General features: G+C 39.6%; 3 protein-coding genes across 3 annotated transcripts in view; 2 read left to right on the forward strand and 1 right to left on the reverse strand.

Moving 5' to 3' along the window:
- The first annotated feature begins 11,965 nt into the window (after positions 1-11,965).
- Positions 11,966-14,833, forward strand: sp8 (Sp8 transcription factor). Its single transcript, XM_004073817.4, has 2 exons — positions 11,966-13,222; positions 13,440-14,833. Exons 1-2 carry the CDS (start codon positions 13,058-13,060, stop codon positions 14,649-14,651), a joined length of 1,377 nt encoding a protein of 458 aa, XP_004073865.2. The 5' UTR covers positions 11,966-13,057; the 3' UTR covers positions 14,652-14,833.
- Positions 14,834-16,000: 1,167 nt separating this feature from the next.
- Positions 16,001-35,091, reverse strand: itgb8 (integrin subunit beta 8). Its single transcript, XM_011480816.3, has 15 exons — positions 34,426-35,091; positions 33,495-33,580; positions 31,471-31,639; positions 31,243-31,349; positions 30,937-31,076; positions 30,042-30,207; positions 27,751-27,909; positions 27,580-27,675; positions 26,822-26,914; positions 25,856-25,996; positions 23,741-24,143; positions 23,417-23,636; positions 23,239-23,318; positions 19,703-19,863; positions 16,001-17,496 (listed from the first exon to the last, which is right to left on the reverse strand). The coding sequence occupies exons 1-15, from the start codon at positions 34,511-34,513 to the stop codon at positions 17,368-17,370; spliced, it is 2,238 nt and encodes a 745-aa protein (XP_011479118.1). The 5' UTR covers positions 34,514-35,091; the 3' UTR covers positions 16,001-17,367.
- Positions 35,092-67,683: 32,592 nt separating this feature from the next.
- The window catches only part of tmem196 (transmembrane protein 196), a 10,863-nt gene continuing 6,457 nt past the window's right edge, over positions 67,684-72,089 (forward strand). Inside the window, exons 1-2 of the mRNA XM_011480817.3 lie at positions 67,684-68,102; positions 70,205-70,261. Coding sequence (XP_011479119.1) covers positions 67,938-68,102; positions 70,205-70,261 — 222 coding nt within the window. The 5' untranslated portion in view covers positions 67,684-67,937. The remainder of the gene's footprint in view (positions 68,103-70,204; positions 70,262-72,089) is intronic.

Raw genomic sequence — 72,089 nt, forward strand, 5'->3', positions numbered from 1 at the left:
TATAGTGAAATGGTGATCAGCAGCAGGTAATGTCTTGGAATTACACTGCGGCATGTTTGAAAACGGCACAAAGCAACAAAAAAATTCCAGGCGTTTACTGCACTGTCCACAGGTCTTTGTTCCAACATTAACCATCAGAGAAAAACCATCTGTGATTACAAGTCTTGCCATTCAATATATGCCTTCAAAGACTCCGACGGAATGACCAGAATGTACAGAATGTATCTACTGGCAAAAACCAAACGTGTTTATTAGCAGATGACATGAACTTCTATTTATCTGCATGTATCTGCAGACAGTAGCCTACATGTTTTACACAGCACTTAGAAACGGTATTAACGGGCCACAAGGAGCTTTTCTTTAAGAAGCAATGGAAAGAACTTGAATTAATAATAAACTGTTGGATTGCAACTTTATTAATCATCTCAGCTGGAGTTCTAAATGCTGCTGATAACACCAAATGACTGATCCAAAATTACACAGATGTTTAAATTGTAAGCAGCCAGGCAGAGAAGTTATTAGCTGCAAGAGTAACAAGATATATGCTGTTTGCTGTGGTATTAACTTCATAAATTAAGTCAAATATAGTTATATGAAATCTCCTCTCAAAGATGCTGAACTAAGCTGCAGAATCCCTGCAGAGAGTGCGATTAAAAAGTCTTTTTGAAGCTAAATGTGAAATGATTAAGACCTCTTAGAAGTCTGCATGGATCTTCAGTGCGTGTTGGTGTGTGCGTGTGTAGACCTCTTTGAAGATGGCTCTCTTGTATGAGCAGAGGAAGACCTTTACAGCAGCACTAAGTGGAGGGTGCAGCACACTATAAAGATCCAAGATAAGTGTGTAAATGTGTGTGTGAGTTACTCTGAGAGGACTTGACATAACTTGCAGACCTGGTTTAGCTGACGCCAACCTCTTGTTACTCGTTGTCTGTGTATGCCCTGAATGACAACCCAGAGGCGGTGCATGTGTGTGCGTAGTTTGGTGAAAAAAAACAAAAAAATTATGTTAGATGTGATCCATTAAAAAAAACAACGCACCTAATAAACCAATATATGATCACATTGAGAAATGTAGAGAAAATGAAATACGCTTGAATAGAATAATAATCTGTATTTAATTCAATTTGATTTTATGGCAATCTTTCTTCTTGTTAGATTTGAGAAACATATAGCTTTCAACTTTGTTTTTGCCACCCATTTTTGTCAATTCTGTTTTGCATTTCTTGGCAGGATAAATGGCCAATTTGTTGCATGGCAATTAGCATGAATAGCAAGCAGATCCTTTCCAGTCAATTTAACATCAAACCTATCTTTTAGGGCTTTTCTAAGCCTCTTCTCCTCCTCTGCTCTCCCAGCCTCTTAATTTTAGGGCAGGCATTGTGGAGTGAGAAAAGTACTACTTTACCAGACACATAGCCTGGAGGGAGAGTGTGTTTGTTACTGTGCATGCAATTGCCTTCACATGTATGCATGAGTAGAGGCATTACAAAAGTTTTAGTGTTAAAACAAAATTCAGAAAGATTGCTTTCAGATGTTTACACAAAACAACTGCATTTATAAATCCCTAACCCACTGAGCACAAGACATCTATTAAATAACTACATCTGTTGGAGATGTTTACTGAACAGACAACTCCTCTATGTTAGTCTATTTGATGTCTACCAAAAGACTTCTGAACAATATCTGCATATAAAAGTCTCCTATGTCTACCTGTACTAGTGCTGTCTTGGGATAATTCAAACGTGTATAAGACTACTTATTTAAACATTTAATAGCAATTATACAACTGGTTTTGGTCGTGATTTTGCTCACAGATGACTAGTAATCCCATAATTCTGCATTTAAAAATTTAGCAAACTTTTCCATTAAAATCGTCCTGGGGTTAAAAGATCTCAGAAATTTTCTTTAAAACAACATCCAACATATTTGTACAACTTCACGATTGAACAACACAGTTATTCAGAAGAATCCAAACAGCTCATCTTAAATTTTTCAACAATTTTACTAATCAAAATTCAACTAAAGACATTTCAAACACACAAAAATCCACTAAAATAATGCAGATAACAACAGAAACAGGGTGTTGCAGCCTCTGCTAGAGATATATATAACCCTTGAACAACTACACTTTGAAAAGTCACTTTAAACAAAGTGAACCAGATTTTAGACACCATCAGATTGTCCTTCAGCATTATGGATCTTGTTAAATGGGTCTTTATGATTACTGTTCTTTGTAGCATTGTCAAAAGTTTGGAGAATGGCCTCTAAAACACATAAAACAACCATTCTTTCTAATGTTATTAAAACTTTTTTTTTTAATTTTACAGTTAGTATCTACTTTATAGTATTAGATCTTAGTGCATACATTCTTGGGGATTGGGAATTCAATCAACTATTTCTAGTTTATTTAATTTACATTTACATAAGGGATACTGGCTGACAAAGTCTCCATTATCAGAAATTAACTGACGACTCTATTAATTTCTGTTATACCATGGTCCAGGTAAACACTCATTTCTGATTGGCTGCTGGGTGTGTGTACTTTGCGGAAGCATCCATCCTCCGCTTTGCGTCGGACGGTTGCTTCCGTGAAGTGCGTTAATGCTGATAATACACACTTCAAAGGCCATTAACTCGCTTATACCATGGTCACTTACAAAAGAAAGAAATTTTCAACCAGTTTTTAGTAAGTTATGCTTGTTGTTTATTCGGTTTGGATTGCTTTTTTCTCAAAAAGCGGAGTATGTGTTACGTGGTGCGAAAGGAAAACGTGGCAAAGAACATGGGTAAAGGAAACCGATATTTATGCTGATCTCCTCGTTAGGTGAAGTAAAGCATCAGTTATGAAAGAAATTTCTCCTCTTACTGCTTGTTTTTGTCCAGATGATGAAGCTAAAGTTTGTTTTAAAGAAGCTAGCGCAGTGAGGTAGAACATTTAAGCTAGGTGACCGGAGATTCTTTTTTTTTTTAAATGATATGAAAAATGATATTGTGATGATATAGCGATACACTCTGATAGATTTTATTCTTAAGCTAGTAATAGACAGTTTTTACCATGATGTGTGGAATGAGAGTGAACACATAACCAAAAAAAAACTAAAAGAAGAATAAAAAAAATTAAAATAGAAAATGCATCATTTTCTGACATAAATGTGAAATGTATAAGCAAAGAAAGAACTGATCAATTTTGCTTCGGTTTGAAAGCCTTTAAAAAGTGACAAACAATCCATCATATAAATACAACTTCACGAGTGAACAGCAGATTCATTCAGAAGAATCCAAACAGTTCATTTCCAAACAGAAACACATTTAAATCTCAATAAAGTTGACTAGTGTGGTCGACTCACTGTTTCCCTCATGCAGGCGGATGGACTTTGGCCCCATTGGACACAATTCCATACAAACACACACTTTATATCACACATGATGATCTAGCTTCCAAATCACTGAGGTAGCTGTGATCAGAAGAACTAAGTCCATCCATCAGTAATGAAAGTGAAAAATGTTGCCTGGATGTTGATGATTGTGCTGCTGGGCTTCCACGCATCAATCAACAGACACGTATGCATTAAACAGAGAAGTCACCAAAAACGTGAAAAATGAACACGAGTAAATGAATCTCCAAGTCAAAGAGCTAGATGTATGAATGTGTGAGTGTGTGATACAGAGGGATGATTTGTGTTGTTAGTGAAAAGAACGTGCTCCAAACCATGATGCATTCACAGAATGTATTAGGGTTGTCTTCCCACAGCAGTGCTGCTAATGTCACTGAATTATGTAAAGGAAGCGACTGTTAAATTCCTCAGCACAACAATTAGGTATAGTCTGACAAATCAAAACATGGGCACAACTAAAATCTGTTATGAGATGAACCTGAGAAAGAAAAATGAAACTAGCTTTATAGTTAGAAACTTGTCAGAACACCTGTGACTAAAAAAGGAATTTCTCAGTTTGTAAAGTAGTTGACAGTGATGGACAATGAAGTAAATGCATCACATTTGTTCATTCCTCCTAAAAGACATCTTTGAGAATGGGAAGACTAATAAGCGTTGCCTGTTAGCGGCGGGATAGCTCAGTTGGTGAAGCACAGGACTGGTTTATGGGAAATCAGGCTTTGATTCCTAAGGGGTACAATAAGCCTCATCCAGTGTGGGCTCTTTGCCCTTTTATATAGACACATGGGATCCAAATCTCGGTCCCCAGCCTGGATAAAATACTGCGTTGAATCAGGAAGGAGATCTGGCGTAAAAATCTCAATGTGAATCAGTGGCTTCCTCTGAAGAGATGTGTGTGGTGAACAACAATATGTGTGTTGCCTGTCCATAAGTCCAGTAAGAAAATCGATCCAACAATAAGATTTTCATTGTGTTGTTGACTAAAAAGGATGTGTCTGATTAACCAGTTGTTTTTCTGAAATAAGCACTACAAATAGAAAAAAATGTAAGAAACAAATGAAGGAAGGAAATAAACTAAATTCATAGAAGTACAAAAGCATATTTCATACTAGTCATATAAATAGACACATACACATTTGGTAATTTAGCTTCATAAGTTTTCCCACTCTATATTTGCCTTTGATTTTACAGTTTTAATTAAAAAAACCAAGAAACTTCTCTCATTTTAAGTATCCCAATGATTGTTTTTTATTCACAAAATATGTGAAAACTTTCAAGAAAAACTTTTGTTTTTTGTTTTACAAATCTACTTTAGTGTTTTGTGGGAATGAGTGGTGGTGCAAACCAACACTAATGATGTGGAAATTAGACATTGAGACAGGATTTTTAATAACGTTTACAGCCTTTTCTTTCAGGTAAATGGTGATGGTGATGGTAAATTTACGTGGAGCTATTTTATAACTGTAAGTTGGGAATTCCATTGATAATGATCAGTCTCTTTTCTGGCTGGCCCCGATATTGTGGAAATTGAAGCAAATCTTCTCATCTACTTGTTAGATTTGCCAAGTTTCCCTTTGCAACATGACTAAATTTGTGTCTGTGTTTATCTAATTACAATGCATGGAAGACACGGAAGATGTTTAGAGATCAGATTAACTTATTTCAAAAACCTATATAGAAGCATCTGTGATCATGTCTCCATGTCTGGGTTCATGAGATCATTCAGAGTCTCAAATGGTATATTGAGCTTCACTCCCGCTGCAAATCTGCTTTCCACCGCTACTTCCAAATAAAAACAAGAATTAAACCAACTAGGGGATCTTTTTATTATTGTCTCGATGAAAATAAGAAAACTATAAGATTTAGGAGGCCTGAGCTGGCAGCCCATCCCGCAGCTGCTCTTTGTCTGCCGTACAGCGAGCCGTACAGCGAGCCGCCCAACGTAGCGATCACCTCGCTAGTCAAAGGAAACATCAATGAAGCAATGGCAAAAAATGTGTTATTTATATTATTGCTTTAAACCACTTATCCTGCTTACAGTTAATATGTAACCGGAAGCATTTAAGTTTATTTTCGGTTAAAAATACGGTGTGTTTAAAAATTAAAAATTGTATTGAAGGAACAAATTACTATTTCGTGGTAACCATTTGGTCGTTTTTTTAAACCCACGTCAGGTCACGGGCTCTGTAGATGACAAACAACTCAGTGTGAAACCTGGACCTATTTTGATTCTGATTTTTTGATGATGATAAATGCTTTTAGATCAGTAAAAATTAATGATTTCCCGCGGCACACCTGACCATCTCTCACGGAACACCAGTGTGCCACGACACACTGGTTGAAAAACACCGGTGTAGAGGCTAGCACTTTCACCTCACTAGTGAGGAGGCCCTGATTCAAAATCCTGGCTGGTTTGTTTGTGTGTGGAGTTTGGATGTTCTCCTCACGTGTTGGTTTTCTCCTTTGACTGTACAAGAACTGGACTGAGTGACCCCTCCCCACTTCCCCACAGGAAGTACCCGCTGGTTCCAAGAAACCCAAATCTGTTGAACTTCTAGTGAGAAATGAACAGCTATTACTTAGTCATTCTATTAGTCAGAATTACCATGCTTGCCATGTTACTTTTTTTAAACATGTTCTTCATAATTATTTTTCTTCATGATATTTTTCTTTATTGCAAGTTATTCAAGTTCTAAACTGACCAATCAGAATCCTCAATAAAAGTATGTGGTCTCATGACCAAGTTTGAAATGTTTGATAAACAGATTCTCTTTAGCCCACTTGGTAGGGGTAGTGGTAGGGGTGTGGACTTCCAAGCTCACCGCTGATTGGTGGGAGTGGTTGTCATAGAAACGTTGACTCGGACCAAACACTGCTTACTGACATTGACTGGTTTCAGCATGGCGTGGCGTCCATACCACAAAAACATGCTACTAAATGTACTTCTTTTTTTTTTGGAGTTGGGAGTAAAAGCTAATTTTCTATGGGTGACATCACAGTAACTCCACACAATATCATGTCACTTCAAAGGTCTTTATTGATTGATTGATTGATATAATTCTCTTTGTCATTGCAGGTTTGCAAAAACAACATCTTACTTAGTGCGTGACAGTAATTGTTCTGATGTGTAGAAACAATAAAAGAACTTTCCTTATTGTCATTGAGGATATTCCTCCTGGAGTGTCTTGGTGTCCCACAGAGCAGCTCTTTGGGACTCACAAGCAGCTTTGAAAGAGTAATTAACAGATAATGGAAGAGCATATTAGTTCATGGCACATGGAGCATTGATGAAGAGGCTCAAGTGAACTCCACTGTGCAGACTGTGATGGGAGTAAATGTGCACTGAATTAAATCCTTTCATTTACCCCTCTTACCAACCACAACCACAGTCTCTCTCAATCTGCATGACTCTTCTTCCTCCTCTTTATAAATCATGTGCTGCCCTCCGCCTCTTCCTGTCTCTGTGAGGGCAGAGACAGCAGATGTGTTTGCAGGTAGACAAAGTGATGTATGACTTATAAAACGACCAGATTTCAAGTCAAGTTGTCATGGTTTGAGTTTATTTTGTCTTGGTTTTTGCTTTAGTTCTTGTTCTGTCTTGTTTGGTTCTGTTTCCTGTTTTATTTTGAAAGGGTTCCTGTCTTCTCATGTCTTGAGTTGTACTTCCTTGGTCCCCATCTGCCCTGATCGTGTTCACCTGTGTCTTGTCTGCCCTGTTTGTATATAAGTCTTGTCTCTGCCTTCCTCTTGTGCTGGTCCATTAACGTCTTCATGTCCTAACGTCGTAACGTCTCGTCCATGTAAGTCTTCTGCCATGTTTCATGCCACGCCACAGTAGGTTTAGGTTTGTTTGGTTATCCTGCTCTGCAGCGCCTTTTGTTTGTTCATTAAACACCTTGCCCTGAACCCGTTTGCCTCCCGTCTCTGCATCTGGGTCCTACCGGCTCTCGAGCCCCACTCCCCGTGACACAAGTCCAAGTAAAAACAGACGACAATGAAGACTTCTGAGTTGCCCAACATGTAACAGTTCTTTTTTTTTGTATCTGCTCAAAATCACTTTTCTCTGCCATTTCAATATTTCTCAGCACTTGCTTAATCCCATGAAACCATTCATACCATATTTGATAACTGCATTTCTGAAACCCATATCTCATTAGCATGATCAAAACTTTCCTTTAAAACTCATCACATAATAATTTGGTCCATGGAGGGTGTTCCGCATCAAGCTGTGCTGCAAAAGAGAAGTGTTTTTGTTCGTGTGAGTTTGCTCTGAAGCACAGAAGTTTACTTGTAAGTCATGACTTTTTGTTTTTGCATAAATTACAAAACTCATATTGTTTTGTATTTTCTGAGCGCTTGCAGCTATGCGCTAACGGAGCTCACTGGTGACTATTCATGTCATAATCGAGGGGTAGTTTCGCCCCAATTTAACGACACTGTTTTTCCATATCTCTTTGCTTGGAGGGAAAAAGTTAGGGGTACTGGAAGAATTCAGATTCGGCCAAAAAGTGACTCTTTTCTTTAGACATCCTTCCTGTTTTGGATCAGGAGGGAGCAGATGCTTTTTCACATGAGCAAAGTGAAGACTTGGCAGAGAACGTTTTCCTCCGGGTTCAACGTCGGAGAAAAGGCAGCAAATGAAACATTTTTGTTAAACAATATGGATATTACGTAAAATTTAGTAAAATTGAAAAAAAAACTAATAGATAAATATTTCTTTGGTGAAAGTGCTACAATTGTCATTTATTTTATGTTCACAAAATATTGTCAACATGAGTTTGTTCGCTTAATCATAGTCTTTGAGAATTTCAAAGCCATAAAACACTGAAGGCTATTTATTTTGGCACAATGTGCTGCAGGCATAATCAACACGAATAAAGTTTAATGCAGGTGGTAGTACTTTAAAGACAGACATCCTACAACTTTTATCCCCAATTATTAATTAGTAATAATATTTAATGTTATACTGTTGTGGGAATTTAGCAGTTTAGTTCCGTTTTTCAGTGGTGTGTTGGTCATGTCCTCTATCAGTCACTCCAGGTTCATGTTAATCATCCACAGCTGTCTTCATTTCTATTCATGGTCCTCAATGTATAGAAATGTCTTGTTTTTTAGTTCTACATTGTCATGTCATCTGTTTTTTGTTTCTCCACGGATTTTGTCCTGTTTAAGATTGTTTATCAAATGTTCTGCCACCAAACCCAGTTTCCTGCATTTTGGCTCCTTCACCTCCAGTTCCTGACAGTTGTATCCATGGAGAATCTTGTCCTATGTTGGGACTCGCAGCTAAATTCTCTTTTGCATCTGATGCTCCAAACACTTTTGTTGTGATTGGAAAGATGAAGAACTCTCAGATTCAAGTTGCTCTTTGGTGGCTCTGAGTCCAAGCGGAACCACAAAGACAGATGTAATACCGGGGGATTTTGTAGCCACTATTTTTCTTGTATATTTAATAGAAATGTATTCATGTTAAATAAAAAAAGAGAAAAAATATATACAATATGAAAAAAAGAAGAAAAAAATGGGGACACTTTTTATTATGAGGCAAAAAAGGCAGGTGCTCAAACTCAAGCCCTGTGAGTGCATGTGTCTGTGTATGAATGCATATCAAAGATTCGCTGATGGAAATGGTTTGTGGTGTTTTTAACATGTTCTTGTGGGATGTTTCTGATGATGGAGAACATTTCTATGAACAAGATCAAACTCAAAATTAAGTTTTTCTTTATGCAAATCGTGGATCGGAAGCAAACAAAAAAACGCCCTTTGAAAAAGAGCTCCTTTTGGCCACAAACTCCCTCTGATGCATCCACCTGTGGACAAACAGATCCATTTACGTCCTTGTTTTCAGCGCCAGAGCTGGCATCAGGATTAAAACTGTATGGCTATAGCTTCAATAATGTTTTATTGTTGCACCACTAATGTTTAGTTGGGGGTGTGAGGGGCTGTAAGCTAGCAGGAGGGCATGTAAATAGAGAGCTCTCAGCAATGAGAAGTGAAAGGGAGGGGTCAGGGTTTGCCCTGGCCAAAAGGGTCAGATGAACTACTGCCGCTCTGCAGAAACTATGTCCAAGAAAATCGACAGGTTTTTTATAAAACGGCATCATCATAACTAAAGGAATGCTTCTAAAATAGATCTAAAGATGATTGGAAAGGGACTTTAGGTCCCTCAATAGTTACACATCAATAATACTCAAATTTCTGCATGTACCGGTAGAAGAAAATACAAAAGAGTCAATCTCCTTTCATCACATAAAAAAAATCTTTATAAATTAACAAGCAAAACAAACTTTTGAATGACTTTGTTGTTTTTACAAATTGTAGTCTTACACTCTAACAAGTTTATTTGCTTTGGGACATTTTGGAATGGAAATAGTAGAAAAATCCAGAATTTGCAAAGAAACTGACTGGTTCTTGATTGGTGGCTTGAAAAACAGGATTCTAAAAAATGTAATCAGGAAAGCTTGAACAATTCTCCTGGCTGCACTGCCACTGTCATCCATCAGCCTGTTGCTGACAGACGGACGACGTGCCCTCTCACTGCAATAATTACAGGAAGCAGAGGAGGAGCTGCTCCAGGCACATCCTGGCACCCACTCACCTGGATTACTTCCTTCATCTGTGAAACTTGTTAAGGAGTTTCAAGGCCATGAAAAGACAAATTACAAACAAAAAAAAACAAAACAGATTTACACTCAAAGTCTGCTTGGCTGCATGGAACGTTTTTAATATCACTGAGCAGGGGATAATATGACTGAATGTAACTTTTTGTGTTCTGGTAACATCTCTTTAGATTTCCAGCTTATTTTCTCCATTGGCCTCCTGACCAATATGGCTACCAGAACAACCCAGGGGTAAGAGGGGGGGGTTCAAATAAAATAAAACACTTCCCCCTTCGCTCTCCCTGAGAAGTGCCAGATCGTTATTTCACTCCTTTCATTCTGCTCTTTCTGTCTCAATGCCCACAAAGTGTTTGGAAAACACATGGCAATCTTTTTTTGTCGACGTTCGATGGCGCGTAATAATGTGGTCATTATCTTTGCCAAAGGAACAGGTTGAGGCTCAGACAGGGTTTCATTGGGCGCCTTTAACACGCACAGACCCCCTCACACACACACACACACACACACACTTTCAGTGTGGGAAAAGAATGCGTCTAAAAGAGAGGGACAGCTGTTTGGGTGGCGTGTGAGGATGGCGATCAGGTTAAAGGGAGGGTGGTCATGTACTGTAAAGTCCACCTGTGCACACGGCAATGCCTCAGGCTGTGTGGGAAAACAGATACCCCCACGGGAGCCTGTCATTTTGTCTTACTTAGGTGTGCCTCCTAAAATAATGTATTTTCAACTTTGGAAAAGCTTTGCTAAAATGTGTTATTTTAACCTTCCTATACACTGTTTAAGAAATACTTTCATTTTTCAGAATAAAGTTGATGTTTTTGGAGTAAATTAACATCCAGACTAAAGGAAAATGTCTCAGCATCTGGTGCTTCTCCTTAGAGGGTTTTATCAGATTCAGACCTTTGTGTGGAGATTCTACTGCTTCTGAATGTTTTGAAACACCCCAGCATCACCGTGGATGAACTGAAGACGCTGACTCAGGGAAGGAAAGGTTTGAGAGTCTCTGAAAATACTGTTGACCCCTTTACTCTGTCTTGGACTAGCAGTAGAAAGAAAACAGATTGAAAAATGGGAACCAAACGAATCACAAACAGTTGTGTGTTTGTTCACAGCCTTACCTATCCGAGACACAAACATTACACCTACATTGCTCAACAATAAACTATGTTTTATTTTTTTGGCATGACCCATCGGTACTTTGCTTCCAAATTTCTTATTTAGCCTTGTGCTATCTTAGATGACCCCACCCTTACATTGACATGTTCTCCCTACCATGACAAAGGTGGATAAAGGTGGAAAGATTTCGAATTTAATCCATGGACACCAGTGAAGATCACAAATCATTAAAGAAAAAAGGTTTAGCGCACTGTCTAATGGGTCTAGATGACCCAACTCCCAATGTCAAAGTGCCTACGATAGCACAAGGGTTCACCCTGTAAAGCCCCTCAAAAAATCCAAAGAAAATTTAAATTCTTTTGGAATTAAGTTGTTTCTAAAACTCTTAAATGATATCCACAAAGACATTTGCAATATCACTTTTTTTTTCATTAGATATCGTATCAATTATAAAATGTTGGGTGATTTGGTGAGTTTTTGTTCACAACATTTTTCGTTTAAGGTGCATATTATTGACATGAGTATTCGGGGGGAATAAACAACTCTTATTTACCCACTGTCTCAAATTTGATCCACACATTTTTAACATGGTGTAACTGTGTTATAAAAAACTAATTATTGACAAGTTTTATTTAACTTATTATTTTATTACAGCAAGTAGTCAATTTAAAACGAATAACAATAGATGAGTAATTCTTACCACAAAAATGTAAAAAGTAGCTAAACATTTCCCTCCAAAAGTGTTTTTTTTTAAGATTTCATGGAAGTAGGAAAGCGCCCCCCCCCCACCCCCACACAGTGGAGTGATCATGAATTATGGGACAGAAAACATAGACCAATGTAAACATTGGGATTTTAAGTAAGTTCTAATTTTGTTTTTATAAAGAGAAACTAGTTCTTATTTTATTGCAATTTGATGTCACAAAGAGTAAAACTTTATAAAGTTACCTATTTTTGGCTAAACGTTTCACAAAAATTGTAGCTCTTTTTGGTTTTTATAGTGTCTTTCTTTCTTTGTCTGGTTATAACATTAAAATGAATTTCACAGATCACACAAATGTCAAATGTCTTAAAAATATATACTGTATTAGATGAAGGAATCAAATGATTTTTTGATTTTTATTGACATGATTTAAAAAGTGATTTATATGTTTAAAAAACTGATTGGTCATTGTTGTATCACCTTTTCTTTTTGTTTATTTAATTCTGAGATCCTGCATCAGCCAAAGTACCTGTACTTGAGTTTACAGGCGTGAAACCCCCTCCTGCCTACATGTCTGAGCTTGACTGCCGTTAAAGTTGCTCTACAGAATCATCGCGACACAGAAACAGATTGATTCTCAAGAAGACATTAGTCTCGTGTTGGAGAAATGGAATCGCAGAGGCAGTGGCGGTGTCACCCTGGAGGGAAGGAAGCGCCCCAGGGACAGGGGAGGAGCAGACCCCCATCTATCAGAATCCTATCCTTGACCTCACAACACCAGCAAATACATCAGACAACACTTCAAACACATTCTGACACATCCGGCCAGCTTGCGTCCGAACTTCCAAGCCTTTTCCTGGTTTAAAAGTTTGAATTGACCCTATTTACATGAAAAACTCATTTAAGGGGACAAACAGAAGCCCTGTGGTGCCTGTTTGTGACATTAAAGTAACCGAAAAGGAAAACAGTCTGTAACATTCAGCCAACATTTGACCTTTTTCTGGGATTAAATAACATGTGCATGTGAAAAAATAATTTTACAAACCATGCCACATTCTTTAGTTCTTATTTCATCAGCTTTGAACATGGCCTCTCTTTTTCGTCTTGAACTTCTTACATTATCCCCCTTAAATGCCACTTTAGCTGGTCCTGACGTTTAAAATTTATGATGACCTCGAGCGCAGACGTTTGGAGACAGTCTGGTCTGGTTTCTGATTGGTCATCAGATGCTCAGCGGCACTTCAAAGTCACGAAGAAGCTACAACTACCAAAGGAGTGAGACAGGAGGCACACTGATTGCATGCAGTCCCCGAGAGTGCGCACAAAGGACACACAAACACACTTCCACCGTTTGCTGCATCACTAGACAGTACATGGCTGCTCTGCTGGGGGTAAGTTTAACACAGACAGAAAGCTCATTTTAAAGAATAAATTATTCGGTTGAATTTTAAAAATTGTTTTTCTCCTTTGTAACTTTTATTAAAACAATTAATGTTTGTGCGCATTTACGCACGCCAGCTTAACCCAAAAGTAGATTTAAACAATTAATGTTTGTGCGCATTTACGCACGCCCTCATCCATGACTAAAAGTGCTTGTGTTATCCTCAGGAAGAACCGCGGGCGAGCAGTAGTAATCCGCTGGCCATGCTGGCTGCCACCTGCAGCAGAATCGGTGAGCCCACGCTTTCTTACGCTCCTTCTCCTTCAGATGAAGCTCCGGGACTCAGCAAAGGGTTCTACCCGTGGAAGGGACATGTTCAAGGCAACAGCTTTTTCAATACCTGCCCCACCTCACTCGGAGTTTCTTCTGGGACCTCCAGGAGTAATGGCATGACAGAGACCTCCGCTTTCTCGGTGACAGCTACCTCCTCTTCATGCAACGACTTTTCCATGTACCAAACCCCCGTGCCGCCTTCAGACAGCGTGCTTGAATCGGCGCACGCTCAGCGCACAATGTTTCTGACCAAATTTCCCTCCCACGCGGAGAGCATAACTGGAATATATCAAAGGATGCATCCATATGATTCGTGGTTGAAACCTGTTGGAGAGAGCGTCTCTTCAGCTTGGTGGGACATGGGGCCCACCTGGGTGGACCCACCGAACCCAGCCGGGTTATCGTCCCCTCTGAGCGGATACAGCAGCGACTACAGCTCTGCCTTCAGCCCCAGCGCTCCTCAGCACCTGCTGCCCGCCGCGCAACACCTGTTCGACGACTTCAGGACACCTGTCCCATCCCCTTACTCGGAGCCTGCAGCAGCGGCAGCCCCGGCTCTGACAGCAAGCCCGATGGTTTCTTTGCCTGCAAACTCTCGACTCTCCTCTCGGAGGCACTCCGGTAAGGCCACGTGCGACTGCCCCAACTGTCAGGAGGCAGACAGACTTGGACAGGGGGGCTCGAGTCCTCGACGGAGGGGAGTGCACAGCTGCCACATCCCCGGCTGCGGTAAAGTCTACGGAAAGACTTCCCACCTGAAGGCCCACCTTCGCTGGCACACTGGGGAGCGACCGTTTGTCTGCAACTGGCTTTTCTGCGGGAAACGCTTCACGCGCTCCGACGAGCTCCAGCGGCACCTGCGCACGCACACCGGAGAGAAGCGCTTTGAATGCTCCGTGTGCCACAAACGGTTCATGCGCTCCGACCACCTCAACAAGCACGTCAGGACGCACACGGCGGAAGGCTCGGAGGATGGCGGGGAACCGGGACTGAAGAGCGTCAACAGCGACACGGACATCAGCGGCTCCGGGAGCCCGAGCCAGTCTCCGGGAGCGCACGAGAACGAGCGCGCGCAGGGATCCGAGACACAAAGAGCAGGGGAATAATTGCAGATCATACTGGGAACTTCATAAAAACATTGCTCTATTTGGATTTTTTTAAAGCAATTACAAACGGCACTTTAAAGCTAGTTTCATTTTAGTCTGTGAACACTGCCTTCTTATACCTCATTTGTAATTTGAAGCTTTTTGGAGAGTCTTGTTAAAATAAACAATACAGTTGAAACTAATTAATTTGGTTATTTATTCTGAGCATAATTTCACGCATGGCTTCTTAATAATTAAAACTGTAACTGTGGTGCATTAAAATACAACAGGATAAATCTATATCTGAATATTATTTCATGGGAATGAATTTTAGTTGTTGTTTTTTTTACCCATATCAGGTAGCAGTGCAGCACATCTACGTCATATAGAGATGATCAGGTTGTCGATTATTTCCCATGGTGGCGGTGGAGTTATGGTATGGGGTGGCGCATGATATGGGTAAAGAACACAGATGCATTTCATTGACGACATTTTGAATGCACACAAATACCACAACACGAGCCTGAGGCAAATTGATGTCCCATAAATCCAAGAACAGCCCCCAATTTTGCAACATAACGTGAACAAGTGGCATATGTTGAACATGTCATAAGAACTTGAATGTGCTATATTGTTTTCTTCGTCATAAATATGTTAACTTTGAACATAAATGGGCATGAAATGCAAAGCTCCATGCTGCAAGGATCCCTACACAATTCTCTGGAAGCAAAAAACATCCCAGTTCTTGCATGGACAGCATAATTACCGGACATTGAGCGTGTTTGGGATAATTTGGATCGACGTAAACGACAGTGTGTTCCAGTTCCTGCCAATATCCTTGAAGACAAGTGAAGAGGAGTGGACCAACATTCCAACGTCCACAATCGATTTAAGAAGATTTTAGTAGAGTTTTATTAAATTATACCATGTTTAGTGTGAGCCACCTAAAAGGTTTTTCCTCATTGTTATTCTCTTCTTAAAATTCAAAAGAAGATTTTTCTGATTTTTATTTTTTGTTGTTGTTTTGTAAGACACAAATCATATATTTAACCAAAACAAAACCTCAAAATCAAGGTTTTAACCGCATTGTGGGGAAAGTGAATAGTTGCATTCCTACTAATAACCCACAAGATGTTAACACAAAAACAAAGTGAAAATGTGAACTTGTGCCATCATCTTAATGTTTGTGACAAATTTGGAAGTGCAAATGAATAAGCTATGAAGACTAACATATCAAAAATACACCACGGTTTCTAGAATAAGTCTTGTGACAACCAGCTCCAGTCTCCTCTAATATTTAAATGTTGTCATTTTTTGCCATATTTCTAATTTATGTTGTGGTAAAAGTAAAGATCTGAGGACTCATATAATATTTTTTAAAAATCTGACATTTTTATTGAAACGAAACCAGTTATTAAGAAGAGTCACATTAAATTACAGCAAACATATTTTAAAAAGTGCCTTCATAAATCCAAATTCAGTACCAAGTTAAATGAGATGATCATAAGCTACCTTATTGCTGAGTAATTCTTGTGGTTCTTCATATTTCCAACCACATTAGCTGTCTTTTATAAATTAGGAATTTTAATCTTATCAACAACCAAACTCACGAAAAGAATCCAAAATAAATAATCATTAGTGTTTCCAACTTACAGTAAAGTAGAGCAGCAAGTGCCGAAAACAGCACCGATTAACACAAAGAATCAAAAAGAGAAGGATCAAGCGCGCTAAAATGTCCATCCATGCCATGCACAATGTTCAAAGGGTTCTGACCATTTCTTTAAGTGTGCGACAATTGTTAAGAAAAAAAAAAACACTAGCTGTAATCTTCGGAATCTGCAGACGTCACAATATTTGGAGTTTGGTTATACATTTGATTGAATGTGCGTATTTTGAAACTCAAAAACACAAATCCCAGTCTTTGTTATTCCAGTGTTTGAATGATTTTCTTCTAAGTAGCTAATACACCATACACTGTCACAGCTCTCTGCTGCGACACCCCCCACTTTCAGCAGTATGATGCATTATTAAGTGCAAGTCTTCATATTATTGTCATTACAGTAAAAAAAAAAGTAAAAGTAATGTAAATTCTTCAAACCACACAAAGCAAATAAAAGTATTAAAACAATGAAGATTTAGATTACTAGAAGAGACGATATTGAAAGCATATGGAATCACAGGTGTGTCCTGAAAATTGATTGAGGTCATTATTGTGTAATATTCAAGAGAGAATGCCATTCGTTACCTTGACCACAAGGGGGCAGACTAAGACAGAGAGAGATGGTGCAGTGGGAGCGTGACCCCTCTCACTAAAATGATACCATCAATTGTAGTGTGTTCACTAAAATATAAATAAAAAAGCACAGACTTCATTCTTTCTCTCTCACACACACACACATATGCAATTTACTGTTGTTACAACAGTAACTGCTGCTAAAAAAGAAGAACAACCATCCTTTACCCTGTAGAAATTGTAGCGCGCTTGCTCCTACAGAGGAGAAAGAGGTGCAGGACTTGTGCTCTTTGTTTCTTCTCGGTTTCCGCAATACTGGCCAAAGTTAGTCACTTATTTTCACAATTCTGTGGACGTTCCGCAGCTTTGTTTTTTTTTTTTTTTTTTATCACAATCTCTGTGTGCATTTTTTTGTTGATGTGCCAGGAACTCAAAAGCAAGTTTGCAACTCAGCTCCCCTCTTGTGCATATCTGCTGGCTTCTTTTAAATGTTAGAAGACCTCCTCAGCACTGCCAGGGGTCACCAAAGGCCATTTTCGGAACCTGAATGTGCATCTCCAAAGGATGGTCGGGTGGGCGGTCTCTCCTGTAGGTTACCGTTTTCTCATTGGTCGTAGGAATGTATGATAGATCCTGAAGAAAGAGAAACAAGCAGAATAATCAGCACAAATCCTGAAATCTCCAAACAAGTAAAGCAGCTTAATGGCCTTGTGCTAGAGTGTTCACCGTGAGACTAGAAAGTCGTGAGTGCAAATCAACAGCCGAGTGATACCAAAGACTCCAAAAATGGGACAATGCTTGACACTCAGCATTAAGGGGTTGGATTGGTGCGGCTAAACCACCAAATGGTTCCTGAGCCTGGCTGTGTCTGCGGCTCACTGCTCCCCTCAGGGTATCCATGTTTTTAAAAAATATATCAGAAATTCTCTCACTCTTATTTCTTTTGCCATTTCTTAGGCTGCAGAAGGTTAAATCTCATAAATAAAAAGAAACTAATCTCATATCGGAAAATCCTTCCATGTGAAAAGCAGTTCGTTTACTTTTTGATTCCTCAGGATTGTAAAGAGCACCAGCTCAACTGACAGTGTGAGACTAAAAAAAGGAAAGGAGAATGCTGCCACTGTCACTTCATCCATACTGGAGCATCAGTTTGAAGACCCACGCCGATGAAAATAGTGTTTTTAACATGTTATTGTGGGATTTTTCTCATTAAGGACAATATAAAAGAAATTTAGGTTTAAAATTGCATTTCTGACTATTTCTTTATTCAAATCATTGTGAATAAGGAACAGTTGAAGGTAATTCCATTTGAAAAAGCTTGCAGTTGTGACGTAGAAGCTACAATGGGCTGGACACAAGCTCCCTGCTCCGCTCCATTCTGATGCATCCACTTGTAGACAAATAGATCTATGTCCATCTTAGTTTTCCGCGTCTGAGCTGGAATCTGGATCAAAACTGTACGGCTGGATAACTCCAATATGGTTTGCTGTATTTGCTGAGGGTGTGAGGGGCTGTAAGCTAGTGGGAGAGCGTCCAAACAGAGAGCTCTCAGCAACAGGGAGGGGAAGGGGGGTGGAGTTGCTGCATGTAAACAGTACCACCCACAACTCAGAGGCAAATTTCTAATAAACCTTTTCTGCTCTACAGAATTTATGTCCAAGAAAACAACAGTTTTTATTTCATTCAAGCCAAAAGTTACATTATCACAATTACAAGACCAATGGGAAAACTTTTAAAATAGATTAAAAAATAACTGGAGTGGGTCTTTAAACCCAGAGGAAGGGTTGATCTTGCAGGGAAGAATGAATTTTTTCAAGGACTTGAGTTCAAGAAAGTCTAAAGACTAATTTAATGCTAAAACAACTTTTTTATTTTTTTAGAGAAACTGATGTTACGGCTGAGTCCATGATTCTGTTTTTTATGCTTTTGGATTGTATTTTTTGTCTCTGTTTTTTCGGTCTTCCATCTGCCATCTTTGGTGGAAAGATTTGTGCCTAATTGTCCAGAGCACCTGATGGGGTAAGGATGTCCAAAGCAACATTCAAATACTGAGCATCCTCTGGTCCTTGAAAAATTTGGTATTTTTGTGTTAACAATTGCTTTTTTTGCTAAATAAATCCCAAATTACTTTAATTTGTAGGGTCTATGTAGTTATTGAGTCATTGATTAATGTTTCATTCTTTATGCCCTGGACTGGGTTGTAACACTAACACATATGCTAAAAATCTACACTTTTGGCCTAAAAACAATTAAGTAAGTGGTCAGAAACCTAGAAATATGAACTGAAGGTCTCAAATAAGGCTGGCAAAATGACTTCCTGATGGAAAAACAGCAGAAAATTTTCCAGTGTCAAAATTGGAGATCACTAATAACAGCAAAGGTCCCTCTTAAAACGAGCACACTTGATAAATTTCAAAATCCTCCCTGGTTGTGGCTTAACCAGCTGTTACAAATACATAGCAACTGATAAACCAATTATTTGTGCTTGTTATCTTAAAGGTCAATTAAACCGTATAAAAAGAAGAACTAGTATGTTAAGGGGTTCTAAAATGCACATCACCAGAACAAGACATTTCTATCCACATTTCCTTCTCAGAGTTGCTGCATGTCATTAAAAGGTCAAAAAATCAGAAAAACTGCTGATAGCGATCAGGGAGTTAAGAGGAAATGTAAAAAGCAGCTGTCCCTCCAAGGGCAGACGCATTTCACTGAACGGTCTTCATTACCATAAATATGCTCAACAATGACGCTTTCCCCTCATGTTACTGCAGCCTCCAGGGACATTTCCCCCCTCTTTTCCCTTTTCACTTTTGTCCACGAATGACATGTGAGAGATCACCTTTCCAGTGCAACGATAGCCCCCGTCCTCGGAGACCCCCTGGGACCGTCCCCTTTTCAGCAGCAGCAGCCGGGACACGGCCACCACCATCAGGCCACACAGCACTGTCAGCGCGCAGACGCTGAGGAAAGTTCTCACCAGCTGACCGCTGCTGGCGGACTCTGTGGACACACATTAGCACAGAAATGAAACTCTGTGGAGACCAAAAGAGATTCTCAACAAAAAAATGGACAACAGTTGTTCCAAAAATGAGATGTGTTTGTTTACAAAACAGAAAATAACTGAAGGTTAGAGATTAAATAGATAAAATAATATTAAAAGAATGAACAATTAAAAAATATATCATTGCTCCACTGTAATCAAAACATGCTAGTTAAACTCCCAACGGTTGTTAGGATAGGCTCCAGCAACCCTGTGATCCCGAAATGGAGTCAATGGGTGCTGAAGATGAATAGATAAACAAAAAGTCTCCAAAGACCCTTGGACACTTTAATTATTTATTTAATAAGTAATCTAACTTTTATTTCATCACTTAATGACATCCCCATGAATGGGTTAGAGACGGTAGCAGTGAGACAGAGACAAGAGGCTGAGATGGAGGTAGCGGAGATGAAGATGTTGAGGTTCTCCTTAGGAGTGACCAGGTTAGACAGGATAAGGAACGAGTACATCAGAGGGACGGCTCATGTTGCCTGTGTTAGCGACAAAGTCAGAGAAGCCAGACTGAGATGGTTTGGACATGTTCAGAGGAGGGATAGTGGATATATTGGTAGAAGGATGTTGGAGATGGAACTGCCTGGCAGAAGGGCCAGAGGACGGCCTAAGAGGAGATATATGGATGTCTTAACAGAGGACATGAAGTTGGCTAATGTTAGGGTAGAAGATGTCCATGATAGAGTGAGGTGGAAAACGATGATTCGCTGTGGCGACCCCTGATGGGAAAAGCCGAAAGAGAAAGAAGAATGACATCCCCATGAATTCCTTAGTTTTAATGTTTGCTTAAAAGGCGAACTTGGTTCGTCATTTTAAAAGTCCTTTTGTCATTTTACAAAAGAATGAAGCAGATAACGATGGAAAGAGGAGACAGAAACTCTTTAAAAAAAAGTGTAGGACCTTTTCTGGAAAGAATAATTCCATCAAAAGTCATTTTTCTACGGTGGCCCAGAAGTCCAAATTAGACTAACAAATCACTTAATGCAAAAACATATTTAAGATCACAACAACAATTAAAATAGCAAAATAAACAGTAATAAAAAAAAAAAAATTACATTTAAACATCAAAAAACAATTAAGTAAAATATACATTGAAATACTAAGTAAATCAAAATGATTTAGGGCCACCGTATTTCTCTGATAAAAAAAAAAAAAACTTTAGAAAGTTTGTGTCTTCAACTTCCAAAATGTCAGAAGTGGAATTTCCATATTTAATGTAATGCTTTCAAGCTAAATCCTAATTCTGAAGAAAGAGAATAAGGAAAAAATGCAATACTTTGATGAAAAGTACACATATTTTTTAAACATTTTTAACTACTAATACGAAAAGTAATTTCAGCCAGAGTAGCACACATGGAGAGTGCAGCCAGTGGTTGTTTTGCCAGTTATGCTGAACACAGCTGGCTGTGTATCTGCTGGTGAGCATGTGCGGATGACGGGCTGATTGGTCAAAACAAAGAGCCCAAAGAAGGCTTTGACATTTTCTAACGTGGTTACCATGGGGACCTGGCTCCTGCTGCACCAGGGGAGGAGTGGGTGTGAGCAGGAAGAGTGTCCCGTTGGGTGCTGGGAGGGCTGTGCACAATGAGAAGTGCTGTTCAAAAATTTGGAAGGAGGGTTAAAAACTGTAACTCTTGGACGTGCAGTGCTGTGTGTGCGCGTTTGTGTGTGTGTCATCCAGTCCAGGAGTGACTCAGCTGGGATTCAGCTTAGGTGTGTGTGTTTGTAAAAAATGAAGAAATCAAGCTGGAACTGAAGGTAAATGGGAAACACAGCTGTAACTGTGATACCTGGCTTACTGACTCAAAGACAACAAGTTGTGCAGCTTTGCAAGCAATAAAGTGCCACTAGAACAGCATGTGTGCACAGGTGTGTTACACTATAGTCTTGTGTTATTATGAAACTTGGTCTGCCAAGACCCTAATGAAGGCAGAGTCTTCTAAAATGGATTTAAACAAATTATCATATGTACCAAATTTTTTGGAGGATAAGTCATTTTATTTTATCATTTATTTTAATTTTTTTTTTGCATAGTTTGGCTGGGGGTGCAACCTATACTCAGGAGCAATTTATATATGATTTTTGATTAATAAATATTGGCTCACATATTCTTTATTTTCCCGCTAACAACCTGTTGCCCTTTAGCGTTTGTTTCGCAACCGATAACGTTTGTGATCACATTTTTGGACAACCAATGAGCAGCAAATGTGATGTGTTCGTTGATGAAAATTTGATGTGAAAGCAGCGTTACATTGGGCTTGGCAAATCTTTTTCAATAGCATCACACCTTTCTACCAAAAGTTCAACATATACTCCAGTGTGACTTAATTACTAATACTAATGCATACTCATGCATAATTCTCTTTTATGCATTTTTTCTGGTGCTGCGACTCGTACTCGGGAGCGACGTATAACTTGAAAAAAATGCCATGTAGGATGACATAAAGTTTCACAGTGAGAAATCCCTGCCTCGAATCCTGGCTGGGTCCTTTTTGTGTGGAGTTTGTGTGTTCTCCTGGTGCATGTGTCGGTTTTCTCCGGCCACTTTCTCACACAGTCCAAAAACATGCTTCATAGGTGGAATAGCTAAATGGCTAAAGTGCCACTATGTGTGCATGTGAGTGTGTGTTATTGTGTGGCCCTGTAACAGACTGATGACCTATGTAGGGTGTACCCCCCCCCTTATGCAAGTGTAGCTGGGATAGGCTCCAGCAACCCCAGAATTCAGCAGGTTCTGAAGATGGATGTATGTAAGTAGGATGACATAAAGCCTAAACAATATTTGAATTTAGTGTAAGTTCAGCAAGATAAGACAATTAATGTTTTGGAGTAACTTAATTTATCTCTTTTTTCCTAAATTGTAGTATTTTTGGGGGTGAACAACTTTTAAGACTTATATAAACAAAACAAAAAATCCTCTACTAGAAGGTTTTCCAAATCAGCGACTTTTTCACTACGTGTCAGTTTTTCAAATTACAACTCTAGAATATGATTGAAACATTGATAAATTGTGCATTTGTGTTTAGATAAACAACAATTACAATGTCATCATTGTGTCTTCTCTGCTTTTTCACACAAACAACAGAAACATTTATATTCATCTATCTTGAGAACCCACTGGATCCCGCTGCTGGAGCCAACCCAGCTACTGAACAAGGTGGGGTACACTTTGAACACCTGTCTGTTGCAGGGTCACACAATTACACCTATGGGCAATTTTGAGATGCCAATTAACCTATGAAGGAAGGAAGAAGACCAATGGGTTATGATGGGTTTGTCACATTGAAGCATATTATCATCAAGCAAAGTTGGGCTCAGATTACCTGATGCATTATCCATGTAGCTGACCATTGACACCTCTTTTTGCGAGAGTCCAAAAGAATGTAGGCAAGTCCCACTTTTACTAAAAAACAAAAACAAAAGAAAACATTCACAGTGAATCAAGGGTAAGATCTTGACTTTCATGTTAATTTCATGTCAAGATTTGAATTTCTCATGTACCAGTAAGATTGCCATGTGCTTTGACAAGTAGGACATTTCTCACAGAAGTCTCCATGCCGTTGAGGTTCGTCACACACACACTTTCCACATACACACTTGCCCTGCCCATTGCAGAGTAAACCATTTGAAAAGCAGGTAATTGTGGAGAGGGGACAGCCACAGTCATCACCGCTCCACCCATCCTCGCAGACACACTGTCCCAAAACACACACACCTTGACCTTAAGGACAGATGGAAAAAGGGGGAAATTAGTTTACAGGTGTTAACAATTTTCAAAAGTCTCATTATTACAAACTAGTTTTGATGTATTAGGGTTTTCCCTACCTGCACAGATTAGTCCCCCTTTGTATGGACAGGAGAAGTCATCTATTTCACAATATTTCCCTTGTATAGTCCCAAGTCTAACTTGGTCACACACACAGCTCCCACACACACACATTCCCCGCCCACTGCAGTCCACATCTGCACCGCTCGCTCTACAGCTCCTGCTTGGATCTGTGTTGTCATGCAGAAGATGCTCCTGCTTTGCACCATCTTGAGGCCCTTGACAGGGCAACTGTTCGTCTTCATGGCAATGCCCTGTTGTTCCGCATCGGCAGTGACATTTGGAACGGATCCTAACAACCGTCGACTCGTTGTAACCCACAGGGCGAACGATCACCCTCACGTCTTCATCTTTGCCATCATCAGCACAGGAGTGTTGACCGATGGTGATATTAAAGTAGACCTGCATGACAAAAACAGGGCAGTATTTTTAGCTTCGCATTGACAGAACACTTTCTGGACAGTAAATTCTTTAAAAATTGTGTTTTGGTGTTTTTAACATGTTCTTGTAGTAATTTTCTCAAGATGGAGAACACGCTCAAATTTGCGCTTTGTGTATTTCTTTATTCAAATCATTGTGAATTAAAAAAATGCTGTTTGAAAAAGTTACCCTATATTTTTGTCCTCATCTGGCATATTTAAATTTGGATTTGAGTTGGTAAATTTCTATCGTATGTTGATGGATGCTACATTACTGAAAGTATTTACTTTTTCTGTTCAAACCTTTGTTTGTTTGCAGGAATGACAGTAAATGAATGGCATCTCTTTGCCTGGTTACAACATCGATACCTCAATTTTAAACAGTACATAGGCAAAATCTAAATAGTTCTAAATAGTTGGAGTGACTCAGCATGAATAATTATCCTATTGATGTGGAAAACTGTGCACAACAAGACCTTTTCCTGATATTTATCACCACTGCGGAAAACTTCTTTCCATAATTCAGTTTAATCCATCCAAGGATTAAAGGATTGAGCGTTTGTCTCTCACCACAATGAAACAATTACAGAGCAATGATTTAGTGTCTTGGAGTTTAAGAAGGATCACACAAAGGTTACAGAAAAGAGAATGTCAGCACATTTATGAATGTGAAATAGAGAAACCAAAGCTACAATTCCCAGTGTATTCATATCTAGTGTATCTACATCTACATGTATTTATAGCCAAGTGCTTTTATGTTTTCCTTCAAATTGAAATATTTAATCATGCAGAGCAAATAGTCACAACAAACACTTTTAAAAACCCACTTTAATCCTCATTTGCTCTATTTTAAAGTGTTTCCAGTGGTCTTTTATAAATGATTATCCCATTTTTAGCCCAAATGATCTAGGACATAGTTTCTACAGAGCGGCAGTAGTTCATTAAAAATTTGCCTCTGAGCTGTGGGCTGGACTGTTGGTGCTGAGTAAGCCCGCCTGTACTTCCTGTCATCCATCTGTTTACGTGCTCTCCCACAATCTCACAGCCCCCCCACAACTCAACCTAACATCCGCAGTGAAACAAAAATGGCGAGAAATTTTTGAGAAGTTTAGAGCCAGATTCCAGCTCAGACGAGGGAAAAAAAAGACATACATTGATTTATTTGTCCACAAGTGAATCCATAGCAATGGAGCGGAGCAGAAAGCTTGTGGGCCGCCCAACGTGTTTACTAACAAATAGAACCTTTTACAAACAGCATTGTTTCGTCTGCTCCTGGTTTACAATTGAATAAAGAAATGCAATTTTAAGTTTAATTATGTTTTCTCCATCATGAGAAAAATGCCACAAAAACACAATTTTCCTCCAGGTCGGTCTTTAAGGTTATTTTCGTTATAAATCAAATGTCTCATTTGTTTGGATGGAGAGTCATATTAGGCAAGGCAAAGGTTTGAGGACAAAAAAGATCACGGAATCACATGGAAATGTTTTCCTGTTAAATACAGGCAATAATCCGCTCAACTTGGATTATTTAACAAATCTTCTCTGTCATGAAAGCTTTAGGTAATGTGCTTGTGTAGGTGTGTTCTTGCACGTCCAAACAATCCGAAACGGAGAAAAAAGGCTAAGAAACCTCTCTGTAAGTAAAAGTTCTCTTGATTGAATTTCTACAAACTGATACTCTGTAGGAGTGCTCACCGTCTGGTTTGGCTGCACTCCTGTGCAGCTCCAGCCTTTAGGCGTGGATCCATCGGGACACAGAGGAGACACAGAGACCCAGTATCTGCTGACTGCTTTGTCCTCCACTGACACAGACACCAACACCTCTGACAGCAGCCTCTGAGCGGGACAAAAGAAAGAGGGGGAATTAAATTTTAGCTTTACATGACACTAAAACGTCCAGTTTAATCTGATTTTGAGGTAGACTTAGATTAAATTCTCTAAAAGCAGCTCAATCATCAACATCACTAGAAAGCACTTCCTTTCTTTGTGCCTACTCTTCTTTTACAAATACCAGGGGGTTTATGGGTAAGAGGGGGTGGAGCCAAAAATAGAATCTTTGTCTCCGTCCATGATTAGGACACATGGTTTCCTTGGGGATCTGATACTGCTACAATGGCAGCTTCTGTTTGGACTCTGTTTGTGTGTGTGTGTGTGTGTTTGTGTGCACATATGTGTGTAGATGCATGCCCCAATCTGAGGATTCGGCAGATTCACAAGGCAAACAATGGAGCACTTTGCCGGAGGCAAGATTATAGTCGCAGACTGCTGCCAACTGAACTAACCCAAGGTCTCACGCACACAAAAGCACGCTGAAGCTTACCCCTCCTTAGCCTCTTGTCCTCATCCATGTTTTTCTGTTTGAATTGTTCAAAAACCTCATGTAATGGTTGTTGAACTCTCTGTGATGTAAAAAGTGTGTTGTTGTACCACAAAACGTGCACAGAAATTTAACATATTTGAGTCTAGATGTCTGTTGTTGTAATATTGGGCTAAAAAATTCAATTGAATTCTGGAGCTCTGTCTGCTAATCTGATGGTACTAAAAAGGCTGCAAAAGGAATAAGTAAAAAGAAAAGGTTCAACTGTGTTGCCACAACTGATTGGAGGATTCCTTTTACTAAGGGGAACACAATAGGACAGGGAGAATACCTTATATTCTTACCTTATATGCATCCACCACCAGATCTACCAGGCTTGGTGCTTGACGGAGGCTTAACTTTCCCAAGTAGGAACCAGGAAGTAGGCGCACCAGCTCCTAGAGGAACAAACACATGAATTTAAAGAATAGTAAGCAACTTAGTGGCCTTAAACTAGAGTATCCACCCTGACAGTGGAAGGTTGTGAGTTAAAAATCCATGATTGGTGGGACCCAATGCCTGCCTGCTTGACACTCAGCAAGGAGCTGGATTAAAACACTGCTCCGTCCAGGGGATGGGTCAAATGCAGAACATAATTTCACACATCCAAATGTGTGATATGGAACCCCTACAGGGACATAAACGTAAAAAGAAATAGTACTGGTTTCTCGTGCACCAAAAAGTGTCAAACCAAAGACTTTAGAACTTGTTTTAGGTCACATTCAGAGATGACATAATGGTGACGCTGGACAAGCAAAGCCACGATGTCTTTGTAGGCGAGTCTGAAGGTAAAATAAAAGTTAGTAAGTTCACATAATGTCATTTTCAGATGACTTACTGAAAAGGTCTCCTATATGCAGATGACCATTTATTTTCTGGTGTGCACAGATACTTTCTTGTGCGCAAGAGAAACCAGTACAAATCTTTTTTTACTTCTTACGTCTATGTCTCTTTAGGGGCTCCGTAGCATGACAACTAATGGGACTTTAACTTTAGTTACACTGGAATGTGGATCATCAGGTAAAACTATCTGTTCAAGGGTTGCATCTGAGGGACAGATTACCTCATACCACTGGTACCGCTGTTTATCCACAGCGAAGACAGAGTAGATATGGTTTTCAAGCAGCTTTTCAGACAACTGTCCCAAACTGGGATGATCCTATAAAGGAGAAAACCCAACGATGAGATATGTGTCAATCTACTCTTAATCTTGAAACTACTTCTCACTCCTCACCATCTTTGTGCTTCCTGTGTAAACATTGTTTTCCAAGTGACAAAGGCCATCATGTGGCACAACAATCCCTGCCAGCCGGCTGTCCAGGGCGAGGTGAGAGGGCTGGTCAGTCATTAGGAGCAGCAGACGCTTTGCTTCAGATCGCCAACCAACTGCATCCTTGATAGAAAAGTCACATTTAGGTATGGTGTGTTAGCTCCTAAGTCTTTAGGACAATAAAGCAACAATTTCACAACAGTTTTTCGTTTTAATTTGAATTAGCACACATGTGAATTGCTCCAGATAGAATTTGTGCTTGAACCAACACACTATGTGGACATTTGCTGCAAAGACTCTACTTTTTTTTATGCCATAATCACATGCACTCAGGTTGACCCATGAAACTGCTGTGGGTTTTTGGGGTGCTCGGGCCTGTGGAGGGTTCGACATCTACAAAGGAACGCAGGTGTGTTCTGCAGTTCCCTTGAGTTTTATACGGCCACCTTAAGAGTTGTCATAAAAAGGAAATGTATGACAGTTGTGTGTGTGATAAGCAGATTATAAAGTATTTGTCATACTACGTTCACACCAGGCTCAAAAATGTGCTATCAAGAGACTAAATTCAATCAGAAATCTGTGTTAATGCACGTAAATGCAAATTTTGGGCTTCTACATTCAAAACGTTTCGCATTCACACATCGCTACACACGTCACCACACACGTTTTTGAGTCTAGTTTGGGCCTCTAAGTACAAGACACGAGGCCATTGAATGCACATTGAAAGCTAAACCAGTTGAACTTTGACCAATAATAGTCTCGGGTTTGCTAGTGATGTATGGTCAGCATCCTTTGTTATTTTCTGAAGTGGCAACTGTTTGCAAAGTGATCATGGATGATGAATTAATAATTGCGTTTTGTGTCTTACCGTAATTCTATGGCACCAAGTCTCTCATAAATCGCAATAGAGCAGTGAAAGAAAAAGTCTGGCGCAAGATTCACAACATTTTGCATCAAACCTCTTCCAACTGTAGGGACATATGCTAGTATGCGACAGTCTAGTGTGAACACTGTATGCTAAAAGCGCCTTCAAGAATCTTCCTTTGGCTCATTCTTGAACACACATCACATGCCTGTTGTGTACGTAGCATAGGAATATTGTAAGTTACACGCAATTATGACCTACGAGTAATGCTGTTGTGTGATGCCCTTTTACGTAGCACTTCAGCTGGTGGTAAGGTACTGGCTCCTCCCTGACCGTAAACAAATGCTGCACACACCTATAAGACACCTGTAGGATGCCCGCACAAACTACACTCTAATTTCCTAATATGTAACAGTCAGGCTGCAGGCAAGGAGCGCACACTTACCTGAACAGCCCTAAAGGGCCCTTTGCACAGCACACAGGACTTAAGGGGGTGGAAAAAAGGAAAATCTGTATGACGTGCCTGTGTCTCGGATGCGGACAGTCTGCGTGCCCTGTACATGTACACCGCAGAGAGCCCATATCCATCCATAAGGGCAGTTGTGACGAAGGCCTAACGTGTGTCGTTGGCTAACAAGGTATGTACCTATCTATGTAGTGTGTTATGATTAAAAAAACAACAGTTATATGTAAGTTTTTCCCACTGGATTGCAATATCACACATGTAAATACCCTACAGTAAAAAAATAATGAAATGGCATGACAGGCTGTTTGTCGTTCATCTCAAACTTTTCTTAAAAACTCTCAGTCTAAGTAAAGTGCTGATGATTTTTTTTGGACTTAACATAGGGAGCTTGATAACTAACAGGACCTTTTTCACAGGACTCCATATGCTTCCCATTTTGAAGTTTTATGAGTGCGGTAAAAGAAAAATGCAGTGTCAAACTTTTCAGTCATCGGAATCAGATCTATTGCCGTTATGTTCACATTTTTCTGTAAAGAAGAAACAATTTAAAACAGCTAAAATCCCACGAGCTGACAGTGTCTCCTTTATGTCTTTAACCTCTGCAGAGACCGTGTGAGAAAATAAGAGCAAATGCGTGAGCAATTGAGGAAAGCTTATAAGTAGCTAATGGAGAATCTATTTCTGGCCTTGATGACCACCATGATGTTTCCCTGAAAACTGGTTGCTTCGTGCCCCCTTACATGGCGTGACTCAGCCCCAGTGTAAGCATTTGTGACTGTTTGTGTGCCATACTTCCACACTGATGTCTTCTGCTTAATGCTATTGCAGAGATAACGTTCAATGCTGAGTCAGAGTTCACCCATTGTCCCTGAACAAAAGCCCTTCTCAGTGTCATGCAGACACAACACTGAAGGCCCCATTCACCTGGCAGACAGCAGCTTGCAGCATGGCGTCCAGCCCTCCTTCAGGTGTGTCCATGTTACCAGAGATGCGCTGGCGCTTGATCGTACGCGTGAACTCGCTCATATTCCCAGTCATGCTGAGAACGTGGTGGAAACCGTGGGCCGGGCGACAGCGGATCTCATAATCGCTGGCGAGAAACGCAAAACAGTCTTATGTTTTAAGCTGCAACAGTCAGGAATGCAGAGCTGCTGCACTGCTTTACATGCACATCTCGTATTCATAATGCTGTCCTAGCATCCAAGTTTATGTTGACCACACAAGACCATCTCTACCTTGTCACTTCCTCTTTTTTTTAATACATTAATATTTTTTGTATCTTAAAAACATCTGAGAATTTTTTTTAAATTGTAAAGTGCAAAAAAGATAGAAAATATACTACATGTGTTTTTCATGTATCCAAATAATAAAAGAGGGCTGGACTGTTGTTGCAGAGTAAGCCTGCGCTCATTTTCCATCATTCCTTTGTTTACACTCTCTCCCGCTAGCTTACAGTCCCTCACAGGGTGAGCAATCTTGTAGCTATCCAGCCATACAGTTTAGTTCCTGATTCCAGCTCAGACGAGTAAAATAAAGACGTACATGGATCTATTTGCAATTGGATGCATCAGAATGGAGCGGAGCAGGAAGCTTGTGACCTGATGATTGTAGTTTGTACTTAACAACTACAAGCTTTTTTAAACTGCATTTTTTTATCTGCTCCTGATTTATGATTTGAAGAAAGAAATACTTAGAAATGTAATATTTAGCTTAATTTCCCTTATATATGCCCTCTATCATCAAAACAATATGACAAAAACATGTTAATAACACCAAAAACATAATGTTTATTGGAGTGCGTCTTTAACCAACCTCTTACCTGCAGGGGTTGTTGATCTTAGAAGGGTGTACATTGATGTAAGGTGACACAGGTTTATCCACAAACGAGCCAAAACCCAGCCAAAGGTCTGAGGTGTGCTGCATCATACGAAGAGACAAGGCCACACCCACCGTCTTCAACTACATTACAGATAGGGAGAGATCCAGGATGCACAAGAACACAACAGGAAAGATGAGAAAGAGAGTGTACCTCTTTGGTTCATTCTGAAATTTGTTCTAATAATCATCAGTTACAGATAATTACAGACTGCAGAACTTTGACTTAATACGAAAATGTAACATTTACGTGATCAAGGTTTTCCTGCATGGAGGCTGACACATCCACCAGGTAGTACAAGTCCACAGGATATCGCTCCAACTGCGTCACAGCTACAATGAAACTGGCCTCTGAACCTAAGAAGAGACGTACCCACACAATTTTATTAGTTACATTTGTCCCTGCTCTAAAACTGAAAAATAGTTGTTGCATGGGTGCTGGATGCATGAAAACATTTTGAATCGCAGGGGCCTTCACCTGGTCTGAGAGTGATGCTTATGTGCTGCGGAGACACTTGTGTCCTGGTGAGCCTGCCGACCTCCACCTTGATCTCAGACAGCTCCAGGAATTCTGGTCCACAGCCTCTCTTCTGCAGGTTTCCTGGCAGATCACAGCGATGGCTTGGCCCCACCTTGTCTAGAAAGTCCTACAGATCAAGAGATCAATCATCTGTTGATCTATTCTAAAAGCGTTCCCAGAGGTCTTTTGATTAGGATTTAACCAATTTTAGCCTAAAATCAAAATATGTGTAGTTTTCTGGGTTTTCTAGGACATAGCAATCCCTCTCTGTTTACAGGCTCTCCCACCAGCTTACAGCCCCTTACAGCCCCAACCTAACATGGTAAAAAAACGGCATGCAACATTGGAACTATCCAGACATAGTTTTAAGACAGATGCCAGCTCAGACGAGGAAAACAAAGACGTTTATGGACCTTTTGACCCATCACGTCAACAATGTGGGATGTCGCCTGTTGGTCAGAATTGACATAACATAGAATGAATTGCTCTTTTGCTGCTGAAATATTTTAATTTAGGGTGAAATCAAACTCTCTGGAGCAAATCTAAAGCAGGTTGACTAAAAAAAGATCCAGGTCAGGTGGACAATCTGTAATATAAAAAGTGGGCACGAAAAGCAGTTAATTGGTATCAGCCAAATCAAATTTGAGGTTTTGGACTCTGAAAAAGATACAGCTCCCGGTTAGAAACCACCTGGCTTGTCATCTGCAACTGAAACCACTTTCACTGTTGCTCCCTTTGGTTTCATTTTCTGTTGGCTTGTTTTTTGTTTGGCTTTGTGATGGATTGACACTGACATCAGAAACCTGGTTGTTCTATTATTTGATTTGAATGTTACTCATGCAGAAGAGGGTTTGTGTTTACTAAACCCAAATCCGCTGTCCAGATATCCCAGGAGGGAGTCTTAACTTTTACTTTCCCAGGAAGAAAACTGAAACCTTTCCGTCAAATGTCTCTCTCAAGCTTTAGCTTACTCTCAGCTGCTTCAGGAAGAGTCTCATGCCTTAAAGAGTTGGAATGAAGTCAAGATATTTTTTATCCTAAACTGGGATTGTATAGCATAATGAAAAGTACAAAAATTTCGGAAACATGTGACACTTATATTCGTTTCAGATCAACAGAGCACACTCTACATGACTGAATGAACGTCACCTCAACCTGAAAGCGATTTATTTTTATTTTTAGTCATCCTCTGGTAATAACCTGCCCTGTAATAACTCCTAACACAGACAGCTTTTCTGGGACTCCCCTTCCTTACCCCCTCCTTCCTTCTCCAGTCACTGAACATTAACAGCCTCAGTGAACGTGCATAATCACCAGCACTGAGACTGCTTTGTTTTCAGTGCTTTTCCAAGCATGACTGTGAGTTTGTGTGTGTTTAAAAAATTTCAGAGACGATTGAAATCCCGAGCCACTAAAACCCAGCCCTTTGAGATGACATCAGCAGAGTTAGCAAGGTGGGAAAGCACCTGAATGGTGGTAACACAAACTTTTTGTGTGTCCTCAGTTTTCAAACGTTTCTCAAAAATGTTCAAAAATTCTTAAGAAATAAATGAGATAAACATTTTTTTTCTGGAAGTTACACAATTTTCTATCATGTTTTTTTTCTGTTTTTTCTTTTCTCTTTTTTTTTTATGTTTGTGTGTTTGAGGGTGTGCTGGCATGCTCCAGGATGCCTTAAAACATCAACAAAGTGTGATTCAGAGGTGAGCTCTTCAAAAGACAGATGGACATGCAGGCTGAAAGGACAGATTCGGACAAACAAACACGCAGAAAGAGTGGCTCAGCAGGGAAACATTCACACACAGGTCTTGATGCAAACCACCAACCTCGACCATAGACATTATATTCTCGTCTGTGGATGCCATGCACGCTTTGGTGCGTGTCATCTGAGGAATGCTGCTGTAAGTCTGCCACGTTCCCACTGTTGTGCTTTCCTTTCTAACTTTTTTTTTTTTTGCACACATATGCGGACACATTCCTACCTCCTTGAAACACCAGGCGCATTGTGGTCCCCGTCTGAGGCAATCTGAGCAGGAGGTGACGCTGGGTGACCAACACACACTGGCACCTGCAGGCAGACGACAATGGGGATCCGTGATTAGCATATGAAAGAAAGTGCCATTGCTCATTAGCTGTGCAGGATGTGGATATTAAAGATTTTATGCCCAGTGTTTGATGAACCACTTAGCATCCTACACTGATTAGCTGTGGGAACAGAGATTTTTTTGGGAAGGTGAAACAGATCATCTCCCACACACACCAAGGATTTCTGAGTATTACTTAATCAGTGAAAGCTACCTACACACAAGCAGACTGCTGAAATATGCCTGCTATATTAAAGTGATTGAAGCAAATCCAGGTTTTTGGAGCAGATTCACTGGGTTGGAATGTACAGAGAATGGTTGCAGGTCTTTGCATCCCTAATAGGTCCATTATCATGTCTGTCTGACCCAAATAAAAGTCTGACCTGTCATACAGCAGCAGGATATGGTGACCCATTTCAGTTTTGCTTAGATTGATGGCTGAAACAAAAGGTCAGTGTGATTTAACGGTGCAGGAGAGAAAAGTTTGGGAATTCCCCATCTCTTATAAGCAGTTTTCAAGGTGTGCAGGTGAATGACTGAGGGAAAACTGTGACTGACTTAAAGGCAAAAGCAAGAACTGGTTCCGTAGTTTTGTCAGGTTTGGAAAGGATTGGCTCAGATTACAGCAGTTATACAGATTTGTGCGTCTTTTTTTCTTGACTACAGTAATTTGTTTAGGAGGTATGGCAATCTGGGTTTTTACACCATTGTAAGGTGAGGTCTAATAGTTTCGATTGTTGGTGTATAGTAATAATTTCTTTAATAAAACCCCTGATGATCACATGAAAAGCTGATTGTGCAGTGATTTATGTAAGGGACCCGAACTCACCGGTACTTGAAGCTTCTGCGCACCAAACCATGCAGGCGAGGAGGACACACAGAGGGACGCTGCCGTATGAGCGGAGCCAGGAAGTCATCCTATCCACACGGGGAGCTTGAAAGGTGGGATGCAGCGAGGACACAGCCGAGCAGCTAGTGGGAATGAACCGGGGGGATCTGCGCACCGTGCGTCCGCCGCCGCGCCAACAAAAGCCGGGAGTGTCCGATCGAGTCCCGGGACATTTTCATTCATTCAGCAACCCCTTTAATCCAGGAACGTAGGCTTTTCACATCCCGGATCCAATGAGCTTACGAGAGAGCAAGGTGAAGCAATCGCCGGGGCGCGCGCGGCTCCATGTATTTTCCAGGTGTAACCGAGAATGCCCTCTAACAGCTGACGACGGTGAGCGTCTCCTCCCGGGACAGGAGAGTCACGAGCGGGTACCAATCAGAGCCGGCGCCCTCCAGCATGCTGGTCTGTGCACATTACACATTGGAATTGGGAGAGGGGCCGTCTATTTAACCGGTGCGCCGGCTCCGGCAGGCGGATGTCATGGCAACGACGCGCTCCGTCCGCGCGCTATCAGAGTTAAAGAGACAAAAACGAGAGAGAGAGAGGGCAAGGAGGAGGGGGAAGGAGGAGAAGTTGTGATGTGCATTCCGGCCAAACCGTGGCCTTGAAATGAACACTTGTGTTTATATCTGAAGAACGCCCAATGAGGTCTCAGGAGGAAGAGGGGGGGGGGGGGGGGGGGGGGGGGTTTGCTGAAGTGCATAGATGGATTATGCGGGAGTGGGGGGCTCCTGCAGTGGGGATCAAAAGATGGTGAGGAAGAGCAGAGGGGGTCTTAATGCATTGTAAGCAGTTTCCATTGACTTGGAGTCACCCCCTCACTGCTGCTTCTTCACAAACAACCACACTGAAACAGAATGAGTAACCCATACTGGACTGTCCATCTCTGGCAGCAGATCTTGCTTGGCGTGAGGCCCAAACAGAGATTTTGAGTTAATGCCAGGAGTGCAGTATACTCACCAATTATCTACTGTGTTTGACCCTGTGTGTCCCTCGGGGATCTATCGTAGATCTCTGTTCATTCATCATTATCGCTCATTTATTTCCCAAATGAGGATTTCCAGAGACATCTTTAAGAAAACAATTGCCACAGTTGGCTCTGAGTGTACCATTGACTTTATGTGAGAACTAGAGTGAAGGACTCCTCCCCCCTCACGTTCCAAACAAGTAGTACCTGCTGTCTCCAAGAAGCCAAAATCCAATAGAGAAATCCTAATTTTTTAAAATATTTTTTCTGTAGTGCAGTTATTTAAGTTATGAACTGACAAATCAGATGCCTCAATCAAAGTAGGTGGTGCCTGCTGACCAACCATGTTCGAAATGTTTGATTGACATTCTCCTGACCCGCTTTCAAGTGTTAGGGGTGTGGACTTCCAACAAGCTCATTCCTGATTGGTTGCCATACAAACGTTGACTCAGACCAACTCAGACCAATCACTGCTTACTGACGACATCGGGCTTCAACATGGCGGCTGCCATATAGCAAAAAAACAGCAACTGAGTTGACTTCATTTGGTTGGTGTAGTCAGGAAGGTTCCCCTGTGTGACGTCACAATCATTCAATACAGTTCTCTTAAACTATGTTCACCCCGCCCTCGGCGACGCATGTTTAAGCGGTCACTTTCAGTAAAAGTCCATGTAAATTGCACTTAAATGCACGTTTTGGGCTTCACTGTTCAAAATTCTTGTGTTTACACATATAACTACGCACATTTGTACGAGTGCTTTCAAGCTCTATGTATAAAACATGCATTGGAAAGTAAACCATGACTTTGACAAATTTAAATCTGGTAGTGATGTATGGATGGCATCCTTTTTAAGTCATGGAAGTGCCAACTGTTTGAAAATTGATCATGAAAGAGAAATTAATATTTGCAACTTGTGCCCGGCCAAAATTACATGACACCAAGTCTTTCATATATCGGACTGGAGCTGTGAAAGAAAAAGCCAGAAGATTCGCAAGATTTGCACCGCTTCAATATTTCGCCCCACCTGTATGTGGTGGACATGCAATAGTAGACAGTGGAAAAATAAAAAGAAGAAGCAACTCCCTGTTCATCCAGTTTGAACACCATGGGCTTAATGGGGTTTCGAGAACCTCCATTTAGCAAGAACGCATGTCACATGACCGCAGTGAACGTAGCTGTATACAGTCTACGGAGTGTATGAAAACTTTCTTCTCTCTAGGCTGGGGGGGCAGCAAAACCTGCCTGTGTTCTTTGCCAAACGTTGGAATGGACCCTTGTGCAAACATCCTCTGTCCCATCAATGCTGCTTAGGATCAGTGTATTAATGACAGCTGTCATTGCTGTAAACCTGACGCAAACCACTCTTCCACTGCAGCAGTCCTCCCCCACCTTTCCAACCTCCACCAACTCCACCCCCTCCTTCTGTCTTACCCCCCACCCCCCTGGTATGTTTGTGTTAGCAGTCGGCTGGGCTTTCCATCACGCTGGTCTGGTCTCATCACTCTCCAAACACACACAGACACACACAGGCTGCTACAGTTGATGCCAACTTTTTCAAACATGGTTCCCAACATTTGTATAAACTTTCCTCTCCAGATGCAGATCACTCATATGATGGATTCTCTCTTTTCAGGACCGCTTTACTTTCCCCCTCCTCTTCTTTGGGTAAGCTGATGTGAAGACAAAGTAAAGGGTAAAAGTGAATGGGGGTTCCCATACAGACATGCAAATCAACGGCAAATTTTTTTTTGGCCAGAATTAAACCTAAAAAACTCAACATCTGAGACAATTTTGGCATTTTTTCCCCTTAACTTGACTAACCCTATTTTGAATGTTCAGAAACTATAAGTTTACTGGTCAAAATGTGTGTTGGGGATTTTTTTTTCACCCACGCTCAGCAGGTGCAAATCACAGATAGGGAATCTATTCTGACAAAATGTCACAATCTCTTTTGAAGACTACATCATAAAGACTCAGGCGCAGTTATTACTCAGGCAAACCACAAACATGTAGGCAGAAGTAAAAATAGCCCAGATGTTAACCTGCTTCTGTAATGCTGAGTTATTTATGGAAACTAAGTCCAACAGTCAAGACAGAGAGCTTCTTCCATGGAAATCCAACAAAGAACTGAAATCTGTTTTTGATGTGACAAAAGCCATCAGTTGGTCTTGTTTGAAGAGTTTCTCTTTCAACCACTTCTCCATTTTCTCAATGGAGAGCCGATTGGTAACCCTTTTTTTAAAACTTGTGATAGAAATTTACTGTTGTTTTATTAGATGTGCATACGTTTATTCTGATTCTTAAATATATGTGGCATGTGAGAATCAAAATTTGGTTTTATTTTCACAAAGTTCTTTAACAAATGACTTACTATTAAATAAAAGATTTTAATTCTTCCACCAAACTGTCACCATTCAGTGCAACCTACACACATACATTTTGGGGGTAAAGTTTAGTTGTTAGTTTCATTACTGCTCTGTATTTACCTTTTTTGATTTTTTCTTTTCAATTTGTTTATGTCTATTTTTATTTGTAGTAGGTTTAAATGTTGTGTACTTTTTGTCCCTTTTCTATTTATAATTTCTTTGCTATATTTCTCTTTGTTTACCTGCTGTTTGAATGATTGATTAATGCAGAAGCAATTACTGTTCTGTGTCTCTGAATATCATATAGATCATATAAATGACACAATGTACGGTAAAAGGTGCACACTTATGAATGGCACTTTACTACCTTATTTGAAGGCCAGAATGCTCTACAGTCCCCATTCACCCACACACACACATTCACACACTGATTGAACGGGTGTGGTGCCAAACTATAACCGCCAGGAGCAGCGTTCAGTGTCTTCTTCAGTTCAGTGTCTTCAGTGTTCAGTGTCTTCCCCAAGGACTCTTGGACGGGCAAGGTGGGAACCTAACCTGCAAGTCAGAAGTTGACCACTCTACCTCACCATGGCCACCCTATAGTATGGCATGTATGTTTAAAAACAAGTGAAATATTAAAGTGAAGCATAATAGGGAAGGGAGGGATTATCTTAGTCCACCTCCTCCAACTCTTTTTCATGCAAACTGTTTTTTGACAAACTTTACATGCTATGGGTTCAGTGTGTCATGTATTGTATCTATAAGTTTCAAGAATAACAATAATTATAGTGGCATATAAATGGCATCATTTACATGGGTATGTGGATCAATATACAAGGAGATGTGTTGTCTGTTTCTGTACATTTCTTTGTATAACGACGAATCCCCTTAAGTTTGAAATATCTATGCATAGATGTAACTCTCTCCTGTTTGTCTTCTTTTGTGCTTTTCTTCATTTTTATTTGTGGGACTTAATATCATATTGAGATCTGAATAGGTGGCCAAATCTCTCCATGTTTGTGGCAACTGATCGTTTTGAAAGATTTGAACTAAACCGAGTTACAAATAAAGTTTTAGAAATACATTAAAATTCATTATGTGTGAAGATAGGAAATCTGACTATAAAGGTATTTCTACAACTTCAATTGATCGCAACGTTCATGTTTTTTATCACAGTCTCAACCTGAACTGTAGAATCAAAATGCAATAATTGAAAAATTATGCACAATACATTTTTTTTCCATGATAGAAGAAACTGAGAAACGGGAGTCATGCATCAAATTGGCGTATTGATGAACTCCTCTTTCTTTTTTCACTTTCCTACCTTTGATATTTTAAATATTTGGCCTTATGTCACATTTTTACAGTCAGACTTTAAGTATAAATGAAAACTTTTCAATATACCCATATAGTCTAAAGGTAGTGTATTCATATTCCAATCACCCTTAATGAGTTACTTTTATCATCTGACAAAAAATACTTGAAAACAGCAACGGAAGCAGACAATCAGCAACATCTTCATGCAGGTTTTGGTCCTTTCAAATAAAACTCTCTTGTTTTCATGCTAATGCAAACCTTACCATTTAGTACAACACATTTTTTTTTAACTTTTTGAAAATTGATTTACAAACAGCTTGAAATAGTGTTTGCTTTAACTCTTTGATTTGTGTCATTGCTGGTCCTAAGATTGACATCAGCTACATCTGTCTGTTGAAGAAAAATACACTTCCATTTTTTTTCTTAAAAAGTTGTTTTCACTTACAGCCTAATACTTTATAAAATATTTAGCAATCAAGATAGCAATAACTTCCCCCAAAAGCAAAACCATTACAAAATAAAACAGAAAGTAAGGTGATGGTAGATTACTCCACATAAATCTTTTTTGTCGTTTTTGTCTAATGAATCATCAGATTGCAACATCCCTGCTTTGATTGGGAAGTTTTTGTTGTCTTTCTGACCTTGAAAATAATCTCAGAGTAACACAATCTCTGCTAACTTTGTCTATTTTGAAGTCCCTTGTGTTCTTTCACTTTAAGATTTCAACTGCATTTAATCCAGAAAATGTCATCTCCTAAAAACTCCCTAAAATGTTATCAACTTTTTTCATTGAATTTCTCACAAAGGCATTACTAGATGAGTCAAAAATGCATTTTATTTAAGGAATAATGCATTTTCTCAGAGGTGACATGGTTGCATAACTTCCTTGACATAACCAAGGAAACTCCGTGGTTCCGCCCATGACAATGCTGACGCTGATTTGCGTTGACCATCCCTGGCATTGTGGTGAACACAGACATGCACACATCTACAATTCCCTCAGCCACAAGCATGACTGTCATCGTCAAACACACCCTTAAAAGACCACAGTGGACCATTTATTTTGTACTCCCTTGAAAACTTACCGTCAGAGAAAGATTACAACATGAGATCTCCCAAACGGATCAATGTTTTAGAATCAGGACAACAAATATAACAACCCAGATAGTTTCCAGATCTGACTGAAAACTCATTATCAGACTATTTTTGTTGCATTAAAATATTTTTATTTCTTTATTTCTTGACACAAAACCTCTTGAGGTCTTTTGATGTAAATACGCATAAATCCACTTTTACTCCAAAATTACTTTAATTTAGCTTCTATATAGTGATTTTTTTCATAACTTGAAATAAATTCTGGGATCTGGTAAAAGTTCTTCTATAATTAAACATAAGACATTCAAAGGATTACAGGGCTACTGAAATGCCTAAAAATGTTTTATGCCTGCAGTGACTTTTTGCAATATTTAAAGAAAAGTTTAAATAATAGTAAAATTGTATTTCTTTATTAATTCTTTTATTGCTGTAAAATAATAATCAAAAAATTCTAATTTGTTTTTTTGTCTTTTTTAAAAGATTTTTTAAATTTATTCTATTTAATTAACTTTGTTGTTATAGTCTTGGTTTTATAAATCTATATTTTCTTTTTATATTCTTCTTTTTTTCTTCAAACTTTGAATGTTGGCCGGCTTCCTGGGCCCGGCGGTGCTCTCTCCGCGCGGTGGGGGGGTTCACATTACATCTGAGCCGGGGGTGTCTGGTCCCTGGGGGGTGGGTTCTGGTCCTTGCTCCTGAGTGCTGGGCCCCGCCTAATTTCCAACTGTGGCCGAGCCTGGTCGGGCCATATTTACAACACCCCTTGTGGGCCCTCTTCTTTCCCCGGGGTTCCCCCCTCCTGGGCGGGGGCGGCGGGCCCCTGCCTCGCTCCTCCCTGGACCAACCGTGGGCCGGGCGGATGGCTGCCTGGAGTGCGGAGCGGGTCTCCCTTGGGGGGTCCTGGCTCGTACCTGGGGTTGGGGCGGGGGGATGCCCGGAACTCCTGGGTGGTGGTGGGGTGCTCGTTTGGGGCTGTGGGCGTCCTTCTCCGGTGGGGCCCTGCGTTGGGTTCTCCCGGCGCGGCGGGGGGGCTGCTCTCCTGGTTGGCCTGGGGCGGCGCTCTCTTTCCCTCCGTGCGTCCCTGGCCTCTGGCTCTGGGGGCCCTGCGGCGGCCCTGCTGGCCCTGGCCTGGGTGGCGGGCTTGGTCGCCCGGGCGACGGTTGTTCCCTGCCGGTTCCCGTGTGGCGTTGGGGGGATTCCGGCTGCCGCTGCTGCTGCGGTGGGGGTCTTGGGGTGGGGATGGCTGGGCACTCTCCCTCCTTCTTTTCACGTTCCACCATCCATTTTAGAAGAACATAAACACTCACCTGAGCACTGGTGTTAGCTCACCTTTGCACTAACAGTTTGCATGACTGAATGACTGAAATATTTCACACTAGTTGGTTTTAAGGCATAAGTATGCGTGTGAACACTATCTGTTTTGTGTACATGTCGACAGGTGGACATTTTTGCAGCTAGCAGGTGTGTTTATAACATTTGAGTGTGTGTGTGGACAGGCTCCGCCCCTTTTTTTTCTTTTTTCTTTTTTCTACATTTGAACCTTACCATAATGATTAACAACCAGTAAACTTGTTGCTTTATGCTGCTTCATGGTCTTATCCCCCTTCCCCTCCTATTATCACCCCCTATCCCCCCTCTCTCTAACGTCCCTCTCTCTTCTTCCCCTCTTTCCTTTTCCGTCCGGTCCAACACCAAAGATTTTCAGACATGATTGAAATTAATAAAGTTTGGCCTCAATTACAAAAGGGGTTTATTCAGACATACCTTTGGTCTGTCTGAAGATTAATAACCCCTCTTGTTAAAGTAAAATATGTCCAACACAAGAGGCCCTCAGCTCTCATCTGTCTGCCCAGCTGTTGGACAGGACAAGTAAAAAAAAAAAAAAAAAAAACTTTGAATGTTGGAGGAAACCTGTAAAATAACCTGTAAAATATGTTTTAGAAATAAATACTTGATTTTTTTAACGTGTGTGTTTTCGGCCATTTAAATCATAGATGTGATAGATCTTTGCATCCATTCATTCAAATAATAAGTGACAAAAAAGTGTGTTGTTTCCTGAATGTAGCCTGAAAGTGAAAAGCCAGTTTTTACTTCTCTGTATTGAAAAGGTGTCCCATGATGGAAAGCACTAAAGACGATAAGGTCTACAACCACAACTTCTCTTCTTGAGGATTTGATGAATTGGATAACATGAAATCTAAAAAAAAGTTTCAAATGAGTCATTTGGAAAATATACTTGTATATTGCAAAAACTAAGAAGAGGATAGAAATTAAATGTCAGTTATATTGGTTTAAAATTAGTTTAAATGTTTAGATGTACTCGCTTTGTGGTTACAAATTCTGGACTGCTCACTGGCGCCAACGTATTACAAAAACCACCCAAAATCTGTGTTTGAAAACAAAAATGTAAGCAGTCACAAACGTGTTTTTTTTTTTTTTAACAATTCCCATACTGGTGTTATTGAATTTTTGTCAAATTTAAATCCCAAAAAAACAACAACATTGAGTTAAAAATGATCCATCCATTCAATGTCAGAACCCACTGAATCCCATTTGGATCACATGGTTGCTGGAGCAAACCCAGCCTAAATGAAATACAGAAAAACAGAATTAAATCTCAAAATTTAAAGGCTTTACACAATATTTTGACTGTTTAAGTCAAGGGTTTAATGCCAGGACAGAGACAAATCTTCAATGATTAGACACTGAGGAATATAAAGTAGTTGGCACAAGCAATGCAAAAAACCATAGACTTCCTTACTATGAAACATAAGAGCCAGGAGAAACAGGAAGTGTCTGACACAATGAAAGCACTTAACATTAGTAAAGCAGACAGGAACCAGTCACAACAAAGCCCTTCATGTATATGCATGTATTTCTCAGCCATACCGGATAGACACAGATAGTGGTAAGTCCACAAAAGACTCTCGCTGAGTTTCCATTGACTGTGAAATTGCGCAAATTGGATTTTCACCTAACGTAAACATGATAATTAAAAAAAAACTTGCATTTATCATAAAGGTTTTTGCGCTTGGAGGAGGCAGTTTTAGAGTCTTTTCAAAATTGACATAATTTGCAATACTGCAATTGGAAACACTTTTTTTCTAATTACACGAGTCATGTGACCAAGAACCGGATGACAATGCGCTTCTTGTAGGAACCATTGACTTTAAAAACAATGGACGAATCGAGGTGTGACCCCCCTTATAGAAAATACCTTACATCCAGCTCTTGTGAAATGAGGCAAAATCCCTCACCATTGCTTCCTGTTACAAGCACCGCCATGTTGAAACCAGTCGACAGTGATTGGTCCGAGTCACTCTGGGACATTGTATTTATGGAAACAATGACTCTGAGCGACTCGACCCAATCACTGTCGATTGGTTTCAACATGGTGGCGCCCGTGTCAGGAAGAAATGGTTCTTCCTATTTGGAAACACGAGATGGGAGGGGTTGAGCTGTCTGTTGTATTTACAGTCAACTGGCTGCCTTGGGCACTGCACAGCGGACGCCAAACGAAGTCCCACAACATCACAAAGCTCATCAAAAGTGGAGCGTGTCATCTGGTTTTTTTGGATTTACAACTCCTCTGTAAAATCACCAACCACAATTTCCCCAAATCGCTTCATCCGTAGCTGCTCCCATGTGTAAGGAAATTGTCGCTCCATGACATGAATAAGACATAGACGTCTCCTTTGATAGATGATGATGAGCGTTAGTACTGTGGCAGAAATCTAAATGTATCTTCTGTTAAAAAAAAAAAAAAAAAAGTATTCATTGTGTCTGTCGCCATGTTTTTGAATGAATTATCGCGTGAGATGGTTTGTGTTTATTCACATAATTATGATTTAATGGAAACACTGTATTGGGAAATTATATTTTTTGAATATTTGTAGAAGTTTGATAAAGTATTGCACATATGTGTAATAGTAACACAGCTAGTGATCTGAGACACAACAGCAAGTATGCAAGAAAAGCTGAAAATGAATGCTTTTAACTTTAGTTGTCTAATATCCCTTTTCTTAAGGATATTCTCATCGTAACATACCAGAAACTGCCCAGAACCACTACAGATTAAGCTTGGGCCACTTAGACCCACTTTGATGAAAAAGTTTTTTGTCTCCTGAACATTTTTCTCAATATAAAGGACATATATAAAGAATATTGACCTTAAAATTGCATTTATGAGTATATCTTTAATCAAATTATTGTAAATCAGGAGCAGACGCAAAAATGCCATTTGAAAAAAAAAATTTGTGATGTAAAAAATACACTGGTCTGCTCCATTCTGATGCATTTTTGGCAACTAGATCCACGCACCTCTTTGTTTTCCTCATCCGGGCTGTTTTTGTTGCAACGGTAATGTGAGCGAGAGAGCTCTCTGTTATGGGTGACGGGAAAAGGGGACAGAGTTCCCCCCCCAACCACTCAGAGGAGAATTTCTAATGAACTACTGCCGCTCTGCAGAAACTATGTCTGTATTTTGACTAAATCAAAGTTAAAAGGCCACTGGGAATGCTTTTACAATAGATTAAAAGCTGTTTTAATAATAGATCAAAAGGTGGTTGGAGTGGAACTTTAACAACTTCACTGAAACAGTTCTGGGTCACAGTCAAAGAAGTGGGGGATTTAAACCATTGAAATTATAGTCACGGGGTTCACATCTTAACCATTAGTTCTCAGCTCAGAAATGCTCCTGTGAGAACTGAGGTCTCACTTCCACTGAAACCTTCAGAAGGTAAATGGCCTAAACCACAAGGACATTAAACAATGTTGTGCACAGGAAAGTTGCTCACAGTTCCACCCCAATGATGTGAGAAAGGATAAAGTCATGCAAGAAATGAATGCTTTTATGTGATTCCTGTTTTAGGTGGAGCTGCACATGTTTAGGCGCACATTTCCACTTGTGCCTTAATTGGATAAACACAAGCACATTTTATTTTGAAATAGGCTAATTTGCAGTGATTTAGGTGTATAGAAATACTAATAAAAGATGCAAAATAAACTGAAGCTGGAACTAACTTTGTTTCATTGTTAATATTCCATGGATTCCAGAATAAATCCTTATATATTCTTTGACCACCAACATTTCATTTAGTTAAACGTTAATTTATTTACCCTGAAAACCATAAACTGCATTCATTTACCTTCAAAATGTGAAAGTGAAATGCCACAGCGAAGGTTTGGTATTGTTTTCTCTCACATTGCTCCCTTTTATTGTCACCAGAGAAACAAGAGTCCCTGGTTTTCTCACCCACATCCTGGGTGCCAACACTTTGTTACTGTAACTCTGTGTGTGCCCACAGCGCCATCAGGCTCACTGCCAGCATCACTCTGTTATGAAAAGGGAAAACGAAGGGAGGGAGGTCACAACAGTCTCAAGGACTTCCACCCACAGCGTCTGCATTCAGGGAAATAACATATTCTAGAGTGCTGGAGATAAACCATGATACACCATCCTGTGGTCCTGTGTGTAGTCTAAACTTCAGGAACAGACCCAACGGTTTCTCCAAATGCCCACCCAGATCATATTGCCCTGCGTGGCTGTGTGGTGTGCACTCACCAAACCCAGCAGTTGTGAGGAAATTAACTTTTATTTCCAGGTAACACCATCAGTGATTCACTGGAGCCACAATTAGACAGCAAGTGACACATGTTTTTATCACTGTAGATGATACAGCATTTAAAAACAAGCCTGAATGTTGAGCTGTGAGTTACTGAAACAGGCGGGAAAACATGAGCTACATTTTAATCAAGAAGGAGGTCTGCAATTTTCTGTAGTGTGCCCTCTAATTTCATCAAACATTTTAAAGTTTTCTGTTGGAAAAGGTTTTAGAAAGTAAAATGATGAGAGCAAGATCGAGAAATCAAGCATGACAAATTCAACACCTTAGCAGAGGCACACTCACTCTCTGGCTGTATTTCTCTTTTGTTTTCACAGATTTTCAACTTCACTTCCATGTGAGAAGCAGCTGTCTTAAACCAATGAAATTCTTTGTGTCAAACCCCATCATTATTTTCCGCACGATAGGCTTAGGCGCACTTAAAAGCCTTACTTTTTTTTAAGAAACGATAGTGTGCCTTTTAATCTGGAGCGCCTCGTACAGTACATGGATTAATTCTGGTTGTTTATTGGTGTCGAAGCGACCCTTAAGAGGTCTACAATGCTCTGTCAGAATGTCAGTCTGTTTTGGTTTTTTATGAGTTGCAAACAAGTTTGGGTGTTATTGTGAATACGCTAACATGGCTAATGTGTAGAGATATCAGATTTTTTTTATATGTTGACAAACAAAGTTGGGAGTTACAGGTATTGTGAAAATGCCAACGTGGCTAATGTATAATGTGTTACAAACAGGTTCTAGAGCTACTATGAAAGAAATCAATAAAAGTTCACTGACAAATTTATCTCAGACTTTTTGTCTCACTTAACCCTTTTGCTATCCTAGGCACTTTAACATTGGGAGTGGGGTCATCTAGACCCACTAGACAGTGCTCTGAACCTTTTTTCTTCAATGATTTGTGATCTTCACTGGTGTCCATGGATTACATGAAATCTTTCCACCTTTATCCACCTTTGTCATGGTAGGGAGAACACGTCAATGTAAGGGTGGGGTCATCTCAGATAGCACAAGGGTTAATGCGCCTTATAGTTTGGTTTGTGGACATAAGTTTTGAAAAGAGACCATTATTTGAGGGTGTGCCTTGTAAAACCAACGTTTCCTATAGTATGGAAAAGCCAGAGATAGGAAAGCTTCAAAATAATCTGATTTCCAAAAGCATAACAGATATCATAGCAGACTTTCATTATGCCACATTCTTTATCTTTTTGAATGCTACAGTTCCAGACTTTATTTTCTTTTTGCTTATACATGAAACAAAACAGCTCAAAGGAAAGTATTTTTAGATTAGATCATGAAAGGAATGTTTGTCTCTTATGGTCAGGAGGTCACATACAGACGGTGGGGTGATGAAGGAGTACGTCCAGATTTGTTTACAGTTTTGTGGGGCACTTTTAAAAAATTTATCACTTTGAAATTAATGTTAAAATCCAGTTTGTGTCATGTGGTGGTTCCTTTGAAGCTGCTTGCTGGCGAGTTTTGGAAGATTAAACTGTGGAAACACGAACTTTGTGTATATTAAAACTGACATTTGACATGTATTTTTTGGAAGCCTGTTTGTTGAGATATATTCCACTGATTGAGTTTGTTTGTTTTGCCCCTAAATTTGTAGTTAGAATGTTTACTTGTGTGATTTTTCTCTTTTGCTGCAAAGTTTTGTTGTTTGTGGTTCTTGTGAGTTTAACTTCCTGTCTGTGTTTATTACCGCATTTGTGTCTCATTGTTTGGCACAGCCTGTTGCATAAATTCTGCATGCTTATCTTTGTCTTTTTTCACTTTCTGTTGTTGCTTTGGCCTTTTCTTGTCAGTGTCTGTAAATAATTTAGTCAGCTGTATTGTAATGTCTCGTAATCATCACAACACTGCCTCCAGATTTCTGAAATTGGGTTTTACCTTCACTCATCACCAGCTTGTTTTAAATCTAATCATCAATGAGCACCTCAATTCGTTCATGACTATGTTTTTAAAACATGGAAAATCTTAACTTTACAGCTGTATGTCTGAAATTCCCCACTGAACGTAGAACGTAACATACTTCAGTCATTAAAGCTCATTTCTGAAATAACAGGGTTGCTTTCTATGTTTCCCTCCAGAACTGGAGATGACGTTTGGCAGACTACTACTGTCTGATGGTATCTACTGTACAACACAATACCGCAACTATAACTATCATCTGCAAAAAACTATAGCTACCTGATGCAATGTTCACACCGAACAGTATTTGCATTTCAAATTGCGTAACTCTTGTCCAAAAATGTGTTCATAAACTTGACGCTCTAGACTCGTGTAGGAGGAGCTACAGTTTTTTTCTCATTTACAATGCATGAAAGCGACGAATGATGTTGTGAGATCAGGTTTTATTATTTTGAAGAGTTCTACAAAGGCATCTGTAATCATGTCTCCATGTCTGGGTTCATAAGATCCTTCATAGACTCTCCCAGTACGGTGAGGTTTAACATCTACTGCAGGAGCTGCGTCTTTCAGCGGTACTTCTGTCTCTCCTTTGACCTAGTTTGAAGACTTTTTGTCCTGCATTAGTCTAAGGATAGAAAAATAAAAATGAATATCTGTCTCAATGCAAATAAGAAAAATGTCTTAGAGCTCAGGAGGTGAACAATCAGATTCTCCTCCATGTTGGTTTTGGATTCCACCTGCTGATCACATCATCAACACATCAATGGCCAAAGCTGAGTTCCTGTTGGTTGACACCAGTTTGACACCAACGTTCAGAAATTTGAACTCTGGACAAGCCGCAATGCCTGCAATACACCGCAATGCCTGAAACGCATTGCTGTCAGACTGCTGCGCCTCTCCCAGTGTTCAAATCGCTTCCCAGGATCCCTGATTGCACCTGTACATTGACCTACCATTAAAACTGGACACCCCGGCATACAAAATGACAGTCGATATGAACGTAGCTCAACACTTTCTGACTGCAACCAAACATTCTGTCCATAAAATTTATTTCTGGATGGTAGAGAGACAAATTGAACCACAGGCCAACCAAGGACTAACTGGTGATGCAAGTAAAACACGTCATTGACAACGCCACCTGGGTGAATGAGAACCTTCACCGACAGACGTCATTAAAGCAATTCATAAAAACTAACCTCAACTGTCTCCTTCTGGTGTTATTGAGCTGGAAACACAGGGAGGAGAAACTACTTCTATTGATGGTGTGTGTGATACAAACAACCTTCTGTACTGTTTTCCAGCTATAACTATAGCTGTCTCCATACCACTTTGCGATACATCCCATCAGAAGGCCCTTGATTGCCCTCCTGTAGATATATAAGAGCTAGGTTTTCCTGGTAAATTACTTAAGTGATCCTAGCCATCGAGTCTGTATGTCTTGTTCAAGATAATTCCTTTGTGCTGTCAAAGCCTTTAAACTGTTGATCTTCTGTTCTTCATCGATGCCTGCGGAATGATGTTGACTCTCTCCCAGATGACTGAGGTCGTCATCTTGTCCCTAACCACGCTTCACCTCATTCAGGTCCCCATGTGACCACAACCACAGTCTTACTTTTTGGTTCCTTTCTCAAAGCTTGTAGTCATGGGTGAGGGTAAAAACATAGGAGCTATGTTGTTGGGGGAAATTCCAATTTGGTCCTTGGGGAAAGGCCAGAATAAGAGCAAGTCGTAAAATCCCCCATAGTAACCAAACAGGAAACAATCAATTTCTCCCTGAGTGGACCACAGTGAATGAGGGTGCACCTTTTAACCAGGTGAAGTTCATCAGTAACAGCCCGCGGGACAAACTTCCTCCAAAGTGCTCAAGCCAAGTAAGCCACGTGGGTTCCCCTTACCATTTCCTGTGTTTTATGATACATTTTTGCATATTAATGCATGTGTATTTGGTAAAAAGAAGCACAAAGTTTAAAAACTGGGTCAAAGAGTCTTCCTTGAAGCAGAAACTCTGCAGAAAATTGTTTTGGATTCTAGCAAGCAGATGACAGAAGTGGATCACGTGATGCAACACAATTGGAATATATGGGGATCTGAGGGTGGCGTGAATGTTTTGTTAATTTGAATCCACTCTATGTACTGTCCTAAAGTTGGCTGGGGTTTGAAACATGTATTGAGCTCTGGGAAAACAGCAGCTCCAAGAAAGCGCTACACCACCCTTGCGAGTTAGTTAGTTTGTGTGTGTTTGTAAGGGTGGAGGGTGAGTGGGTGTTTATCCGTTTGTGTGTCCTTCCTCCTAGCAGTACATCTTTCACAGATAGGTCATCCTACAATCGCAATTCTTATTTTGTTTGACATCTTTCATAACACTTTTGGGGAAAAAAACAAGCCCTACAACAATGCTTTGATAATTTTCTCTTGGATGCTTCAGCTGTACAGTATCAGAATGAAACTCAGTCCTTTGATGCTTTACACTACATGTGAGGGAGTCAGCTATGTTGACGCAGTCCCTCCTTTTTCCTTCTTCCAGGCTCAGAAACAGACACACAGCTGTTGTGTTGATCTTTGGACTGACGTCCTATGGGAGAAACGGGGAGTTTCCTTCCTGGGTGAACCTCTCTTTTTGTCATTCAGCAAGCTGCTCCCTTGGTTCAGAAAGAAAACAGCAAAACAGGCTTATTCCCCGCAGATAGAATGAGCACATTCACAACCAAAGTCAGGTTACTCTCATTTGAGAATGAAAAGGTCATTCATTTGTGTTATGAGAAAATAAAATAAAAAAAACGATACAGAAAATGTGTCATACTTTATTTGAATCAAAGCAGTAAAGTAGAACTTTTACTGACAAAGTTGTGACTAAACTGCGTCAAATCAGATGAGGTCAGTGTTGTCAAATGGTGACTTTACATAAAAATCCTTTGGGGTTCTTTTGGATTGTTCAGCAGGGCCCTCTTGTGGACATATAGTAAAGAGCAGTCAATGACAGAGGCAACAACACTAAACATTACATGTTTCAATTCTCTTATAGTATTAAAAAGGTTAATAAGATGTCAGATAGAAAACAACACAGGTGCCTCATAGCTTTGGTAACGGGACCATTTTGTATTTGCACAAAAAAACAGTAGTTCTGCATCTGATTTAACTAAAAGTGGCTTTCCACGGCCATTTGTATAGCTTCATGTTAACACAGAGTGTAGGGTGTCTATAGTAGAGCTGAATCAGGTTGGCTCATACTTTGCTTACTGAGTCAGTAAAAGCAAAGGGGGACATGGCCAGACCGACGATTCAACCTACAACTCCTTCCAGAAGACGGAAAAGAGATCCAATTTCACTGTGGCTGGGGGAAAAAGGAGGCCACCGACTGTGCTCTGGGACTCTCACTTACCACTCGAACCGTCATGCATTTGTGCATCTTTGTATGTGTGTGTGGGTGGGTGTGTGTGGTCCCTGCTGTGAAGTGTTTAATAGTTCATAAGAAGTGTGTTTACTTGGCTGAGCTGATGCCAGCTCAGCAGATGCTTCTGAAATGCTGAGAAATACAAGTTAGGAAAAGCAGGAAGCAAACCCAGAGAACGTTAATTTGTGTCTAAACAAAGTCTTACACAAGCAAAACGGACTGTAAAACAGCTTAGAGCTGGAATCATTCTATACTTGTGGGAAAAAAATCGTTTCCACTATTTGCTTTTGATTGCCCTCTCAAAATGTGAAATACATTTTATGAATGAAACCTAAAAAAATAAAACCACGTGCCCAAAGCACTGCCCCTAGCGGCAACAACATGATATAACACTACAGACAGAACCTGCAGATGCATCCTGAAGCTGACTAGTCACAAAATAAAAAGCCAAAAGAAGCACAAAACTCTCAGTAAATCTACACATACAGTGAAAAATGACCATCCATGAAAAAAGGCCCATCTTCATTTGTCATGATTTCCTCTGTCAAGAACAAGCTTTTTTACCAACTGCTGTTTCAGCTCTGCCCAGTAACTTCACCTCCTTTTACTGTCACAACAAATGATGTTACTGATAAATCGAAAGCTAGAAGCATCACAAGAATGAGTCTTTTTGGAGAGAAAAAAAAGAAAAGAAAGAAAGGTGAACAGACCTGTCGTTTTTGTTTTGCTTTTGATGTCTCTGATGTTTATTGATTCTGTCAAGAATCACTCTAATCATCTTTTGAAGTATTGTCAAAGCATTCCTACTGTTCTTTTAATTATGATTATGCTGATTATGCAATTTTCAAAAAACATGTCGTTTTTAAGGACATAGTTTCTCCAGAGCAGCAAGAGTAAAATTTGCCTCTGAGTTGCTGAATCGTGGGACTGCTGGCACGGAGCAACCCCACCCCCCCTTCCCTTTGCGAAGTGGCGCACGGTGGTTGAGGCTAACTCAGCGTGTTTTATATGTCACAAATGAGCTCAAACAAGTTTGTCTGCTTCTGATTAACAACAATTTGAATCAAGAAAAACTTAGAAACACAATTTTTGAGCTAAATCTTTCATTTATGTCCTCATGGTCAGAAAAATTCCTCAAGAACATGTTAGAAACACTAAAAACATGATTTTCAGCAGAGTGAGTCTTTGAGGGTGACATGGGAGGAAACAATCTGGCCAGTTTATTAAACTTTACATGCTATTTATTGAAGGACAACAAGGCTTCACTCCATTCAACAGACATGTCAGCTTTGAAATGCTAACTATGGGATTTTAAATGATGCTTCATTTATTCCACAATGGAGAAATTCTTCTCTGCATTTTGACCCATCCTCTGGGGGGACCGGTGAGCTGCAGGCTGGCCACGCTGGGGGGGCGACGACTGGCTGGGGAGAGCGGGGATCAATCCGCCAACCCTTCGGTTGTTGGATGACCTGCTCTACCGCCTGAACTAAACTGCCGCCCAATTTCTTTCAAAAAAAACTTTAAACTGTTCCAAATATCAAACATCTTTTCTACTTTTTAGGTCTGCTAAACCCTTTTTCAGCCCCCAGAGCCATGAGAATGGTATTGACTACAAGAGAGCACTCAGAAAGTGCAGCTGCATCATTAGGCTCCACCTTTGACTTTTTAACACACATCTCAGCTCTAACAAGAACTCCTTTTTTTTCTGACTCGTGACCTAAAAGCAGCATTTAGTGATGAAGGACAAAACATTGATTTCTGTAATGATGGCTGCACCTACACCTGTGTCTATTATTAGCTGCAGGATTGTGAGAGTTCACAGGAAACAAAGAATATTATTTTAACACCATTGCAGCTAACAGCACCATTATTCATTCAGAAAGTTTATGATACAAGGAAGTCACTTTCACAGTTTCTATGGCATGGAATATAATGACAGATATTAGCTAAAGAATTGAAGAAATAACTTGCATGTCCTGTTAAAGCCAATCTCATATAGGTTTTAAAGTTTAGGTTTCCCTAGTTTAAAGCAGTATGCTGAAATAAAAATGTCTAAGACACAAATGTATTTCAAACCAACAAATTATGCAAAATAAAACTTTCCAAACTGAAGTTTGGATTTTTCTAGATAACCAAGAACATAATACAGCACTGCCTCATTTTGTTTCCTTCCTTACCTTTGATCCTTCTTCTTCCACTCCAATGAAAATGGTGTTTTCTGTGTTTTTAAAATGTTGTTGTGGCATTTTTCTGATGAAGGACAACTTATGTAAAGAAAATTAAGTGTAACCCTTGTGCTATCCTAGGCACTTTAACGTTGAGATTTGGGTCATCTAGACCCACTAGACAGTGCTCTGAACCTTTTTCCTTCAATGATTTGTGATCTTCACTGGTGTCCATGGATTACATGAAATCTTTCCATCTTTATCCACCTTTGTCATGTGGTAGGGAGAACACGTCAATGTAAGGGTGGGGTCACCTAAGATAGCACAAGGGTTAAAGTTGCATTTCTGAGTATTTATCTTTTCAAATTGTGAAACAGGAGTAGACAAAAAAAATGCCTTTTGGTAAAGATTGAATTTGTAACATAATACAGACGTGCGCTCCCTTGTGGCTACATAGCAGTAGCGCAAAGGGTTCTGCAAGGACCCACACTGGATAAAGCTCATGGCATCCCCAGGGAATCAAACCCTGTATTTCCAACGTGCCATTCCTGCCGACTGAGCCATCCGGCCACTAACTAAACAAAAAAATCTTAAATACATTGCAATTTGTTAAATGTCTGTAGTTTATAATGTGTTTACCAAAACATAATCAAAGCAGGAAGTATGAAATATTGTAAAATTTACGGAGGAGAATAAATACTAATTTTCTTCTACTCTGTCCTTTTTTGAGTATTTTTTCCAATAAATGTAACAATTTTTTTGTATGTTTGAAAATAAAAGGAAATCAATCGATCAATAAATCAAGACTGTATACAACATTGGACAGTTTTAGTTATTAATGCAAGAGACCTAAATTAATAAATATACACATGGTACAATAAAGGTCTTTTTAAAATCCATTTGATTTCCTTTGAACTTGCTTAACAGCGTTTTTTTTGCTGGTTTATTTGATGAAGAAGAAAAAAAGTACCTTTTAAAAACATAAGACGTTACTCTTTTCGATTGTTACAGATTGTTGCAGAACCTTTGACAGCTATTGAGAACATAGTTTTTAAATAAATGAAGCCCACCTGTAAACTGGAGGGTCTTAAACAAGTTTGTTGAGATGCCTTACCAACCCTGAGGAGGAAGTGCTGCAGAAAGGCAGAGCATTCAAAATAAAAGTCCGTCTGGATTGTAAGGGAGCCTTGCAGTATCAGTGGTTGTTGATGTGCTTGGCTGTGGGTGTTATTTTCATCCAAAGTTCAAGGGCATGCCTCCTCTTCCTTGGCTCTGATTGCAGCAGAAATCCCTGCTCTCACTCACACACACTCTCTCACACACATACACAGACATCCAAAAACATTCTGCTTTGGTAAAGAAGCAGCAAATTACACCTTAATTAGATAGGAATTGGAAACTTCCATGCTTTAAGTGATGAGGTGAAAATGTCATTTTGGTTCATGTATTTGTTGGCTGACATGAAAACCAGCTAATTAGTCACTCTATGGGTGTTCCCTGTCAATAAGAGCGGGCTGATGTTTGAACACGTGCCACCACAGAGGCATTGATTAAGTCTGATTTACTTCTGATCCTTGACTGACACTGATTCACTTTCTGTGAATCCTGGTAAACTGCTTTTAGCACTGACATGTGATTTCAGTTGGATTTTTTTGTACTGTAGTGTCTTTAATCTAACTAAATATGAACTTTTTTGGTTTCAGCACTGTTTGACTGTCCAACTCATATCTCATGACAACCGTTTATCCAAGAACTTCCTGAGGAATTCCTCCCAGATTGTTCAGACCACATCATGGTTGTGATCCATCTGATCCAAAAGTCAAAAGAAAACAGAAGTGACCTTGCTGTCCTCTGGCTGGACCTGATGCGCACAGATTTATACAATACAAGCTTGTGGCAACAGCTTTATCACTGTTGTGTTCTAGAAAACCCCACTGAACTTCTCTGGGCTTGCCAAAGCAGTTTCACCCATACATTCACGGCTGGGTTAACAGCATTTGCAAAAAAAATGCCTGACAGAAGGAATTCACACAGGTTGCACTCCGTCTGTGATGCTGTCTGCTTTTGCAAGGAGAGTGCTGGTCAGGAGTGGGATATCGATGCCCCCTGGTCCAAATCCAGCACTTCTCAACCTCAGATCCAAACCTGCATTCACAATCTGACTGTCACAGACGCAAGGTGGCTCCTTTGAGGGAAGATAAGGATTATGACAGTCATTTCGTCTAAGTCCAGACTCCTGGTCTTGAGGAAAGGGGAACTGGAGGACGACCAGCATTTCAACTTGGATAGGATCCTCACTTAAGCAGTGACAGAAAAGTCAGTGAAGATAGAGTCTCAGTAAAATGTTTGACAGAACCTCGAAGGCAGCCCTCCCTGGTTGTCAGCACATCAAGTGTTCTGGGAGAATTCAAGGCATAGATTTATCTGCATCTGCACAGAATCCTATGGTCACAGCTGATTTGAACCAAACATCCGCCTTTGAAGACTGCAAGTCTAGCAACATGATCAAAGTAACTTGAGAGAAGTTTTGTGTTCCTAGTGTTTTATGAGAGAATTTCACTCTCCGTGGAAGATAAATATGTTAAACAATAAAGATCTTGACACTTTATGGAAACAGTTATTGAAAGATCCTCATAAACATCTTATGACTCAAATTTTCACATGAAAGCCCCTCTCCGATCATCTTCTGATCTATTTTGGGAGCTTTCCCAGTGTGGTCTTTTAATTACAATCATGCCATTTTTAGCCAAAATTTATAAACCAGTGTTGTTTTCTAAGATATAGTTCAGTTGAAATTCATTAGACAGTTCATTAGAAATTCACCTCTGAGTTTTGGGCGGGACTGTTGGCAAGTAAGAACTCTGATTCCCTTTCTGCTCCCCGGCAGTTTGTGGCCCACCCAGCGTATTTTCTAAGTCACCTACGATCTTTTTCAAACAGAATTTTTTTCCTCTGCTCTTGATTGACAATGACTAAAATAAAGAAACACTTGGAAATACAATTTTGAGTCTAATTTTTGCTACTTATGTCCTCCACGACAAAAATGCTACAAAAAATGTTTAAGAAACCAAAATCACAATTTTTATCAGAGCGGATTTTTAATAAATGTTCCATCCCATCTGCACGAAGACCAAAATAAGGGGACAAAACAATAGAGACAGAGAGTAGAGTCTCACTTTACTGATTTCAGAGTTGGTTGATTTTGTCAGAGCACACAAAAAGAAAAAATACATGGATTGTAATCAGTACTCATTCTTTGGAACAAGCATCAGTTCTGTACTGTCCATTAATGTAAATGTCAAGGTCTTTGCTGTACTAATTTACCTCCCTCAAATGTCTCATTTCTTGCAAGTCCTGAAACAAACAAATAAACTAAGATTTATGGCTCCAATATCTTTTCCTAAATAATACTTGCAAAGAGATGCCAAATTCTCAGTCATTTTCTGAAGAAATATTAACAAATATAGAAAAATAACATGTAAAAATCCCCGATCTTCTTCAGCTAAGAGTTGGGACAGATTGCTGTAACGGAATTTCCACAGTGAGAGGCATAACTGATGAATGATGACCAAACTTAAACACTAAGGATTTGTGATAAGGTTTTGTTTGCTTCTGTTGTTCTGTGTTGGAGGCACAAATCACAAAAATGTGTTGAAAAATGACCCTTTTTTGATGAGTCTGTGTGCATTTGATACCCCGAGTTAATGATGTGTGGAACAGGCACATTTTGCACGAGTCACTTAAGCGGCAGGATGCTGCCGGTGCAAGATTTCCTGCAGGACACTGTGTGCACCTGCTTTTTCTGCACTGTGCAAAGCAGATCATCTTTGCTTCTTGAATTCAAAAAAGTTGGTTTCTTTCCATTTTACCACTTGACCTCTGACTTTATTTCCATGCATGAAAAAAACACTTGTTTTTGCTATCAAGTGGTTGATCAATTCAGGTGGTTTTGGAGCTGAAGTCATTTGATGGGTAATAACACAAAAGCATTTTAAAGATCACGACAAATAAAAAAAACAAAAACAAATAACACACAAAAAACAGCATTACAGTGATCCCTCGCTATAACACGGTTTACTTTTCACAGTTTCGCTACTTCACGGATTTGCATCGTGCATTGTGTTCTGTATTCTGATTGGCTAAAAAGTCACTCCACATCTTCTCTACCTGTGCGTCAATAACGTTGCAGTTTAATATGTACACGTACGTAAAACAGCTTGCCAAATTTACATTAGTTATGTGCAAATCATCTTGAAATTTAGAGTTTCTCTAAAACCCATAGAAATAGAGCAACAACTGCCAATCACTATAATCTTCTCCCGAACAAACACACCTGCACCGTGGGCTTCAAAAGAAGAAAACACTGCAGAGCGGAGTCAGGATGCAGCGGCTCAGTCTGAAGAGCAGTGAAATACACCTGAGTCACTATTTGTCCCACTGTACTTTGTATTTTTTTTTATAATCATTTAAAATTTTCTCCCGTTTAATCCAATTACTCTCGGGTCGCGTTGGGCGGGGCTAATCTCCGCAATTTGAAGCCTTCTGTTCACATTGATGATTAAAATTATTATTTGACAGTACAGTACACAAGTTATTTGTTGAAAAAACTTTTCTAAAGTACTTTTATTTGTGAAACAAATACTTGAGCCTGTAAAATGGCTTGTTCTTTCTTTTCAATGTATAATAGAGTTTTAATTATATAATACTTGTTAAACAAAAATAGAGGTATCTACTTCACGGATTTTGCCTATCACGGGTTCTTTTAGGAACGTAACCCCCGCGAAAAACAAGGGTTTACAGTACATGTTAGAACACAAAACAAAATTCTAAAAAAACGAAAATTATAGGACACTTCTTTTCATTTTGGAACTCCTGTACTTGGCACATTCCAGTCAGCTGTGTCCAGATGACGATTTCCTGTAACGTAATAAACCAAAGGATGTCCACATGAAGGAGGGATCCTGCGATGTACCAGAACTCTTAGCGAATAATTACTTTATCTAACTCTGCAACTACATGTTTAAATAGTCGAGCAGATGGGCTTCATCCAGATGGAATTGGGGGACGCCTGGCGGACGAGCTAGAGGCAGGATCCACAACCAAGTGTGGGAGCAGTAGTAGAGACGAGATACACGTTCAGGGACAGGAGCACAGACAAGCCAACTGGAATCTGGAAGCATTCCTGCTCCCCTGAGGGAAGTGGGAAGGAGAAACAACACATAAATCGCACTGAACCAAACAGAGGCATGGAGAACTAAATGATGAATAAATGTTTAAGAATAAAGGAGAGAAGGAGTTGAGAATAGAGGACAGAACCCCAGTGCACCATACTTTCCCCAGCTTCAAACTTCTAGCAGCCTACTAACAACTAATTGTTATTGAAATGTGTTCAAGCATAATAGTAATGCTAATAATAATAAAAGTAATAGAAAATCTAAATTTTTAGAATATTAGTGTTGATACAATACAGTATTAAATTAAGCAGGGGAAATGGCCGCCCTAGCCCTTTTTATGAAACCGTCTTCCCTCTGCTTAGATCCACAGAGTATAATGGAAGAAATGAAAGTTGTAATTATTCCTCCAAACTTCATTACAGTAGGGGGGGTTTGGGAGAACAATAAGTTAAATATTACTTACTGACTAATCCATCTTTAATCAAATCAAACTTTAGTTATAAAAAAGCGCTTTTTACCCCATACATAACTCCAAGCACTTTAACATGAAAAAAACCCCACAATGTTACAACAAAAACCCACCCTTCCCACTCCCCTCCGTTAACAGATATGTCACCACACACAATGAATACATAAAAGTAACTTCTGAAAGAAATTTAAGGCTTGGGTCTATCTAGCTAGTCTGACAACAAGCCTGTACATAGAGGAATGTTTTAAGCCTAACTTTAAATGCAGAAACTGAGTCGACCTCTCTTTCATGAGCTGGGAGCTTATTCCATAAAACAGGGGCTTGGTGGCTAAACTCTCTACCTCCAACTGTACTTTTACAAATTTTAGGAAACACCAGCAGTCCTTCATTTTGTGAACAAAGGGCTCTGTTTGGTTGGTAAGGCACTATGATATCTTTAATATAGGATGGGGCCATACCATGTAAAGCCTTGTAGGTTAACAGGAGGATTTTGAACTTTATTCTAGAATGAACTGGGACCCAGTGAAGTGAAACTAACATAGGAGTGATGTGATCTCTTCTGCTAGTTCCTGCTAACAATCTAGCTGCTGCGTTCTGAACAAGCTGGAGACTTCTTAAGGAACTCTTAGGACACGCTGCTAACAAGGAGTTACAGTAATCCAGTCTAGACCTAACTAATGCATGGATGAGTTTTCCAGCATCACTCTTAGAAAGTATTTCTCTGATTTTAGCTATATTGCGCAGGTGAGAAAAGCGCAGTTTTGGATGGGACAATGACGTTTGTCCATCATGTCCATCATTGTGGTTGTGGGGTGTATAAGCGGTGGACGGGAGGAAGAGTACAGGAGGCTGGTGGACGGATTTGTGGAGTGGGCTGGAGAGAATCACCTGCTGCTCAATGTGGACAAGACCAGGGAGATGGTGATCGACTTCCGGAGGAAAAGGACTGTCTTACAGCCCCTCTGCATCCTGGGTAAGAATGTAGAAGCGGTCGAGGAGTATAAATATCTGGGTGTGACTATCGACAGCAGACTGAGCTGGAGGAGCCACAGCACTGCTGTGTACAAGAAGGCCTGCAGCAGACTCTACTTCCTAAGGAAGCTGAGGTCATTTAATGTGTGCAGCAAGATGCTGGGGATCTTCTACCAGTCTGTGGTAGCCAGCACCCTGTTCTCCTCCGTGGTCTGCTGGGGAAGCAGTATTGCGGTCAGTGACACCAACAGACTGAACAAGCTGATCAGGAAGGCGGGTTCTGTCATTGGCTGCAAACAGGACACATTTGAAGCAGTGACAGAGAGGAGGTCACTGAACAGACTCCTTTCAATCATGGACAACCCAGAGCATCCTCTCCACCCTCTTCTGAACAAACAGCGGAGCTCCTTCTCTAGGAGGCTCAGACAGCTCCGCTCCAAAACTGCCCGGTACCAAAAGTCATTCATACCCAATGCAATAAACCTGTACAACAACACACAATGCAAAAGATAACCTTTGCACATTTTTTTATTATCTCTTTATTTAGTTGTTTTCTATTTTGCACATTTCTTTTGCACATCTTTTTACTTGCACTGTTCTGTAAATAACTTTTTAAATTATAAAACCTTGATGTCTGTATTTATGCTACATTTTCTTGTTCTTGCTTTTTTTTTTTTTACTTATTTCTAAGTCTTTTTTTCCCTCTGCTGTCAGTTGCTATGGTGACAAACAAATTTCCCACGAGTGGGATCATTAAAGTATCTCTGATTCTGATTCTGATTTCAACCAAAGGTTATTTGATAAGAAGCTATTCTCCATGTTATCATCCAATCAGAGGCGTTACAAGTCTCCACCTTTTCCGGTTTGTCATTGTGCGTCGTTTTTCTAACATTTCATTTTGTTTTCTGGGAATTACTGTTGTTTTCTGAAATGTTTTATTCACTTTTGCTTGTTACGTTTTTGAAATTTTGTTTTGTTTTCTAAAATGAAATGCTGTTTTTTTTAATTGTTGGAATAGTCTTTAAACATTTATGATTTGTTGATGTGATTAGCCCTTCAGGGCCACCGTAGGAAACAAATAAATAAAACATTCATGGAGGTTTGAGTTTCTTTAAACGTGTCCTAGGGTAACACACTGGACCCAACACTGCTCCTGGTGGTTACAGGTTGGCGTCAGTGTTCGGTGGCGGAGCCCCCATCAGTGTGTGGATGTATGTGTGTTTAATGGGACTGTAACTGTAAAACGCTTTGGGCCTTCGAAGAAGGTAGTCAGCGCTTTATTTACCCTTTACAGCAACATTGCTAGATCAATGCAAACAAACCAGAACTGTAGATTGAACAGAAACATGTATATATGAAATGGTGATCATGGTAATCATAATTAAAAGACCACTGGGAAGGCTTTGAAAATAGATGAACAGACAATCAGAATGGGTCTTTAATAAGATACATCTGAGAAATGTTCTGAGAACTGATGAGCATTTAGAAAGAAAAAAAAAACAGGAAGAAGCTTTTTGCCTTGTTTCAAAAGAAGAATAAGAATTTAAAGCTCATGTTCCTTCCGCTACAGACACAAAACTAAGAGAAAACACATGAATCAGTCACTTTGAACCTCACTGAATTTCTTTTGCATAAATTTATCCAGAATTTAGATTTGTATTTTGTGAAACTCCCCCAAATGTTCTACAAATCCTGGCAACAGTTGTGCACCTTTGTTATTAGGTTGTTTTGTTTTTGATTGCTGTGTTTTTCAATCAGATGATCAGTTCCATAATTTTTTTACACTTTCTTAAATCTCCTTAATTCCTCTATTTAAAATAATAAAATCAGCAACTTTCAGCATCAGTTTTGATTTGTGGGGAGACAATTGAGAAAAAAGGAAAGAAAGGAGGTTGTTTTTTCTGACACTCTGCTGAAATGTTTAGAGCAGGTGCTTCAGCTGCTTCCGATGTCTTGGCAGGCTTTCAGGAATCTGCCCACACTGCCACATCCTGTGGATGCACCGTATTATGAAACCAACGGACGCTCCATCGATGGAGATCTCCCTTTTTTCCTGAAATGTCAGTTTTCTTGACAACTTTTATACACTTGAAATAGTTTGGTGCTGCTTAGTGTTTTATCCTGTTCCTAAAGTTTTTTTTTGTTGTTGTTTTCATTTTGGCATTTCATTGTAGATTTGCTAATCCAGGTGATTCTCTCACACATTTAGATAGCTTCATTGTGTTTTCGGATGAAGATCTATTCATTCCATCTATGTTTGATTGTCTGACCTAAACTTTTATGGAAACCTGGGTCTTATATAGAAAAACTCAAAGGGAAGGCTGCAAAAAAAAAAAAAAAGATTTCTGTGAGTTTCTAATTTAATAATTGAATGCAATGCATTCTTTGCCTAATCAAACCTCCACAGCAGTAAACTATTATAGCTGCATGAACGGTATAGGATCTGATCTGCATGGCCTGCATTAACACAAATGGCACTTAAAAAAGAGAAAATCTTAAAGCCTAAAAAAAGAAATATTATGAAATGTTGGACACTTGCATCCTTTTTTGTCTGGTGTAGCTAAAAACTATTCCAGGACTTTTCCTGTAGTAATCTGAATGAATACTGCGAGTAGGAGGTGAAAAAGTGTCAAACATGGCCCAGATTCACCTGGCTGAATCATTTGAGGCAGTCTCCATGTGGCCTGTGGCACCTTTGATCTCCGTCACTTATTTTCTCTCCTCCAAGTGATGACAGATTGACATTTGCCCAGTTCTGCTCTCATTAAAGACTGGCAGTCATATGTATCCTTCATACTAACATGCTGCATAGTGTGGGTGGCACCACTGAAAGGCTTATAATAGGCCTCTAAGGACAACACAGTTGCAGACACATCATGATGGCTTCCGTCTTTACCCTCTTTGCTGCATAGAAACTTGTAGTTTTTGTGTTTCTGCACTTCCCTTCTACATTTGGTCAACAATTTTTTTTTTAAATACCAAGTTTGGCTTGTGCTGTTCTTTTCTCTGTGCCTCAGCCTCTTTAATATGTAAACCATCTGCTGATTAAAGGAATGGCAAGAATTAAAATTACTCGCGGGATTGAATGAGCCTTACAAAAGCAGACCTCTGAACTCCCCCAGTGTTCAAGGAGCAACAGAAAGGACTTGAGCCAAGCAGAGACTAAATATAGAACAGCTGAGTGACTGTTCTTGGTATTTTCTCACTCCCCTGCTCTCTACTCTCTTTCACACAAACACACACAGACACTCAAAGCTGCAAGCTCATCTGTGGTTCAAAACACACTAACAGTAACTTTAATGCAGGATAAATGAAGGCGTGCATTTCAAATCTATCTATCTGTCTGTCTGCAAATGTAGAACTGACAAACATGATGATATCTCTGTGAAAGTATAAAGTCTGGATCACTGGTCATTCATTTTCATTGCCAAATCAGTATGGAATATTGTCTGGAGTGCTGCCCTCTATTGCTACGCTAACACCACCCATGCAAGTTTAAGTGGCCACTTCCAATGAAAAGCTGCTACGCAAGCCACTTAGCGTAAAGTCCCACACTAATCATCTTGATCTATTGTAAAAGTGTTTCCAGTGGTCTTTGAATTCTGATTATGCCGTTTTTGGCCAAAATAAAAAAAAAAAAAAAAAAACGCGTCATCTTCCAGGACAGATATTCTGCAGAGGAGCTGGAATTAATCAGAATTTAAACTTTGAGTTGTAGGCAGAACTGTTAGCTCAGAGCAACCCCGCCCTCTCTTCCCCTCCCTGTTGCTAATAGCTCTGAGCTGGGAGCTTGTGGCTGTATTTTTGACATCACAAATACCATCTTTTTCAAACGACATTCTTTTCATCTGCTTCTGATTCACAACCATTTAAATGAAGAAATATTCAAACATGCCATTTTTAGCTCAATTTTCTTAACATGTGCCCTGCATCATCAGTAAAATTCCACAAGGACATGTTAAAACATCAGCATTCAGTAATGCTTTTGTCTATGGGAACAGTGTCCCAGTAACAGTCTGAGCCAAACAACACAAATCTACACAAATCCAAAGAGTCAGTGGCTGTTTTTCTCCACTCTGTAAGCTGTCTCCCCTAAACAGTCTTGAATCCAAAACAGTTAATTTCATGTTTTAGTTGGATCTGGAGTTTCTCTCATAAGGCAAGAAAAAATAGGGGGAAAAAACTAAAAGTTCATTTCAAAATATGAAAGTTTGGAAAGCAAAGACAATCAGAAAAAAAAACTGTTCAGATAAAAACACCGTAAGAGGACAGACAGGATGGTGAAAGTGGAGCAATAAATCAGTGGAAAGAAACAAGGGAATCTGGTGTGTCATCAAATCTGTCATTAATTCAATGTAGCAGGTCTCAGGGAGGAGACTGAAGGCACCTTCTTATTGCAGACTGGTATAAGCCCGCTGGGCTGAGTCAGCTGCTTCTTTTGTTGAGGCTGAAAACGAAACGTTTTAAGCCAAATAAAATCTCTGCCACACTCAGGATTTCTACTTACAATTGCTCACCACCATCTAGCTGAGAAAAATCTGCCACAGCTTTGATTGAGATAATCTCTGTGAGCACTGAAAGGCAGCTTCACTCTGAACACCGTTTGCTTCATTGAGGTGTGAAAGGCAACTTTCTTTAATCCTGATCAGTTTTATTTATCTTTTATACCTGACAAAGACTTACCTGAGGGGGATTAACACATAAATATTACTGATAGGCATTTCTGTGAAGACCTAATCAAACATCATCCATGAAGCCCATTGAGACGACTATGGTTGTAATATTGGGCTGTATAAATAAAATTGAATTAAATACAAAGTCTTAGATTCATTCATTAAGAATCAACTTGATCAAATTTTAGGCTACTGGATAAAAAAGAATCCACAGCAAAGAGACCAATGGCATTATAAAATCTTCCTACCCTTTTAATGCAAAGATAGATTTTAACTTGTCAAATCAAATAATAAATTATTTCTAAAATAGAAGGAAGTTTTTATAATATATTTGATATTTTGGTGTTGAGGCTCAAAAATTTAAACAAAAAGAAAACATCTTTAGAATGTAATTTGCTGTCTTTGAATCCTCTCTGTATGGAGTAATTAATTCAGTTTTATTTAAATAGCCTAATAGTACAACAAAAGTCATCTCATTGGGCTTCACACTGGTAATTGTATCATAAACATTAAACCATAAAGAACGTGAAGTCATAGAATTCCATGGGTAATGGCTAAACTAAACTAAACTGGACATCCCTGCAGTTAGAACCTCCTTCTCGGTATGCAAAAACTCCTACAAAAAAACGGATTCCGGGAAAAGAAAAAAGTGAAACCTCAGGGATGTCCACATGAAGAAGGGATCCTCTCCCAGGACGGACAGGCGATGTACCAGAACTCTTAAAGAAGAATTAGCTTATCTAACGCTACAACTACATGTTTAAATAGTCCAGCAGATGAGCTTCATCCATATGAAGTTTGGGGACGGCTGGGGGCGTAAGATGAGCCAGAGGCGAGGTTGACAGCAGGTGTAGGAGCATGAGCAGAGGCGAGCCAGAGGCGAGGTTGACGGCAGGTGTAGAAGCATGAGCAGAGGCGAGCCAGAGGCGAGGTACACAGCCAAGTACAGGAGCACAGACGAGAGAATCACTCTGGAAAAAAGTCAAACGGAAGAAAAGCATTTTTTGTGTGTTTTTGGGAATCCCAGTGTAAAATACCCAATATATTCAATGGCACCAAATGTTTTTTTCTTATTGTTTCAGCAAAAATGCATTTTAATGTTTTTGTCTTGTGAAATAACTGCATGGATCACACTCAATAGATCTGCTTTTAGACACTAAAATGAAACATTTAGACTGGATCAAATAAGAAAATATGCTGAAGTATAGTTTTGTTTCACCACCATTGAAACAAAAATGGTAAAATACTCTGTTTAGGAATAAATTACAAAAGCAAAATTACATTATTAAGTCTTCAGTTTTAGTGTGATTTTTACACCTATGTGTTTTTTTTCCAACTAATTAGATTTAAAACGGGTCAAAAAATAGGTGAACTATAACATGAAATCCACTTCAAAGGAAGAAGTTATGAGAATATTTTACAAAGCACGCAGCATTTATCAGTGTTGGCATTAGGTTGTCATTAATAATAAATGTTAATTCGATTGATCTGACATTAAGGCATAATGGCAAATGAAACTGTCTGTTTTCCTTCTTTAGGTTTTGTTCCGTAGTAAAGTAGCATACTTTAGTAGCTTTAGTAGCATATGCAGAAGTGTTGTGATCTCCTAGCCTGGTAGTAGAAATGCCAAACGACAGAGATTGAAATTAGATGAAAACCACTAAAATCTCAAAAAGATCTGCAGGTTAATGAGCCTTCGTTTAAAGATTTTATCCTCAAACACACATACGAGTACTGGGATTAACAGTTCCCCAGTGTTAGGGCTATGGAATGTGAATAAATAACAATAATAATAATAATAATTGATACTTTATTTATCCCACAGTGGGAAATTCTTCTCCGCATTTGACCCATCCCCTGGGGGAGCGGTGAGCTGCAGCTGAACCGCGCTCGGGAGGCGGTAGCGTTAAGGGTCTTGCCCAAGGACCCTCACTGGGTGCTGTTAATTGCTCGCCATTGATATGGTAGTTGCCCCAGTACCATTGTTGTGCGTCTCACAAGACGCCGCATGCAATTGGCGTCAATATTGCTCACTATTTTTTTTTTTTGCACCATTAATGTTAGCTTTTGGTTGTGAGAGGCTGTAGGCTAACAGGAGTGCGTGTAAACAGATGAATGACGGGAAGTAGGTGTGGGCTTATTATTCATCAACAGTCCCGCCCCACCACTCAGAGGCTAATTTCTGATGAATTCCTGCCACTCAGCAGAAACTATGTCCTAGAAAATGACGATTTAAAAATGTTTTTTTTTAGCTAAAAACGACATAATCATAATTGAAATAGCACTGAGAACAATTTTAAAATGGATCAAAAAATGATAAGAGTGAGATTTTAAATCCAACCAATGGGTTTAACCTAACTTCAAGTGTCTCCTAATAAATTGATTTTCCTTTATTTGTTGTTTATGCCTTTTGGATTTAACATTTAAAAAACAAGTGCTTTTTCCATTTTGAAGATTGTTTTATATACGTTCAACACAGAAAATGACACATTTTACTATAGGCAACACTGGTTTTTACATAAGCGTCAAGAGGGGGTTGAATAATCCACAATCTGGCTCAAGGACAAAAAGAATTAAATAAACAAAACTTATACAAAAACTATATTCTATACAATCCATCCATCCATCCATTTTCTTAACCTGCTGTATCCTCAGCGTCACAGGGTTGCAAATACACATACATTTTACACGATAAAAATCTAAATGTATCCATTTTTTTATTTTTCTTAGCTCCTCTTCGTATCAAGTTAAATTGACAATACAAAAGATCACAAATGTGCTTTTATTTTTCCATGTTTTAATTTTTGCTTGGGACACAAATTCTTCTTTAGTTGAAGAGTCACGAATGGCACAAACATCAATCAAAGTGTTTTTGCCTTCTAGGGCATTTACCTGTAGGCCAATTGTAGGTTAATTTGGTAGATATTTCGTTCACCTACATTAAAAGTTTCCACGAAGGGGCAGAGACTGAGCCCCTCACCCCTATGGATACGGCCCTGCAGTGTGCGCATGTGCGCATCTGTGAGCATGCAGCTGTGCTCACCAGCTACCTTGGATAGCTCCACACAAACAGACGCAACTGAGGTGGAGGAAGTTCACCTGTGCGCTGGCGCTTTTGGAAAACATCCACCTGCCTCCCCACTCTGCCAGCTTGAACCACTTTGTCATTCTCTTCTATCTTTTCCTGATCATCACTTCTTTTTTTACCAAACAGTTTTTTCTTAAACCGGACATGGAGTATTAGATCCGCGTCTTTTTGGAGAACAGAGGTCGCCTGTGTTTGTTTCCTCCTCCAGGAGCTGGAGAGATGCCCCGCGGGGCAGGATGTGCTCCAGCCGTAAGATCTTATGGAGCTTACTCGTGCTCTCCTTGGTGGAAGTGGGTTTGGGAGTAGCGAGTATCGTCCTGGGCGCCGTGGGCATCAGCTGGGTTCGAGGGGAGCACAAGCCGCGGCAGGGCGACGCGTCTCCGGTCTGGAGTGGACTCTGTGTAGGTCCTGGGACAAACTCTAGTCCACGTTTTCTCCCTCCGGACGGTCCACGCAGGATAAGTGGGGAAATGTGTAAAACAATCTCAGCTGGGGAAATGATCCGATCTGTGTTATTGAATAACATTCTTTTACAACTGCACTAGATATTAAAAACAAGGATGTGTTCAACTATTGCAAATGTTAAAGTCTAACATTTTTTAATTCATTTAAAAAGGTCGTGAATAGGAAAAGACTACTAATTCACTAATCTCAAGAAAAAATAAGTAGAAAGTTGTAAAATTGTCTTTGCAAAAAGAGGAAATCTGATAAGATCAAAATCTAGAAACAGAGTTCCACATAAGCATTCAAAAAAGGATAAATAAGCAACAACAAAGACAAAAAGAAGCATCTGTTAGATAGGATGTCTTTAAATTGAAATTTATTCAGCCAATTAATAAGTTGTTTTGTTTTTTTGCTAAATCTAGGCAAATGGTTTGTGGGTTTTTTTGAGATTTTATGTACCTAATTATAGTTTAATTCGAGACATTAAACTAGGGTAATTGTAATAATAAGTCAAAATTACTCATTTTACAACAAAATGTGAACAGAATAAAAATATAATATAATCTTATGAATCCTCATAAAATCTGAAACTAGCACCTATTAAAACTAACTAACTAAATTTCTGTTGACAAAATAATGACAGTTAAGCAAGTAAAATTCCACAAATCAAGGATTTAATGTTTGTAAAACTTCAGAAATGTATAAAGATATTTGTTTTAGTCATTTACACTAACTGTTGCTACAACTTTAAAATAACATTCCCTAAAAATGAACCAAAAATTACATTAAATTTGAGGTTTTTTTGCATCTTAGACCAATATTTCTATCGTCAAGAGTATGGCGCTTAAGGGATTTGACTCGTTTTAATAATAATTTCCTTATTTACAGATCATAGCTCTATGAGATTCAACTGTGTTGATTTTGAGAAACGTTTAGAAAGGTGTACAGAGCAAAGATCAGTTAAAACAGCAGAAAACCTGGTAAAATAGTTTAAGTATTTAAAAACAAGGTTTTAAATCTTTTCGAGAATCCTATAGTTTACAGTACTTGTAAATGTCAAAAGTAGATTTTTGCTCTATATATGAATTCATCATGATAGTTTAAGGCAGAAAATCAATTTTGATTTATTCAGTGTTGGAGTTTCTTGTCATGCTGGGGAGGGTCAAAGCTTTTACACCCAATACTCTCAAGCTTCTCCTCTTGTTACAGAGCAGCTTGCAGCCTCTATGTCTTGATTTTGTTGCAAAACTTTGAAATGTCTCTGTTATTTCTTGTGTACTTAGTGATTCAGCTGAGACAATGCAGTATTTTACTAAATAAAGTAAAAATATAAGTAATAATTAGACTACCGTATAAGAAGGATTGACTCACATTGATATCATGTGAACAAATGTTATCCTGCATAAGAGCACTAAAAGTTTTATTTATTTCAGGCATCAAAATTATGGAGAAAATTTAATAAAAAATACAAAACACAGGTAATTCAAACCCATTTCAGACATGAAGTCATACATTATTTAGAACATAAAGAAAAATTGACAAATATGTTACGAGGAGGATTCCATCTCCTCGACAGTGCAATTCCTCACAGTCAGAAATAGACGTTTTTGCAGAAATGCATACGGTACACACACTGAAGATTACGGTATTTGAATACCATGATTATCCATTACAGTCAAGTAGAGTTTTTTTTTTTGCTTGTAAGTTAGTGGGAAGTTTGCATTAAAATAATGTTTCACAAATGCAGCAGACCTCCAAACTTTTTTGTCAGCTCAGATTGTCTTTTTTGCAGTTTTGTTTTACTACTGCAGCCAAAACTAAGCACAAAATAGCCTACCAATTAAGATTGATAGCAAGACAAGCAAAGTGTTGAACACTCACTTACTTTAGCTGGTAACTCCAAAAAATGTAAGCAAAACTGTCATCTGAGATCGCTCCACTCAGCAATATATATATATATATATATGCATAAAGAGACAAATAATGCAACAGGAGAAGATCGACAATGCAGGATTTTCAATGCTAGTATTTAACTCTGTATCATTTGTTTTTTTTACAGTTTCTGGTCTGTGGGATATGTGGAGTGCTCTGTGCCCGGAGGAGAACAGGTCTTATTGTGAGTAAACATGAATATTGTCAAACTGTAAGAGATTTTGTTTCTCAATCAATGAAAACATTTTGTTGATTTTCTATCTGTATTAAATTAAATATCAACATTTATGGGGTAAAAGACAGCTTCCAGTAATGTATTTCAGACAATTTTGTTAAAGATTAACAGCATTTAAAGAAGAAATTGTCAGCAACATTTGATGTAAAGGACAAAAACAAATATCTTTATACGTTTCTGAAGCTGTACAAACATCATTAAATCCTTGATTTGTAGAATTTTACTTGCTTAAAATTTACAAAACATCAATTGCAGTAATGCATACTAATAATTACACACAACAGGGACAAAATATTGCAGTAATCAGGACGCGATTAGAAATCCTGGTGCTGAAGGAAAAAATGTATATCATGCTCAATATGAACAGAATAAGGATACTTTTAACATTTGTGTTAGATGAAAAATTCACAAAAAATTGTTAAAAACTTTGAAAAAGTCCAATATACGCGTAAACATAGTTCACACCCCAAACATCTGTTGGTCTTTGGGGTGTGTACTCAGCTATGAGTTCAGGGGTTGGTGTCCTGCCGGCATCTGTTCATGGTGCATGGAACTGCTCAACAAGCACAAAAGTTGGTTAACTCAGATCTTCTCAAAGGATCTCTGGCACAACAGTCAACAGTTCTGACAAGAATTTAAGCAATCGGGGATAAAAAGATTAATTTCTGTAACTAGTTCTGTTACACGTCAAAAACAAGTCTAGATTTGAAGCGGTTTGCCTCTGGAAGAAAAATGATACAATTTTTGGGAGTGGTAATCAAAGTACGCTGATAATTGATAAACATACTTTGATAATAAAAGTCTGTTGACAGGGAGAACAGTCACAATCAGCTCAGTGGCCTTGTGGTAGAGTGTCCACCCTGAAGAAGGTAAGTCATACCAAAGACCCCCCCCCCCCCCCCCCCCCCCCCCCCCCCCCCCCCGCCCGACACTCAGCATTAAGGGGTTTGGGTTAAACCAGCAAATGGTTCCCAAGTGTGTCTGCTGCTCACTGCTCCCCCAGGGGAAGGGTCAAATGTGGAGAAAAAATTTGACATACCTAGGTGCGAGACAGCCAATGGTACTTTAACTTTAACAGCTATTTACCAACAGTTCAAATAGCCTGAAGAACAATTTATATGCAGAAGTGTTGTGATCTCCTAGCCTGGTAGTAGAAATGCCAAACGACAGAGATTGAAATTAGATGAAATCCACTAAAATCTCAAAAAGATCTGCAGGTTAATGAGCCTTCGTTTAAAGATTTTATCCTCAAACACACATACGATTACTGGGATTAACAGTGACTATGGAATGTGAATAAATGATAATAATAATAATAATAATAATAATAATAAGAATAATAATTGATACTTTATTTATCCCACAGTGGGAAATTCTTCTCCGCATTTGACCCATCCCCTGTGGGAGCGGTGAGCTGCAGCTGAACCGCGCTCGGGAGGCAGTAGCGTTAAGGGTCTTGCCCAAGGACCCTCACTGGGTGCTGTTAATTGCTCGCCATTGATATGGTAGTTGCCCCAGTACCATTTTTGTGTGTCTCATAATCTCAAATTTTAAGTGTTAAGGGTGTCCTATGCAATCAAAAGATTAGTTGAATGAAACAGCCTCCTTGTCATAAATATCAGTGTTCATGGACAGAAATTCAACACAGATGAGTTTACACCTGTGCAGTAAAGGAAAAGCTCCTCAAAGACCCATTCCGACAAAGAAAATGGTGTTTTTGGTGTTTTTAACATGTTCTTGAGCCTTTTTTTTTCCCGTCGATGGTGGACATATGCGA

This window comes from Oryzias latipes, chromosome 11, assembly GCF_002234675.1.
Source record: "Oryzias latipes chromosome 11, ASM223467v1".
In the NCBI taxonomy this organism is placed as follows: Eukaryota; Metazoa; Chordata; class Actinopteri; order Beloniformes; family Adrianichthyidae; genus Oryzias; species Oryzias latipes.

Coding starts and splice junctions, on each gene's coding strand:
- sp8 (XM_004073817.4), top strand. CDS start 13,058: ATGCTCAGCGGCACTTCAAAGTCACGAAGAAGCTACAACTACCAAAGG. Junction 13,223..13,439: donor ACATGGCTGCTCTGCTGGGG/GTAAGTTTAACA, acceptor TGTTATCCTCAG/GAAGAACCGCGGGCGAGCAG.
- itgb8 (XM_011480816.3), bottom strand. CDS start 34,513: ATGACTTCCTGGCTCCGCTCATACGGCAGCGTCCCTCTGTGTGTCCTC. Junction 25,997..26,821: donor TGGTGGTGGATGCATATAAG/GTAAGAATATAA, acceptor TGTCCCGCTCAG/AGGCTGCTGTCAGAGGTGTT. Junction 23,319..23,416: donor AGCACATGGCAATCTTACTG/GTACATGAGAAA, acceptor TTTGTTTTTTAG/TAAAAGTGGGACTTGCCTAC.